This window comes from Xiphias gladius, chromosome 10 (genome assembly GCF_016859285.1).
Source record: "Xiphias gladius isolate SHS-SW01 ecotype Sanya breed wild chromosome 10, ASM1685928v1, whole genome shotgun sequence".
NCBI lineage: Eukaryota > Metazoa > Chordata > Actinopteri > Istiophoriformes > Xiphiidae > Xiphias > Xiphias gladius.
The window spans coordinates 9,355,533-9,427,621 of NC_053409.1; the positions used below are offsets into that span (position 1 = coordinate 9,355,533).

The window sequence follows — 72,089 nt, forward strand, 5'->3', positions numbered from 1 at the left end:
GTCCACCATGAATAGCTGTCTGTTTCACTAACAATGTTTCCTGCTGCACATGACAAAAAAGAAAAAAATACAGGTGTTATTTATGACCTGATAAAATACAGTGAAAACCTAATATTCAAAGAACATTTTTGTCTTTTTTTTTTGCATCAAAATTGTGAATTGCTGTCAAACCCAAATATGCCATGATGGGTGAAATGCATGTATTTTATAGCAATGCACTCATACAGCTCTCATATTATTTGTGTTGAAAAGTTGAATATACATTAAAGATGAATGATTTAAAGATGTTTCTTTAACGGTGGTGAATGAAAGTGTCACAAAAAATACTTGAGGTATGCTGTCATTCATTATTAGTGAGAACAATATGCCTCAGCCTTGCTTGTCTCTCTCTGGTTGTGTTTTTCCCCACACTGAGGCCTCTCTGAAATCCACTCTGCACAAAAAGAGCCCTCAGAAAAGAAACTTGGATCTCAGGCGTAAGTTGGATGAGGTTTATATCTCAAAAGGACAATGTGGCAAGGCCAACATTAAACCATGTTAAGATCTCCTGAGTGAAGCAGTTGATTGATTCCATAGAACCTTGTTCATCAAGGCCACCAGGTCTGAACCAAAGATATTTGGAATGTGAAGAAGAAAGAGGTAGTTACGGCAACAAAAAGCAGCTGAAGCAGCCTTTGTAAGTATCTGAAAGGACCTATCTACAGCTTGCTAGGCTCTCCCGTTGAGCAGACGAAAGACTACCATGTAAATAAAAGCCAAGGGTGAGCTCACAACTCTGCCTGCATGAATAAAAATGGCCACAATAACATTACAGATGCGTACACAAATAAAACCAGCCATTCATTTCCTTGTAATACTCAGCAGGCGCATTCTCTTTATTCAGTGCTGCGAAAGTATATGAATTTCTTATGCAGTTTAATTCCAAGAACAAAAATAAATTCGTGTCCTATCTACAATTGTTTAAATTGCGTTCACTGATTTTTTGAGAACAAGGACCATTTTGTCACTCTGTAATATCCAGTTTCAAGTCTGGCTAGGTTGTGTACAACTTTAAGTACTGCCGATTTTGTGATTTTCCTACACTCTCCATGAAAGGTTGTTTTCTGTGGCTCTACCAGTGTGTGTTGATAGACAGCCGCGCACATACTGAGATAAGGTCAGATATGGCCTTCCCCGTGGGTGGTGCTGGTTGTGGTGGAGGGTATCGGCCAGCCTGAGGAGTGGACTAGGTGGCTGAGATAGCCTCCTCCTGCAGGCGAGTAGGTCTGGAGTGCTGCTGCTGCTCTCTCCCCCCAGCAGCCATGTCCTGTTGGAGTGAGCCCCTTCACCAAAGCTTTGTCTGAGAAAAGAGTAGCCGAAAGGGCCCTCTGACACACTGGACAAGACCCTTCAATATACAAACGCCACCCCCATGGCCTCATAACCAACCTCGACTACACACACGCGCGCACGTGCACACATTCCGCATACGCTGATGTGTGGCACCACACGAGTGCCAATGTTGTTTTATCTACTGTTTTTTGTGTGATTTTAGAGTTTGAACAGAGTGCTAAGCTCAAACACAAACACTGGGAGCTGGAGGCGAGAGCAGAGCGCCATCTGCCCCGTTCGCGGCCTATCAGGCTTTCACTGTCCATTTCCAACAAGAAAACCTCTGCATTCATTGCAAACCAGGGGAGAGAAAAGAAGCAATATAGAGTTGTACACTGCCCAAGTAAGTTTTAAATAGTTCTTTATCTATAGTATGTTTTGCCTGGATCTCTGTAAGGAGAAATAGAGATGTAATCAATAATGAACAACCTTGAAAATGGCTGTAAACAGATGGCCTATTGAAAAGAGGCATACTTTCACCTTTTGTGCTTTCCCTCGATATATGTGTTCTCTAATTTCCAATCAAAAAAGGTGTTTTCCATTGCTGTGCCTCTGACTGCGTCTATTCCTGAAGGGAGATTGCAAATCTTCCAGTCAATATCAGCACACAATTGTTTTTCATGTTATCATAAATAATAACCCACCTTCGCTTGTCTCTCTCAGCAGACATTTCCTAAGTCTCCAGAGATAACTCACACCATGTCTCACAAGGCGTGACAAAGCCCACACTGTGACATATCTAGACCAATGGAGAGAACTGGGAGACGGTGAGGGAAGAAAGAGGAATGAAGAAGAGAGCGATGCGGGAAGGAGTGTTAAAGAGGAATGTAGTATAATGTACAGGATAGTGGTTTTGTCCAGGTAGCTGCTCAAATGCAGCTGTGACACATTTGAAATTGGCCCTGGCCTGCCCACAAAGACGGACAGAGGCGCTGCAAGCACTAGCCAATCCATACTCTCCAGACACCTGGAGAATCCTCAGATATTGACCTTCAATTCAGCTGGTATTCAGAGCTGACGAAAAGAGATAAGCACTCTAATCTGTCCGTCGTCTTCACTCTCCCATTTATTGACTAACTGACACAGACTTATTTTAGCTCTGGCTGCACACTGTCACCACACGCCAATGTGATACATAAACCTAATAGATGTTTATTTGAAAGAGGCTAATATATAAATTGCCGCTAAAGACACATGAATCAATTTTCAAAAGCAAACATAATTGGATATTCCGGGACACTTATTAAATGTGAATTGGCCTGGGTCTTCTTGTCTGTCAGAGAAGTCTGCTTTTCTCCCCCCTCTTTGCTATGTTTCCGTGTGTGACATGTTATTATGCGCCGTTTCCCTCTGTCAATCGTAGGCATTTAACAGATTGGCTGCCATCGAGAAATTGCTTTAAAATCTCAATGGAGGAAGGTGTGTGTAAAATGAATGTGTCTGTGTCTAACAACATGCTTTTATGTGTATGTGTCTGCCGGTAGAGATACATTAACACATTATACACGGGTAGGTCCTTTTCTTACCCCTCCCACCGTGGTCCTACATTTTCACATGACAGTTGTAGGCTGGATGTTAGATGCACTTAACTATGAGTAAGGGAGTAGGAGGAAGTGCTTACTGCAAGCCTCTGTAGAGGATAGCGATGCCTACATACTGTCTGTGTCACAAACCTGCCATGAGGGTGACCATGTGGACAGAAACACACACATAAAATCAAACGTGCCAACAGGCAGATTATGGAAAAAAATCAGGCACAACATACCACGCATGGTCACGCACCCCATATCAGAGAGCCACCCGGACATTTTCATATTCATATTTACATGTATATGAGAGCAAGCACATCCCAGGAATACAGATCTATTTAAATTCAGACAGAATCTGTGAATACGCACCTCCGGAGAGCCAAAAGAGGGGGAGAGAGAGAGAAAGAGGCCAGTATATTTATTTGAGTGACATTGTCTAAATTGAAGTTTGACACTCTTCACCACTCTAACCTTTATGCAAATGTGAAAACATCTATATGTGATGGACAGAATTCAATTAACTGAGATGACAGAAAATAATCTAGTGAACTGAATACATCATGCAGTTGAAAGGTAACATAATCATCCTGGTAGGAAAGGGTTTTGGGGGGGTCGGTGTAAGAGAGACAGAGAGAGAAAGAGAGAAAGAGAAGGAGAGAGAGGAGAGGGAGGTGGGGAAATGGGAGGGAGGGCACAGAGGAAGTAGAAGATAGAGCCCATTTCTCCGCCGTCTTATCGAATGGCACAAGCTCTATTTCTCCAAAGCGGAGTCTTCAGTCCACTAAACTCTTGATCTCAAATGAGAGACCCTGGAAGACTGTTGCTAAGCAATTAGGGGGGCTTATTGAGCAGCTGATTCCTGCCGCTCAGTGTCCATCATTACAATTTTTCCTCACCTCATAGACTTCCATACTGATGAACACTAGCCAGCGCCCACTGACCACGCACAAGAAAATGGGCTCCTCAAGCGAGACTGCAAATTACACCGCCACCCTTATTTCACCCAATACACCAAGACTTCCCCAAAACAACTGTTGCTGCACGGATGCTAAGTGTGTGTATGGGTGTGAGAGAGAGAGACACAGCAATAAAACCTTAAAATTCTGGTGCAAATAAATATCTTCCACAAATCCTTAGTGTTTTCTATACTCTTTAATTCCACATTATAAAAACCAACTATCACATGTCTAAAATGATTAAAATCACCATATATCAGCGCAGAACAAGCATTGGTAGGTCACATAAACAATCCATACTATCTGACAACTAGCCTTCATAATAGGAATCAGTGCAAGGAACGAGTGGTGGGGTGGGAGGAAGCAAAGGAGCAACCGAACTGCCTCACACAAACTGGGAACACATTAGCGAGCTGTCGGCCAGATGGGGGCACCCTTAACCAAGATATGAGAAACAGTGCTACATTAGTGGGGTGGCTTGTCACAATAAAGCAAGGATGTGTGTAGGACTGGGATGGTTTGTTGTTATGTTTGAAACTATACAAAAGTTGAAATACTCTGCTTTACAAGGATCACCAACAACACTGTACCCAAACACTTTTTTTAAATTAACAGAATATTTTCCTACACGGTGTCCAAGCTATGCTGAGATCAACCAAGTATGGATTTTTTCTTGAAAATTATCATACAAGCAAGCCAATGTGTTCTCTAGCACATTTTTGCAGTGTTTTTTCGGGCCACTCAGTGACAGCAGTGTAGGATGTGAAGCCACCAGAGGAGTCTCTTGTTTGTTGAGTGCTAACACTAGGTGGCTCTGTGCTCTGTTAGTGGTCCTGAAGAGCCACTCAGTCTTACTGGATTGGTCTTACTGGTTTACATACTGTAGATTTTACAAGTCTGTCCTCATCTAACATTGAATCTGAAAAATAGTATTTACATCATATTAGTAGTACTTAAATCATTATTACAGATCATTGCCAGCCCTATAACGCATTTTAGAAAAATAAAGATTGTCAAACTGCAATGTAGTAAAGAAAAGAAATAGTATTAATCAATGAAATCTACTTTAGTGGTTTGCAAAACTCCTCTCAATTCACATATATTGGCTAAATTGTATTAGAATACTGATTTAATCCCCATCATTTACATGTGGCTAGAAAATGGTGCCACAGAACTGAAATGGCAGTCGTAATGGATGTTTAAGTGACTCCTCACCAGATCTCTTACATATAATATAAGTTCCATTAGCCCTGAAATGGCTTCTGTATGGCATTTAATTAAATATAGCCTTTCAAAGAAACACACGGCAAGCAATTTAGAGTGTGGCTACATTTGAAGCTTGTGTGAGGTTACTAGTGCTTTTAACTACTGCACCCACTGCATAGACTGTTAATTAACATATTTAGAATGAAGTAGATTTGCCATGCACTAATCATTCTCTAATTCACTAAGAACTGCAGCCTTTCAAACACTGGACAGTAATCAACATGTCGGGCCTAAACATTACGTAATCGGTAATTATGTTTTGCTGAAGGAAAAGGAGAAATATATTAATAAATATACATAAATTAACAAAAGGCTATTGATGTGATTGGTTAATGGATGCCTTTACGTGATGTGAAGGCTAGGTCTATTTGCCATGCATACACTGAAACACACTTTGTGACACATTCACAAGAATGTTAGAGATGGAGAGTAAGAAGAAGAGTGCATGTTCTCAAGTGCTCTTAATAAGTTTAAATACTGAAAACCAATTTCAAACATGAAATGTTATGTTTCCTGCTCTTCTATCTCAATATGTACTAATGGCGATTACACAAAAAACATCTGCATATTCCCATTCACTGCAATGTTAGTGAGCCCTGCCCACTCTGCATGGTACAAGGGCTGGGCCTGTCCCAGAGGCCCCAGTGCACCATGGGTAATGTTTTGACTCCTCAGGTATAATGAGGGAGCTGTGGCTCGGCTGCTGAGAGGGAGAGTGGCAGCACTCCAGCCCTGACCCCCTCCTAATCCTGGGAAACCCATCCTGGGCTGACTCCCGCCTCACTCACAGCTTTAGGGTTGAGGAGAGAAACGGACCGACTGCTGCTGCTCAGTCTCAGATAGGACCAGGAGATTCAGTATACCTGTGCCCATCACGGGCTAAACATTGGACTTTCTCTTAACTACACTCCTTCTGCTCTCATTTTCTCGGCTCTATACGGCTCTTATAGGATCACCTCTATACACACTGGATATTGTACTGACTACTGAGATATAAGTACCAGGGAATAAGTGAGATCTTTGTTAATACATTTCATTTTATGGCAAAAATTATACTAGGCATCCCTGTTTCATTGCTTATATGAAATGTTCATTTTCAATTATAGGAGACCCGTATTTACAGCTGCATAAAAATGCAATGGTGAAAAAAAATGAAACCCTTTCGAATTTTCTGAGCCAATTTTCTCACTGAAGTCAATGGGAAAATTAACCATGCAAATTAGGACTGTGGAATCAGAAAATGTGAAAGTCAAGCTTCATGGCCAGGTAATCACTGGATGTCTTGCTCGTGACTGGGGCAAACAGAAGGTAAAGCAATGAGCAAACCTGCTGGGACTCGACAGTTTTGTTTTATTAATTACTTGCACAAATGGTAGCTACTTTTTATCATTAGTTCAGTTGCGTCACACTTAGGCAATGTCAGTGAGAATAAAACACACACATATTCTGATTGAAAGAGGGCCAATAAACAGAACACTCGCTGGGGGTTCAGATATATATATTTTTTTTTAAATCACGTGACTTCCATCCCAGGGGCCTGTGGTTCAGTAACATACACATTAGGACAAGATCACACAGCAGGCAGGCAGGCCTCTGCTGTACTGGCTGTTGTCAGGTGACTCTCTCTATGGCTTCAGCGGCAGCCGATCCCAGCAGGGGATGTTGCTGATTGCTGACCACGCACACAACAATGTCGCCTGTGAACCCACCACTTTATGGTTTCACTGACTTTGATGCAACATGTAATTGGCCAAGATGAACTGTTGCTGTAGCAGCTTGGGGCCCAGCTCTGCTGTACGCCAGTCCACACAGTCTCTGTCTGCATTTAATTAGATCCCCTTTGCCTCTTGTATGTATATACTGCTTGTGTGTTTTCCCACAAACAGTATATCAATATGCACATCTGCCTCTATGTTTGCAAGCTCGTCTGTGTATCTGCGTGCACTTGCCTGTACATGTTCATTATGTATCTGTTTAAAAATCCCAATTTATTTTTTGTTGTATCAAAGACAAAACGTACAATAATGATTTCAAATCACAATTAAGTAAAGAGGGAGGTATGATGATATGATGAGCTGTATGCTAGAATAAAGATGGAGAGGTTTGGGGTTTTATTGCCTGGTGGTTTGTTTTCCCAGTTCTTAACATAGCTTGAGGCACTAGTGATTGGCTCGAATGATGACAGGGTGCGGTCGAGTAGAAGAAAGAGTGAAGGGTGTCGCAGTGGTTTGTTTTCGCAGGCCCTTCACTTCTCAGCGTTTGGCGATGGGTCTGGAGTCTGTTGTCGTCACAGAGGGGCTGCCTGTGAGTGGCGCTTTGTTTAACTTCCTCTCAGTGCTGAAGAAACCAGCAGGGCCTGGTAATGAGTCTGCAAACAGGACTCACGAGGAAGGGAACCTCGTTCCTCATTACTAATTGCAGTGAGTGATGGCAATGTGTTGCCTCGTATTTTAGCAAGAGATTCAGTTTAGCATATGGTGATGTAATCCATCACTTGCTATAAAAAAAAAAAAACACAGTTCTTCAAATTCATATACAAGAACATTAGAGCTTAGCTAATACATACATCATTCATACCTAAAAGGTACATGAAAGTTGTGCTGGCAGTTACATGCCAACAGACATTTTCATGTTAAAAATGAGGGGCAATTTTAGAAGCTGTACTGCTCTGTTTATTTGCATAAAATTGAAGAAACACCACAAAGTATCATGTGTCTCAGCTTGTGCTGAACTCACCAGTGCACAATGGCTGATTATGGCAAATTACTATCCCTGTACGAGCTCCCGAGAATCCGCTCTCTGTGCTGTATGCAGCCCTGAAGCAGGGGAAGAGAAATTGTTCTGCCCAAGTACCATAAAAACAGATTGGAAGCTCGGCACTGTGAATTAGCTGCACAGGAAGCCCCCTAAACCCCCTGTTTTATTCATGAGCATGAAGGCTATCGGAGTCTAAGAAACCCCTGTGGTCCTGCCCGCTACATCAAGGTTGCATGCTGTGTCCATGGAAGGTTGCATTTTTTTTCTGTGCAACATTGATGCCACATTAAAAAGCATCAGAGATTAACTGCTGCTGTCATCTGGAAGTATATAAACAAATCCTTTACCCTAATGCAGTGAGAGAGATCAATTCAGCGGCCATGTTGAAAGATTTTAATGAGCAAACCGTCATTCAACTCATGAAATCCTGCTTGAAATGTCCACAAGTTACATTTTGGGGTTCAGGGCTTTGTTTGGGCAACAGGGGAAGAGTTGGTGTAGGAGGGGAGCGGAGGAACTTTGCACAACTGTTGAGGAAATGCATTGTTGTTGATAATCCTTTGGAAATTGAAATAGGGAGAGGCAGTGGCTCCTAAGGGAGAGCGATCCAGTGGACACACACATGGCAGCGCTACACTAGAGTATTGCAGAGCCTGAGAAGATGGTGGTAGCCACAGGGGGTACAGTGGATTGGGGCCAAGTGTGAGGAAGGTAAAGAGGCCACATCTGCCAAACTCGCAAAGGAGCGTACTAGAGAAAATGAGCTTTCAAGTAACCAATGTCTCACGTTTACCGTTATACTTGTTACTGCTGTTGCTACAACAGCTTCTTCAAAGCTAAGCACCTGTTATTATGACAATACTTGAATAACTGCAGTGATTTAATATAATGTTATGTAACTGGGGTGTTAAACCGGCGCCAAACATGAAAATATGTCCATATGCACAGATGTTGCACAAATGTCCTTAGACACGGGGTGAAGTGATCAAGGAAAATGATATTTAAAGAATATTTTTTATCATGTGCTCATGACCTGTTTTTAATATAAGAAATATACAGCTCTCTCCAAAGGGCGAAAACCACAAAACCAAAAATGTGAACTGTGACTGAATGGGGGACAGAGACATAGAAATGTGAAGTTGAATTGCTAATACAATGTTTACTCTACTGTACATCCAGATGCTTTCTTTTATAGTAGAAAATCCAGTTCTGAATACAAACTTCAAGGCATGAAAAACATGCTTTTAATCTGTGGCAATCCCCTTTGATAAGCATAGAATCAAACCTGAACAACTTACTATACCAATGAGAGGGAAATTAATTGGTCTATTTCCCATTATGCTAATAAACAAGCAATAATAGCGAAGTTGCTACTGTGACAAGAATTACCCAGTAGGAGGCCATTTATTGCTTTTCCTTTTTTAACTACCCTTGAAAGCTATCAGATGTATCTCACAATGTCAAGCGACAATATATGTAGTATTCTGAGCCATTTGTCCTTGTTTACTTGGTTTGTCTGGGTGCCAGCATTTCCTAATTGCCCTCTCTGAATTTAGCAACTTGGTCTCTTGTCATTACGGTGGCACTGAAGTCCTAATGAGTGGAATTGTTATCTGAAAGATGGCCCCCTTTTTTCCCTGCTGCGAAAGCACATTAGATCCAGACAGCTCATTTCCATTCCCCCTGTCATCTCTATAGAAATGACGTGCAGTGCTTGAAACTGTTTATTTCCAAATTCAGACCTCCTCCGCGGCAGCCATCGGCTTCAATTACCAGTTTTTCCTGAGCGGAGCCATCAGGCAGCCTGACACTGAGGTCCAACCTAATTCCCACCTTCTCCAAAGTCAAGAGCATAATGTGCAGATAAAAAAGGTGGAAAATAGCTTGCTGCTCATTAGCATGCAGCGCCTGCCTGTTCATTTGCTTGCTGCGAATGAAAGTTCTGACACTCAGCGCCTTGTGCAATATGAGAATAGTCCTCTTCAGACTGCCTCGTGTCCTTACTGCCATGGAAAGGTCATTGGCAGAGGTGTGCGCTCACCACCCCGGCTTGCTGCTCTTCACTGGCCCACCTGGGAGAGGGGTTAGCAGGGGGTATGGATTCAGGGAGAACCTCATTACCTGCTGAATCAACATATTATTGCCATGTTTCACCCAGCCGAATTGTTTACAAGTGTCTTTAGCGCGGGCAAAAGCCTGCTCTGGTGGGCCACGACCGCATTCATTAGTCCCTGACCCTGGTGATTATGTGTTATATGATACGCTGCTCTCTGGCTTGGCTACATGAGCAGGGCCACTGGCCTGCATTGGCCTGGGCCCATTACAACCCCTCTCTTTTTTTCTCCCTGTTTTTCTCTCCCTCTCCCCCTCAATCCCTCTTCGCTCTGTCTGTGCTCCCTATGAATGTATCCATTAGCCTGCCGATGTGTAAATTGTTTTCACCTGCACCGCGGGCAGATGGAGAGCAGTGTCTCTGTCGTGATTTCCTATGCATGAGCTTTCTAATCAGTCAGAGAGTAACATGATTCTCTTGCTCCTTGCTAGAAAAAGGTGAGATTGCGCGAGCATGCACACATACATTACATACACACATGCACGCACACATGTTCTCGCAATCACAATCTGCAATCAATATGCACACTGTGTTGTGGGGATATTGGTGCAGTGGTAGCGGTGACAGGGTTCATTATATGAGCTTGCTTTACAACACTATGATGGCTCAATACAGAAGAGAGGGCCAGGGCCCAAGCTAATCCTTGCCCCTGCGATTCCCAATTTCAGTTCAAATGGAAGGATAATTTGACCTAGAAGACGAAACCCACACAAGTGCAATGACATCCAGTAAAAGTGTCAACTGAGTGTGACCCATGGAAGAGACAGGAGAGGATGCCCCTCACGCAATCAAATAAAGCATTCCCTAATGCCTTAATGTGGATGTGACATGTGCCCTGTGGGCCTCTCCTGGAGGACTGGGTCAAATGGGCCATCCAGGACTGGATTGGCTCTTTGGGTGTAGGAGGAGGTGCCAGTGCTTGGATTCTTCAGACAGAAAGTTACATATCTTGGTAGCATACTTTTTACTATTATTAAAACACCATATAAAATTTGCTGATTACCTCTTCCATTATTGCAGTTTTACTATATAAGCAGTGTTTTTAAATTATTCTGCAAGGTGCAGATTAAAAAAGACCCACAGCTGATACATTATATATATGTGTGATATTGCTGTAACACATTAAAAACCAGGGTATTCATTAGTTCAACGCACAGCATACCGACGCACAGTGAGACAAGGCCAAAAACAACATAAACTACTCCCTAGTTAAGCATTAGTAATATGTTCACTTCAGTGCAAGTCACCCGCTGCACGATTGCCAGTTCACTACCACAGAGTCTGAGCTGGTAAAGATGGAGGTGGATGAACACCTTCTTAACAAGACCAGGGATCAGTGCACCAAATCAGACCCACTACAGGAGCAAACATCAAGCCCTGGCTGTCAGATATCTGACCCAAACAGCCCAGCCCACATGAATCTCATCATCTGACAACCACATACACTACCCTTACTTGCTGCTGTGTGCCACACCACCCCTGCTCTCAGCTGTCAGTCAAACCCCAGACTCCACAGACTCTTGTCAAACTGAGAGATGATCCTCTCCTTTCTGTCTCTCTCGGCCACTGACAGGATCTGCCAGTGGAACATGAGCATGTGAAAATTATTAAAATTATTGGAAAGAGTCTGGATGACACCAGCAGCAGATGTCCAAAAGAAAGAATAAAGAAAAAAGAAAGAAAATGGAGGATGAATCCACTCTGCAAACTACGACATCACAAGGCATGCATGCACTAACAACAGGCCACTGTCATTAGACCTGGGACTCTTTGTTAAAACCACACTGAAGCATTGTGCTCTCAGACAGCACTCGAGACTGCTCTGATGTTTATTCAAATAACCAGCAAGTGCAGCATCATGGTGAATCTGATCTCCTCACTTACCCTTAGTGATACAAGAGACGACATCTACAGAAAAAAAATGTAAGTTTTAAGAAACAACTCTACATCCGGAAAAAAAATGTACACCCTGTGTTTTTACACAGCTTAGCACAGCCTCTTGGCATTGAATTTCTTCTTAAGTCACAACTGAAAAGCCAAGCATTGGAAACTAGCTCCCTTCCATCCCATTCTATTTCGTCAGCTTTCCTTTCCATGAAATTATAAAGGGGATTTGTTGCAGCTTTTCGTTCACTTGATAGCACTTAACTAATTGCTGCCCTCTCATAGACAAAAAGGTACTCACAAAACATGGACACACAAATAAACTGTATGAAGGCATGCAGACACATGTGCGCACACACAAGCATATAAAGATTGAACCGTGATATTTTGTATCCTTTTTAAAATTTGATCAGTCCTGGTTTTGAACAGATACTACTAATATCATCATCTGGACACATTTAATCTTTTTAATATAACTTTGTGAAAATCCATCTATACCTGTGCCAACTACAAGTGCCTACCTTTTGAAATTATTATAAAAGCCCGGTCAAATCTCTTTCGCTATTGGTATCAGCCAATTATAGAAACAAGTGACCATTGAATTAACACATGGAACTTGAAAGCTTTTGCACTCTGATGTGGAATGCACTCTGGAAAAAATATGTCAGACCTTAATTTGCAGTTTCACAGGGAGTCACCTGAGTTCTGGCCAAACAATAGGCTTTAACTGAATGGAAGCACAATGGCATTGTTAATGTTAAAATGTGTTGATAAATGTCACAGTTCCTCTTCAACATTTTTGTAAATGCTATTCAGAAAGAACTATGAATGAATAACAAATGTTCAGACTAAGTTCATTTTTAAACTTGCCACAATAGGCAACTCCTATACCTTTTTTCTTCATTGATGAGAATTGAGGATTTGCATTAACCCCAAACACTGCTTCTGTATCTAAGTGATAGTGAAAGGAGTGAAGGGAGAGCCATGAAAACCAGAGCTGTGGAAGAACAGCCACAAAAGACAGATAAACCCAACACCACAGAGAGGTGAGCCAACTGTTCCAAGTCTCACACAAGGGGAGGAAGAAAAAGGGAGGGGTGGAGAAGATAATTTAGCATTTGTGTAAGCTGTTTATCAAATTATTAACTGCACAGATGTTTCTGACTAGCTGGGGGCTGAACATGGGCTCTGCCAGGCAGGGGAACAAAGGTCTGAAGGATTCAACGGAGATGTGCACAGAATATCAATTTAATTTACTAGCTGTTAATTCTCATGCAAATTGTGACCTCTGTTAGGGCATATCAATGGCCATACACATTGTATGTGTTCAGAGAAGCGCGGGGAGAAACAGTGCAGAAACACTGTATAAAACTACAAATAGGGAAAATAATATTTTCAGTGCGGCCATTCATGTAGTAAAATTTGAAAAATGTATGCATGGCCCTTTTTTGTTTTTACTGATAAACACTTGGAAAGACCATACCTACTCTATCATCAAAACTGCTATTATTTTGCACCATTTGGGTAAATAATTCCTTTTTTTCTCAATAGGTAGGAACTATACTGTAGATAATTCACTGTGGAGTTAAAATGAATGCTGTTTAAGAGAGATTTATAGATAAGAACACACATTATTTGTGAGCCCTGTAGTTTTCCAATACATTTGTCAATGCAAAGTAACTGACATCATGCTCACCAACCTGCATTAAGTCATAAGTTGAGTCCAGGCGTTTCAGCTTAACTGAAGTATCTTTACTTCTCATTCGTGGTGCCAGTATATCTTGAGTGATGCGTATTCTGCCTGACACACAAAGTAGGGGAGAGCAACACAAGCGTACTAAGCGGTGATTGTGAATTTACTCTATATTGTGCACCATAATCTGCTGAAAATAATCATGAATGCACGGTATGACGTCTAACAAAGGCCGATCACTGGCATCAACCTCAGCTGAACTCAGCTGGAACAGCAATGTTGCAAGTCTCATTTTCTTCATCACCTCCAAAGTACCGCCTTTCAGCTCTCCTCAGCACAAACAAAAAGCCTGGCAACAATATCAATTATACATGCAGGAGGCAAACAAGGGGATTTATTTCACAACAAATAGCCTCATAGAGAGATTCTGAATAGGGTACATTAGCATTAGAAAAGGACAACAAAACTCCCCAGTTCAACAGCTAAAGAGCAATTTGATGGGACCGGAATTGGGGAAATTGCTTGATTAGTGTGTGCATTTGGAGGATATGTTGTACTGTCGCTTTGACAAAATGAGGGGCTGCTACAGTCAAAACATGACATTACGAGAACTGTCAGTGGTGAACTTTGATAATGCAAGACAAGATCAGTAGTCATGGAAGCAAATGAGACATCAATGTGTATCTGATGGAGAGGGGGAATATTATCAAGTAAAGACAATAAAAAGCCTTATGATGACTGGTATTTAGCCCAGTCAGGTGTCAGCAAATCGTAGGGGTTTTCTGCACTATGACGTTCACTGTATCCAATTTCATTTATGATTCTTTTGTCATTTTGTGTAAAAATAAGTTTACCCTGATAAACAAGAAATGAAATTTAAGCACCGGTATGTAGGACCTTATAACTACTTTTATATTTTCTAAAAAATAATGGAGTTCTGTTTAAGTAAACATTAGTGTTTGTGTGAGACAACAAAGCCACGCGTTTCCTTACCCGAAACTTAATAGGACTTTAGCAACAGCGGGGCCATTTTTGTTGTAAACGGCATAATTTGCCATGTACGGTTAGTGATAAAAGACCAGTACCTAGGAGAGCTCGCGCCCAGACTCGCACCACGTGCTCTCCGTGTTTTTCAGCAGGGGTTTCTGGGAAACGGTGTTCATGGTAACCGACGTAAACACTAGCCACCCGCCTCCTCCTCTTCCTCCCTCTTGGCGCTGCAGCAGCGCCAAAGCAAGCGAAAATGGCAAGCATGGCTCGCACCGAGGAACAATATTATGAAAAGATAAGATCGATTCAACAGAGCCTGCATAAAAGGTGAGCTTTCCATGATTTTTGTTGACGCGAACACGGCCTGGGCGAGACCGCGGGCTCGAGTTGTTTTCTCCTCCGCCAGGTACCCTCTTGCTGCCGCTTGCCACAGGGACATAAGGCTACTAGGGATACCGTATAGCTAGCTAGTTCATTAGCCTATTTACCTCGGACGCTACCTGTAGCTAACAACGGTAATGTTGTGATGGTTCCTGCATGTAAGTGAATGGAAAGCTAACCTGACACAACTGAAACGTTAGCGTCCGTGTATAAGTCGAAGTTCCCGCGAAGCTGGTGCTTTTTTTGTATGTACCTAATTCAGAGAGTGGATTCAACAGTAGTAAACGCATGACAATTTTTAAATGAGTAAACAGATAAGTACCGTTATTGTTATTAATACTTAGCCATCAATTGTGTGTGTGGGTTACAGTTTCTCTCACTTGTGTGTGCAGGGAGAAACGGAGGCTGGAGCTGGAAAGGGAACTGTTTGCTTACTCCAGATCTGATAAAAGAATGTAAGTTGTAATACAGATTACTGTGTATCAAAAAGAGTTTACCTTACCTTGTTCTTATCCCTTGACTTTCGCAAGTTGTTACTTAAATATAAGATATTTTAAGGACAGAGTCCTCTCTTTATTCAAAGCAGTATTTCATAATAGATTAGTTTTGAAAATGTACTATATATGTAAAGTGTATGCATACTGTATACACTGTATACTGCATTGATGCATAGTGACTTTAGTATTTTAAATTGGAAAAAGTTAAAAAAAAAACAAAACAAAAAAAACTAGTACAGGTATTTGTGTTAATATGAATTACTTTATTCAACAAAAATTTCAGTGTTGTACTCAAGTGTGTTATAGGCACAGTGCCTCTTTGGATGTATGCAAAACAGTCTTGTCTCCATTGTGAATTGATTCACATAAATATTAACATGCCAAGTCAAAACAGCAAAGCTTAGGGTTGATATGAGAGCTGAGAATTAGATTTAAATTTAAAAAATATTGTTCTTAACCTTTTCTTGGAAAAGTCAAGCTCTTATTTTTTGACACTGCTCTTAGATAATATTTCTTTTGAATAATAGTTCTCCTCTGCCTTCAGCTCACAGATAAAGTGTACGAAACTGCGCAGTTATCTCAAGGAAATCTCTGACAGGGAGGCACAAGCGAAAATAAGAAACCTTGAGCTTCTGAGAGATGTGGAATGCATAGAAATTAGCATGAAGGAATTTAGTCCTGACCATGCCCCCCTGCAACAACAAAAGGTATACACACACAATTTCACTCATTCAATGGCGTAGTTTTTCTCATTTTGAAGGTATATTAAAAGCAAGCTGAACAAACACTACACCCACTGAGGTAGATCCAGGTTTATAATATTTTCTAAAATATTTCAACAAATTCAATAATCATTACTTCATGTTTGAATACTGTGTGTTTAGAAAAGCACAACAGGTTACCAAATGTATTAACTTTAGAACAAGAACAATAAACTCTCAGACCTACAATATGATAAATTTTTCCACAAGGAATGTGTATTTACTAATCAAGCATGTTCACATACATTTGCCTTAATGCTATGTTGTAATTTTAACAGAGTAGAAATATTTGCTTGCAATTGCTTGATGTGACAACAGTAAACACTCAAACTGTGCAATTTATCACCACAAGCAAATGAACGAGGGAGAAAACAATGAGCCAGTCAGATTATCACTTAAAACTCAACGACAGTGCTTGACAGCTTAATATCAAATTAACAAAATTGGCTAATTATGACTCGCTGAGTTAATTGCCCAATATAGAGACTCTGAAGTGCTCCAGAGGTTTAGTCATTCTCTCCCCTCAAGCAGTTGGTTTATTTCCTCTTGATGCTTTATGAGTCCTACATGTTTGTTTTTATTTTGGTTTTCCCTCTGCCCTTTGTTTCCATTTTATAGTCAACCTGATTTGTTTTTGGTTTAACTCTTGATGTTTTTGGTACAATGAAAAGCATCAATTCTCAGATAGTGAGTAAAGTGAAGTTACACATACATATGTTGAGGTGCATACATTTATATAACAGTTTTAGTCTTTAATCTTTTTTAGTATTGATTGTGTAAGACGTTCAAAGCCAGAAATTCTGAAGGCTCTTTATATAAAGTCTGCTTCTCTAAACTGCTATTGTTTTGATGCAGCGGTACGGAATGTTTGAGCTAATCCAAGTGCCCTTAACAAGACCATTTGGTTTTTTAATTGGAGCTAGGATTAAGGCAGGTAGTCTGGCCGGTCTGATAAAATGTTATGGGTGGTCAGCAGCTACACAGACGACACCCGCTTGCGAACACACGTTATGATTGACTGATGCTTGACGTTGTCACTTTTACAGTCATACCCTTTGCTTTTACACCACATACAGATAATATTCAACAGCACTATCACAGCATTATAACAGACAGCGCCAAGTGTTGGTTTGTGGTATCAGTTTACCTGCTGCAAATATTATGACTTTCTGTAATTTTTTATCCACATTATTAATTCAGTACACACAACAGATGATCTGTCTGTGTATCTATCTATCTATTTATCTATTTATCCATCCTTATGTTTGTGTATCATTCTGTCTGTACATCTCTCACAGGCTGACTTTTTCAAAAAGATTTCCAAATATAATGAAGAAAGGAAAATGGAGAGAGGTTTTAAAGCAGCAAAGGTAACGATAATATGTGTATATATAAAATGTATACTACTAGGATAGTATAAACAAGAGCATTTATGTGTGGAAGTAACATAATTTTGAAAGAAATCATAATCATGTATGTTACATGTCACATCTTGTGTATTGTGTGACCTCAGTTGTGTGTGTGTGTGTGTGTGTGTGTGTGTGTTTTACACATTTTGTTGTATGGTTGAAAAATAGTACTTATTTTTTATGTTGGATCTTTCTATTTTGAAATGTTTACAAGGTTTATTCAAATCTCAGTTCTATCAAGCTGTGTTTTCAGGTTTAGAATAACAAAGGAAAATAGACATTATGCCTAGTAAGTCTGTAGAGGAGTCTACATTTAAACTGTGTATCAGTAATAGCACAGGTGTCTAATCCTAGCTGGTGCATCTGTACAAGCGATGTAGTTCAAGCCCATAGCTGCTTTCTCCCTTCACTTAAAGCAGTTAAAGCTCTTTTAGATGAAATGTCTAAGACATCTCATAATAACTTGGAGCATGCTGTCTAGAGCAGTCACTTGTAACTGTGTGCAAAACCCCCCTCAGCCTGTCGATATTGTAATGAGCAAAATGGTACCGTCACTCCATTATGCATACAAGCCATTGGCTTGCAGTGTGCATGTCCCTCAGGCTGCAGCATTCATTAAGGGAAGCTTACCGGGCTGAAAGCTGGAGACAGATGATAACGGGATATGATTTTCATATTTAATGCATTCCTTGGAAGAGCACACGCGTGCCGCAGATTGATAGAAGAATCAATTGCTACTTTAGTGAAACACTTTCTACTTTGCCCTGCAGCTACCGATGGAATCACTCAGCCAAGAAATTAACTTTTCCTCTTTTTTTTTTTACCTACTTTGTGGATCTGCTGGGCAGGCTGCATGGTTTACAGTGAATGTTATTAAGCAGCTAACTGTTTGGTATTTAAGACGCTTATCAGAAAAGAAACAGAAGCCATCCTTTTTGTTATTATGTTTGGAGGGAGTTTTTTTTTTTGCCCCCCCCCCGGTGACATTGCAGACATGAATCAAAACTTGTCTAAAGGATTTCTAATAAGATTAAAAGTTAAAACATTGATCCTAACACATTCTTCTGAAAAATGTTGTGAAAAGAATTCTGACCTTGACCAAAATAAGCTGCACTTATTCAAAATTTTAAAGTGGCTAGTTAATATACTTGAGTTGAATTTCTTTCAAAATAGACGTATTTAATCTAAGAAAGAAATTTAAGAAAAAAATTTAGAAGTATTGTATTTATGTCTAGAAAAATATTATTTTTATGAGTTAATAGAAAGTTTAATTGCCAGAAATGAACATTTTTCATAGATTTCATTTTTCACATTTACAGATTAAAGCTGTGCATAGAAAGCACCAGGACAGCTCCACCTCTCATCCAGTTAAAAATTTTAGACAATCGCCAGCAGTAATTTTTATGGACTGTCAGACCTCCAGAGGGTCTGACGCTGAAGCTGGCACCACAAGTGTACACTCATACCAAGCATTGCGTCGTCCATCCAATCGCAGCATGCACTCCCACGAACGTCTACCAAGTGGCCTTTTGAAGGACTTCAGAGTTGGCGGAGAGGGTGCCACCAGCAACCGAGCACATTTATCAGATGACATTTCAGGCTCAAACGATTCCCCTGACGGCTGTAATTTCAGTGACAAACATGAAAGAATGGAGGCGGTGCTCCCATATGTTTGTGCCTTAACAGGCACAGCTGGTAATGTGCCTTTTGGAAGTGATGATGAACAAGAACCTTCACCTCTGGTGACCTTGACGGGGCCTGAGAAGAATCCGTCTCCCAGCAGCAGAGGTCCCATCGGGGCTAAGAATTCCCCTGCAGAAAACACTAACTCCCAAGAGGTGGCTCATCAGCCAGCCATAATGGAAGCTGGAGAGAGAGGTCAAAGCCATTTGATGCATGAAACAACTTTTGGAAAAGACGCTCAAGATGCACCAGGTTTGAAATGTTATTCCTTGCTTATTACCTTGTAATATCTTTTTATTGTCTTTCCTGAGATCCACAGTTGAAACTGCATTCTTCAGTCCTTATGAAGATTTAAAATTAGCCAAGTGATACTTTGCGCTGTGTTTACATTCAGGTAGATGTGAAAGTGTCAGCACAGCAAGTTCTGATGTGCAGTTGTCAGAAAGCAGCGCTAGTGACCTGTCCATTTCTCTGACACAATCTGAGCTGGAGGAAGATCCACCAGAGGGTGTGGAACCTGAGAGGAATGCCACTTCTGGAGGGGGTGATGATCACAATCAGCACAGTCCAGACTCATCCCTGCCCTCTGATAGGTCCAAGAACACAACTCCAGCAGTGACCTTGGAAAGGTATAGAATGTACTAAGGTGACTCAGTAGAGAGAAACACTGACATTTTGATTGTTTTATGACACATACTCTTGTTAAAATGCACACAATGCAGTCAGCCCCCCCCCCCCAAGATTTAAGCTAAGCAAGCTAAGAAAGGAGAATGTTCTGCATGGCCATGCTGAACCACAGAGGGCTGTTAATGATAGGAGCGGTTGAAGACACCGAACAGTCCTCCTTGCCACCATCACATCTGAGGCTGACAGAGAGGATTGTGGGAGTCACAGTCCATGCCACCGTGCTCTCTGTAGCTCAGCGGCAGCTGCGGCAGTGGCAGTGATGCATCTTATAGGGAGAGTTCAGGACCTGTCACCAACAATATTGCCATAATCCATGATAATGCTGTAACAGAGCAATTTTCTGCTTGAGAGACCTCAGGAAGTCCCCAGTGGAGGAGGAAATTTGTGGCACCATAGAGTGTTCTGGAGGGTGGGCATGTGGACAGCACTTACAGCCACAAATCCTTAGCGTGATGATGGCCTCTGAGTTGAAGGATCATTTTGGATGGGGTTAGAGCCACAGAAAATCCCATGTGAATGTTTGCTCCCAGAGCCTCTGCAGTTTCTCTATAATATACAGTATTTTATGAGCAGGACCTCTTATGCTCTTGAAAAGGAAAAAGAAAACTTTATTTATTGTGTGTGTGTTTTTGGTGTTGTTGTTTTTTTTAACATATTCTCAGGGACACCCCAAGTATTGAAATTGTGTGTTATTTCAGTCCTTGGGTGTCATATATTGTGCTTATTTACTACTATACGCTTCATTTTTTAGATTAAGTACCCAGTTGCGCATATGGTAACGACAATGTAATTCAATACAAACACATAATTTTTTTGTAACTACAAATACAAAGAACTTTTGTTATTATCTAGTGTCAAAGGCTTTATTTTGAAAATGTTTCTGGTCTCTGTATGTATCGAAATTAGTATGAGGAATTTTATTTTCTCTCTGTGTGTAGCATGTTTGTTTGTGCATGACTGTGTGGTCTGCTATAATGTTTATATTGTGACCTCAAGAACTGCAGTTAGCCTGTGCCAGGGAGATGATGGTGGGGGCTACAGCTCTCATTGTTAACACAGAGGACTTCAGTATATGAGGAGAAAACCAGAGGTTTTGATGTAGAGTTCCAAGAGCATCCAGTCTCTATCCTCTCCCTCTTTCTCTCTCCCTTTCTCTCTCTCTCTCTCTCTCTTAAGGTTAGAGTTAATACTGCTCCCTCCATTCAGCACACAGTCAGGAAAAAACAAGCCAAGGCAATTCATTAGATTGTCCCATTAAATTTCTCCTCCAGCATAGCTTGGTTGAGTGAGAGTATATGACTGAAATATCCTTCAGGTTTCTTCCTTGAGGATCATCATAATGGCCTCACTGTGTCCTGCTCTTAAATATGTTGTCCCTGAACTGCATGATCGTTCTGCCCGATTAGGGACAACATGTCATACAATTAAAGTCGGGTTCTTAAAAATCCAATGCAAGTCTTGGAATAGCTGCACTCAGTGGGTCCGTATTACTTGTGGTCTATTTTTCCATTCCTTTCTGTGTTATATTTGCTGTCTTTGCCAGCACGGCGAGATTCCCCTGACACCAATCACTCAACGGTGAGGCCATTCCGTGTGGTAAATCACCCCGGAGTTGGTACTGTACACTGTAGAGCAATATCGCTAGAGAGAGGCTGACCTCTTCCTCCTAGCTAACAATACACTCCTGATGATGTCGACATGCGAACAACAGCAGCATTTAAAGTGAGGTTGGAGACCTTGACATGAAAGCTGGCAACAATACAATGAGAGAGAGAGAGAGGTTTGTGAAAAAACACAACTAATTCACTTTCTCCCTCTCTAAAGGTCTCTTTTTGAAGAGCAATGACAAATAAAGTGGAAAGAAAGATGACTATTTCAAGGCCTACGCTGACGATAAGGGAGAGAAAAAAAGACAGCTTTTGCCTATGCTACTTCAGCCACACTGAAGAGGACTTAGCACAGACGGATTGCACACTACAGAATGTCATGGATATAATTCAAGCTGCTAGCTTAATCAGGATGTTACCAGGAAACAACCTGCAAAAAAGAGGGAGCAATTGTTTGCTGACCCCTAACCCAGGAGCCCATTACAGATTGTCATAAATTCTTTTTGGCCCCTTTTATGTAGGGGGGCTCAGGATCTCTCGGCTTGGGGTTTCTTGGAGAATTCAATAAGGGCCACCCAGAGCTTAATGCTCAAGAAAGAGATGGATTCCCAATATCCACATGCATTAGAAATCCATTTCTCATTTTGCGGCCTCACACAGGACCAGATTAAAGTGTAAATCGCTCACCAATAGAAATCATCTAGAGGCCCCTCTTTTTTTGTTTTTGTGATTTTGTTTTTTTTCTTTTTTTTTGGAACCTTTTTCCTTACACTTTTGAGTGTGAGATGGTGGTTGTGGTAATGCTAAAGAGAAATGTGTTTATACTTTATAGTAATAATATTGCATATTTATAGTGAAATTTATTTTTCCATTTAACTGTATATAGCTGATTTGAAGTTTTACTCCAGCAGTGTGCAGCTAATTCTACAAGCTCTAATTTTGAATGCCAGGTTTCAAAATCTTTCCCATGTAACCTGTCGTTACATGTGGTACCATCAACAGACAGTGGGGCCAGCATTTTAATGATCAGATTCCTCCAGCAGTCCTTGAGTACGTCAAGGAAATTGCCAGGAAAAATGTATCACAGATTTTTTTTTTGTTTTTTTTAAATAAATAACAGGCGTATCGATCACATGACCTCCTCCATTTTTATTTCCTTTCACCACATTAATGGGTACTGTTTTTGTTTTTGTTTTTGTTTTTTGTTTTTTTTAAGTCTCTCCCAGGAAGGACTCTTTAGTCTGCTAGACAGCATCGAAGGACGACTCCATGCTGAACTCAGCAGTGTGTATGGGGATTCTTCAATTGATGGAAGACAGCTCAATAGACTTATCAGGTATACCTTTGCTGTCTTTCTTCAGACTTTACAATCTTATCTCCCCCTTTCGAAATTAAATGCTGTGTATATTTATTTAATGGCCATGGAGCAGTTTGTGCAGATGAGGAAAACATATTATCCTTCTGCCAAGGGCTCTCACTTTAGATGAAGTGTCATCACCGACATGCACACGTCTTTATTTCTAAGGGGTTTTCAAACACATGGGATTGTTATAGTAACCACCCTGTTGAATTGTTATTGGGAGTCAGGGAGATTGCGGATGGAGAATTTGTTTCATTAGACTGGGCTTATTTTTCATAAGCCCTTTATATTTCATAGCATGATTAATTTACCATAATTGGAGTTCTTGTTGTAAAGTGTGGATAAATGTCTCGCAAAGGGAAGCTTTCTCACTCTTTTTAAACCCAATATATACTTATCCCCATCTAAGCAAAACATCCTAGGGCTCCATGGCAATAGATAACTGCTCTCTATATATTGGACAGCCTTTGCAACAGTGGTGCGGGCTTGAATGACGAGGACCTTGAAGCATGCGGAGCAGTCGTACTTCATGAGCTTCAGAGGTTGTCATGGAGCACAGCAAAGGGCTGTCTGCTACCACAGGGTCTAGTGAGTTCTCACCAGTTCAGCCCTGAGCCTAATGAAATAAGGTAAGGCTCCTGGTTTCTCTGTGAATCCAACACCGAAGACTGATCATGTTGTGTTTTTTCTTTAGTTGTATTTATTTGTGCTTTTTTCAGCTTTGTAAGTCTTGTAATTGTGAGATTGTAAAAAATATCACAATTGCATCAGGTTTGATCATTTGTATAAAGTAGCACCAGTCATGTAATTTGGTTTTTCACTGAATTCATTTGCATTATGTTACATTTGTAACAAACTGCAACTTCTGAGATGTTGGAGAAGAGGAAAAAAATAGTTACATAACAATATATTGTTTGTGATGTAGTGTTGTATACTGTAATATAGTGTGTTTTGTGTAGACTATGACATTTTCAGCTCCCATAATATGTAGTGCTATAATGGTACAATTCAACGCACAGATATCAATGTTCTAAAAGCTACAGAGTTCAATAGACGTGGCCCTTCATAGAGGAAGTGAACAGACATACAGTAAAGGTGAATTCCACTTTTCAGGCAAAGAGTGGAGAGCTGCCTGTGCATTTTTATAATTTTTTTTTTTTTAAATGACCAGACAGTGGGGGAGGAGGCACACAGTTCAACAGTCACTGATATATATTGCACGCTACCATTCGATACAGTCTCCCTTGTCCACAAATGTAAAGGTCATCTTTGGTGTCACCTCGTGCAGTAAGACTGCATGGGTGAATGTCATGAGTAAATTAAAATGCCCTATCTGTGACTTCCAGTCTTTTGGATAATGAGTAGTTGTACTCTGAGCCAAATCCATGCTCTGCTTCACTACTCTATTGATTTCAATGAGACTTTTCCTGCTGTATACTCAGTCCAAAGAAACACATCTAGCAGTGTCTGTCTCTTTCCTGTGGAGATGCCTATTGCTCTTTGACCTTTTGTCCAGTTTTCAACCAGGAGATACCTGTATAATTCTGTCTCTGTCTTTCCAGTGTTAACGGGAATTCATTAATGATCTGTATCTTCTAAAGTGTTTCAGGATGGCCTAGAAAGCAGCCTTTTGGGGATGTGAAAAATTATGCTAAAATATATCATATTTTTATTTCTTCACATAATGTAAGTTAGTAAAACTTCTCAATTTCCTCAATTTTCTTGATACTTAAAGACTCCTTCACTGCAATGAGGTATAATTATGACTTATTTTCAGATGTCCTGCTGTTTATCCAATAAAAAAGACTCCCCTTTCTCTCCCACCAATCCCACCCCCATCCCTCACCACAGCACCAGCCTCCCTCCTGATGCCGCTCGGCTGTGGGATCGCTGGTTCAAGCACGCCCTTCTGCTCAAGGAGCGCCGTGTCCTCAACACTGAGCGCTTGGTCCAGCTGTTCACGCCGCTGCTGCTGGAGCGCAATGCCACCTACAGCCACCAGGTAGCGTTGGAGGCACATATACTGCCTGTACACACACAAACACAAACACAGAGACACACACACACAAATAGGATGTCACACAATTGCATTAAAAGACATCCAGTCCCAAAAGCAAGCAGGCATTAACACACACAGATGACTACAGGAGAGGATTGGCTTCCTTTTTCATCTCTCCAAAAGGCTAGTGTTTTTGTTTCTTTTGTTGTTTCTTTGCATGTTTTTTAAAGGGAGCTGTAGTTGGTACTGAGTGCCCTCTTTGTGTCTGGTGTTTGAAACCAAGCCCTGGCTGCCTACTCATCAGATTGCTCCACACGTTTACCTAGACAGAAGGGAAATCCTGACCCATGCGCTAATCTCAAATTACAGCCTCTGCTTGGCTTCTTTCATCTCATGTCGTGTATTCATCTGAGAAACACTTGCGTTTAATTTGGTATTAGCCAAAAGTGTAGCAATCAACTGGGCTAGATTGAATGAGGGAGCCATTTGGACCTTCTCCACGACAGACAGGATTATTTTAAATTTCCCTCTCATTGACCTTGTGCAGATCATGTTCAATTAAACAAAGAAAGAAACTACATTGAATATTCACACTTAGAGCCCAAAGATGATGTCAAGAGATTTGTCAGGAATCCCAGTTTTTCAGAAAATATACTATTCTATGCGCAGTAATGATCATATATACACGGTTGTTTTTGTGTTATTAATTTTTGCGGACTCATCTTGTGGGGGTTCTTTTGGCTTGGAGATCTTGCTCCAGTGTCCCTGACACAATGAGAGAGGCAAAGAGGGAGACTGTAGAGGCTCTTGAAAATATGAACTGACAAAAGGAAGAGAGGTACTGCCATCTACATCATTGTGTCTAAGTGCATCAGGAAAAGCCTGAGTGAAAATTTTTCTCTCCCTTTATTTCTCTCACTCTCACTCCATCTACTCCATCTATTTCTTTCTCCCTCCCTCTATTTCTCCATCCCTCCCTTTATTTCTCTTCTCTCTGTCCTCTCATACAACAGCTTACTCTCCACACAAGAGAAAACAGAAATTTCCATTCACGTCTTGCCACACAGCCTGGCTACTCCGACAAATGGGAGCATGCAGCTCGCATGCACACACTCAAAGAGGCCCTTTGAATATTCAAGTGCTAACAGTTGCATTCATTGATATTTAAAATGCAGCGGGTCTGCGAGGGCCCTCAAATCACGGTACATTTGACTAAATTTAAAAAAAGAACAAAGACGGATATCGGGGACAAGGATCAAGACAGTTTTTATTGTGCAGCGGCATCAAATACCAAGTGGCAAACTCAGATTGGCATGTGTTTGCGTCTCTTCCCCTCTCAGTAAATGAAAGCATGTACATTGTCAATTTTCGCTGCGACCTACTGATAACACCTTACAATGTACTTAAAGTTTGTCACCGTCAAAATCCTCCTGATCATCCCCTCCATATTAGTGCTCATTAAAAGTTGCAAATGGCCATCTGAGGCTGAGAGGCAGTCTTTGATCACAAAAGAGAGATGATGATGGCAGGATTTGATATGGGGGAGGGAAAAAGGAGAGAAAGGAAATCGGTGTGTGGCATCTCCCTGCTCCTCATCTCCCGGAACAGCTCCTCTTAATTGTGTATCCTCATCTCCCCAGAGATAAAAAATGAGCTGGAGAGGGAGGAAGAGAGCAGTTTGTCTCAATCCTCTCAGCCAAGAGGGGAGATATCTGGAACGTGTTGCACATTAACACCAGGGTGATTGCATTCTTTAGGCGCTTCTCTAATCTCATGGATGAGAAGAGAGGGAGAGCAAAAAAAAAAAGTGTGATTGAGAGGGAGAGCAGGAGCGAAAGTGTGCAAAATAATCATTTTTTGGTTAAACGAGTGAGAGAATTTGAAGTTATTTTCTCTTGGCGTTTGAACACGCTCTACAACTGCACCTCTGTGCGAGCAGCCATGGCCAAGTAAATGACTTGCCTAATGGGAGAGAGTTCAATTTGACACTCCCTTGACAAAGTGGGAACAATTAAGAATGTAGTTTTAATTTGTGCTGCTTGCAGGCCAAAGTGATGCTGAGGACACTTCTGTCCCGGTCCAGTGAGGAGTGCCCCTCAGCAGAGGACGAGAGTGACTTGTCTTCTTCATGTGGTCCTCCTTCTCTACCTGCCAGGCCTGTACAAAAAAAACGGATTCAAGGTAAATGAAAATTATCAGTATGAGTACAATAGGAAAATTCTAATTAGACTACAATATTTGAAGGCTGGGTCTTGGTTGAATTTGTTATGGGGAATGGCTGCATTTTCTAACAATCCAAAAGTCTCCTTTCAACAAGTGTTTTTTTTTTTTTTTCCATTAGAGTTGCCAGTAGATTCCTGCAAACCTCCAAAACATATCATACTGAGTTAAGTCTGTCTTTGCACAGTAATATGTAACAAGGCCATTTATAGGAACAAATGTAGACTAATGCTATTTTTTGCAAACCAGCTCTGCAGAGAACTAAAACTTCCCTTTTATAAAAGAAATCAATTTCACCATAGAGCTTTTTTTTATGAATCCCTCACAGCCCAGTTTTCATACAGCCTTCTATTCAGAGCTAAAGAAAGACCCCCCATTCCCATTTCTATCCCTAGACTCCCTTCCTCCCTGCTACTGCTTCTCACTATGCGCTTCCCTTTCTTACAGAACTACAAAGTACTGAAGAGGACAGCCAGGACGAAAGCCCTGTGGAAAGTGTTCCTATTAGAGGTAAAAAGGCATCGCTGGTGCCCCAGCTTTCACACTGTCCTTATGTTGTGGTTTGTTTTCTTCCCACTGCAGTGAATAATGGGCTCTTTTACGCAATGGCTGAGGCAGGATGATCAAGGTGAATCCAGGGTCAAAGTCCCACCTGAAGAGCTGTGCTAGTTCTCTCTAATTATCTCCGAAAAAACACTAGCTGGTCTTCAGCGTGGTCTGAGGCATTCTGGCAAAATTGATAATTCGCTGGCCCAGCATAATGTGGCTGCTTTAATTGTCAGGACGCCAGGGTGGGAAGCGCAAGAGATCTGTCATCGCTTCTCATTATCTTCTAAACAATGCTCCGCCAAGGCTGGACTTGAAAAATACTAGATGTGAAGGCATCCTGGAAGCAGCTGGTGAGCCCATCCCTCAGCTGCACCTCTGAAATGTAAAGCAATCCTATATTACCCTTGGCTATCAGATTTCCTACTGGGCGATTCATGTGTCTGCATCCCTAAGGTGCACAGCCAGCAAAATGAGTCCAGTTTCCAATTGCAACACTTAATCAAAAGAGCCATAACCAGCTAAGAAAAATAAATATGACTAAAGATTTTGCAAGGAAACGGTTTTGCTGTGCTGAACAACATCAATGTCACAATCAAATACCATGACCTTGGAACTGATAGTAATTGCCAAGACGTGCGTCTGTAGACTTAGTGGGTTTTTTGCACGACATGTAAAGCCTTTGCTGTATAAAGTGCTGTGGGTGGAATAAAACTGGAGATTTTCATGCACTGTAAACATCATATGGTTTTTAGAAAATGATTAAAACTAGTATTTTTTACTCTGAAACCAAGTTAAAAATGTTATGACTTGGTCATACAAGATCACAACTTTGCTCCCTCCTTTGATTTGCTCTGTGTGTTTTAGCCACATCATTGAGACAACAGCCCATTTATTACGTACTTCTACTCTGTTGATTTTTGCCAGTGCAGTCTCTGCTCCTCTCAAATATGATACCTACTTTAGTGTGCCGGAAAGTAATTATGAGTGTTTTTAAAACAGAAAATCAATCATTGCCTTCCTGCTAGGGGATGCTGAGATAATGTGAGATGCTGATTGCTGTCTCATGGAAACTGTTGCTACATACTGTAGGCTTGAATAAACAGCTTAGCTGATTGAACACAGTGTTTTCACCCACTCTGTATAGCAGTGAGACCAAAAGACTCAGCTACTGAAGTGTGTTGTCTCAACAAACACAGAAACCTCTGAAAGTTGGAAACCTGGGTTTTAAGCAAATATTTGACGGTGACTTTGTGTGCATGAGTGTGTGTGTGTGTGTGTGTGTGTGTTGTGTGTGTGTGTGTGTGTGTGTGTGTGTGTGTGTGTGTGTGTGTGTGTGTGTGTGTGTGTGTGTGTGTGTGTGTCCGTGTGTGTGTGTGTGTGTCCGTGTGTCCGTGTCCATCCCTGATCAGAGACAAAAGCATATCAGTTGCTTAAACAATCAGCCATGCAGAAAAGGCTGCAGAGTTCTGACGAGGAGGAAGAGGATGGCCTCTCAGGTAAGGAATGGGTCAACTCTGCCAGGCAAGTAGCAAACAACTGGACCATTGGTAAACACTGACATATGTTCTCACAACACATAAGAGAACATTAGAAAGACCACATGTGTTGATATACGTCACATGCAATCCAAAGCACAAAGCTATTAGCCCAACCATTTTTGGATCACAACCTCATTTTCAGTTCCCCAAATTCTTAACGTCTCAGCGATCATAGGCTTCAGTTTGTTAGGTGAATTTGGGTTTGGCATATTCCTTGTGCATGGAAGGAGTTCCAAGTGGATTGTAAAGAAAATGTGCATAAATAAAATTCAGTCTTCTCCCATTACACGTGTGCATATCAAAAGACCCCAACATCAGTTTCCCATAAGCCTTACCATAAGTTTCTGTATAAATATGCACTGTTAATTAGCTTGTGATGGGATGTCCAAACTAACTGGTTTTATCTGGCCCTGTTTGCTCTTTTAAGGAATAAATCATGGCCATGAAGAGGACCTGGGGAGGGCCGATCGCTCCTCACATCAAGACCCTTACCCCCGGTAAGAACATTGTTATTATTCAACGGGCCACAGGAAATGGGCCACCAGACACCAAAGTGGTTGATGTACATTTGCATGGCTGCTCTCATAATTCCCTGTTCATTTCCATAAGATCAAGAGGGCGCCACCCATTAACTCGCTTACAAAGACAAAAGGCCCCTAAAGCCCCACTCACTCACTGTTTGCTGGGTTGAGCCAGGTTTTAGAAATCAAAAGCAAAACAGCTACCACAAAAATAAATTGGAGTCATAATCTTACTGTCTTCAGCCTTGTTGTCAGAATGCAAACCGATCATGTCAAGAAGAGAATCAGGGACAACTGTTTTGGGAGAAGGGGACTCAAGTGTTGACAAGGACAAATGTCCTTTCATTTTTCACCCTTGAAACACATTTAGGCTGCTCAAATCAGAGCCCTAAGTGGGTTGGAAAAGAACATCTAATGATAAATAGCTGGTGGAAGCTAACACCATCACAGTTACATTTGAATATCAACACGACTTCATCAAATCTGCAATTGGATGTCGGGTCCTCAGAGCACCTCTTCACTGCGAACCCATTTGGGCTGTAGTAATGGCTGGGTAAACGTTATGAGGAATAATCTTCTCTGATTTCATGTGATTACTGGGCACCACGCTGACACAAGGGCTGAAGTCTGTATCTCCCTGGCCTGGCAAGCAGGCAGTCCCAGTCTGCCTATTAGCCCAGGGAAGGGCCTAATGGGCTGGCTTTATTGTGGTCCTCATAGCCGCTGATGTCTGCCACTGCCAGCCCCAGTGACCACCCTCTTTAATAAACATGAGCCAATTTTGGGCCCAGACCCTCTCAGATGTTGCCTATCTCCCTGTCATTAATGTGCATGGGAAGCCCGCAATATATGTGATTAAACAAAATTTCCAGAACAAAAAAAATTTGACAGAAACAGTGAATGCCGTGAGGAGTGATGAGATACAAGTTGTGTACATACAGTAAGTACAATTGAACAAATTGGTAGTCATGTATGTGTTTGGAAAGAAGCAGTGTGAAGAGCTGCTAGTCACCATAACCATCATCACTTTGGTCATACTACGACTTCCCCCATCTTTTCTTTCCTTCCCTTGGACGCTTAGATTTAAGCATTCCACTTACTACAGTCACTTCTTGCGCTTTCTTGCTACCACAAGTGGTCTGGAAGCCCTGCACTCAAGCAGAAGCATAACACTGCAGCATGCTCTTACCCTGCTTCTCTCCTTTCTCGCCGTCTCACTCTCTCTCTCTCTCTCTCTCGCTCTCTTACCCTTTCTCCATCTCTTTGCCACTCTTCCTCACTGTCTTCCTACCCACCCCCCCAACCAACTTGTTAATTATTTGCTTTATTTTGTCAGCGAGCTGATGGGTGACATCAAAAGGAGGATGGAGCTGGACTCAAAATACAAAAATGGCTTCTTCTCTGTTGTCTTAGACAATAATTATGATTTGCCAGTTAAGCCTAGACTACAGCAGAGGGATTGTAGTTTAAAGCAGAGGCTTTGGTGCAAAAAATGCATTTATAGCCCTTTGTGAGTCTCCTCATTATGTGTGGGCCCGATTCATTAAGTAATTGGTTTGCAGTTGTTTACATGAGTATTAAGGCCTTCTATTCAGGGCCTTTGAGAGATACATTGTGCAAATGTTGCATGTTATGAATGCAGAATGAGAGGCGGGGGGCCAGTCCTATTGGCCAAACACTGCACTCGGCTGAAAAGCGAGAGAAAAGCACTGGGTGCTGCTTTGCATAGCAATGACTAGGGCCTTAATAAGCTTTACAGATTAAATACATGCAGTCTATACAAGATGCAAAGAGATACTCTTAACACATTTATATGTGCTCATTTCACTATTATGGCGTTCAAGAGAATTGAGGTCTTTCATATTCTTTTTTTCTCCCTTTCTCTCTTCCTTGCTCTCTCCCACACAGTGTTTTTCAGTCAGATACTTTCATAGAATGTGCTGTTTTTTGTATTATAAGTCGTGGGGAAGCGACTGATCTGCAACATTTATTAAGGATTTGTCCATTAGAAATCTTTTGCTGTCTTTGTGAGTGGCAAAGTAAAATCACTTTGTGGTTGAGTGGGGATGAAAGGAATAATGCACGAAGGAGTGAGTCTTAATAAGCAGCTGCACTCCATGTAAAGACCACTTGTTCCCCTTTGTATGCGAGTGCATGCCACTGCTTCCTCTCAAAGCATCATTGTGCTCCTTTCTACTGTAGGCATTTTAGATGCCACTCCTTTCTTATTTTTATTTTGGGTTTTTCATACATTTTTATCCACCCCCCATCCCCCGTTTTTGATCCTAAAAAATGTCTGAACACATGTGCACACGCATGCACACACACACACACACACACACACACACACACAAAACAAAATCATCCAGCCATCAGCCGGTGTGATGATTGTTGTGCCTAGAGCCTGCTTGACAAAAACCTTGACTCAACAATTAGTGGTTTACAGCTTTGCCTTGGACAACAGGATGTGCTCAAGCATTCGACCTCAAATCACTCAGAGTGCCAAAATCAGAAGCTCTCTCTCTCTCTCATGGGGAGGCGATGTGTGTGGATCTCTGACAGTTCACTGGGAGGAGGGATGGAGGGGTGAGAGCGGCATGAGCTGAGAGAAAGGCGTGGAGGGTAGGGGAGGGGACATAGAAAGAGAGTGGGGGAGAGAGGGAGACAGAGAACCAGTAAAGGGAGTGAAAGATTGATTATTCCTGGTCTAAAATCCAACAGCGAGTCAAGGAAAACACATGTACAACTGACAATATAATCCTTAGCAGTGTGATTCTTATGGCAGTAGTTGCACCATCAGGCATGTGGCAGCATTGAATCTTTATCTCTGTGATTATTTGGTTAGAGAATATATCCTCTTGAAAGATCCCATAACCTTGGTCCTCACTGTGTTTTTTTTTTTGTTTTTGTTTTTTTAACTTTTTTTATTTGACAGGAAATTAGTTGATTTTCTCTTTTAAGCCCAGAGAACAACATTAAAACCAGGCCAAAACAGGTCAAACAAGGCAGTGACTGTAGAGGGAGGCAGCATTTAGAGGCTCCAACCAGATGAGGTCACTGTCCTACACTGGCTGTCTGAAACCAGTAAAGAAAACCTGATTGCCCTATAAAAAATAAGTTGGCTTTCAGACACTATCTATGCATCGTTTCTGCCCATTTTGATGCTGTTAATTTAATTTGGCTTTAGGATTTATTTACAGGTCAGTGCAGATACTACACAGCAAAACCAATGCAAAAATCACTTTCCTCAAATGAATGTGGTGTGATCGCTGTAAGCTGTTGGTAGGTTGATAGGGGCAAAAAAAGACAAAAGATAGATAAACTGTTCAAGTTTGAAATCTATGGCAATTTATAAGGTTGCAGTTTCTGGTGATGTTTAGTTGGGTTGCTTTATATTGTAATTTGGTCATATTATTTTCTCCACATTCTTTAGATACTCTGATGTGTGTGCGTGTGTGCGTGTGTGTGTGTGTGTGTGTGTGTGTGTGTGTGTGTGTGTGTGTTGGACAAGCCAGCAAATGTTTGCCTGACCTCAAAGAGGTTATGATGTACAAAAAAAACATAACATGAGATGAATGATTTGTCCTTCAGCCATCCCTTGCACTGGCTGTCTCCACTAGACTGCATCCAGTCAGGAGGAGAACAGGCTGTGTTGAAATCATTGGCCCAGTGCCTCTTCCTCTGAGTTGCAGTACTTACTCATTGCCAGCAGAGAGCACTCACATGTTAGAGAGTGCCCACTCACATTGCACTTACAGTTGCCTCTCACTGTTTGCCCCCACTGAGGGCTATATCCTGCTACCATTCAGGCCTGGTAGAGTACGTCTAAACGGAGCCTAAACAATGTTTCTGTGGGGTCATAGCTGGGATGGGAGTAGGAGTTGATGGGAATGATGAGGTGATGGGTCTCCCTTTACCTTCAGACAAGCACCGCTGCACAAAAGTGCTATTGTGCTATTAGCATTTGTGTGTGGGTGGCAGGAGCTTAAAAAAAGCCAGGGTAAATAAAAGCAGTTTTCTAGCTATCTGTGTGTCCAAGCCAGTATTAAATGCTTGGTAAGCATTATTTCTTCTGATGGTCCCCATATTTCCTAATGTGACTATAGGATTATAAATGAAATCTGCCTTTAGTGACTCAAAGAAACATATCCTAGCCTTACATTGGCAAGTACTTTAACCTGCAGTTTCTACAGGACAGTATGTTCTGTATGGAGATGTTTTTTTCCATGTGCTTTATGGATATTTTTGTCAGTATAACTACAACACTGGACACATTCTTCACATTCTGGACACAACACAGTTCAGATGTTTGATCGAAGCCTTTGTATTTTTCAAAATTTCCATGCTGCTTTAGCTGTAGTACATGAACATATTTTATACAGCGTGTTGTTCCATTCGCACAGGTCTTTTTTGATACCGTTAAATACATTAATCTCATCTGACCACACTTGTATTTGTCAGAAATTGGCAGTAGTGGTAGAATAGAGCAGTAGTGATACCTAAAGATGTAGATAAGATGTAGCACTCAGTAAAACAGAATCGGGATCTCAGGGACAAACAAAGCACAATGTTGCAAAGTAAAAAAATGAAATGTGCTACCCTCACTCTAAAAATGTAGAGAATATTCTCAAAAGGACTTAAACCTTATATCAGAGTGCCTTGGTTTCAGCAAGCTGACTAATTGTGTTGTCACTTTTTCACTATTCCACACCAATGGTACAAATATCATATTTTTTTTTGCATACAGTGTGCCTGAGATATGTAGTCACATGATTGTCCTAGATTTGATCATTTTAATTTCACTGCATTAATTGCAGGCACATCTATTATTTTTACAACCCAATTGAAAACATGTAACAAAAAACCTGATTTGACAATGATTTCACAATATGTAAATTTAGGAGCTTACTAAGATTTAGTATGTGTATCTAATGCTTACAATACAATAAAACTCATCATACAATTTTAAAGGTCATTGTGGATTCAACAATGCCGCAGACACAAATACTGTTAAAACTTGAGATAAACAACAGTATGAAACAATTGCAAAGGCCAGAGAATGAGAATGAGCGCGGCATTGGAAAAAAGAGGACATTACAATTGCTGTAATCTGCATCATTTTGCACATTACATTCACCTCTGTCTACACAAGCTTGTGAAACACTGGCCAGCCCAGTCTTACATATTCAGATCATTGCCTCAATTAAGGGAAACTCAGCAGAAGATGAACTGGCATAATGTTTATGGAAAACGGAATATTAGATTGGTGGGGTCAGATCCAGACTGGGCTCTCTATGGTAATAGCCCTGTCTTGAAATCAGTCCTGTCCCTCACTGAAGTGGAACAGCTGATAGACCATTCCCATCCCGGGGGGAAGTTGGAGAAAAGAAAAGCCCAATTTACTCGCTGTAACAGCTATTATTGTGGCAAAGGAGAGGAAGTAATCGTACGGATTATTGCTGTATTTTTGCTGCCGCAGGGTCTGGTCAAGATCTGTTGCCTAACAGGAGTAAATGGATGCACTAGTCCCTGTGGTTTAGTTGTGCTTCAGTGTTTGTACTTTATCTCTTATTCTGAGTAAAAAGCTGATTGTGGATAGCGGCTAGATTTTTTTTCTTTTCTTTTATATATACAGTATATTCCCCACCATAGTATTCACAGTTATCTTGTCCCAAAATCTGTCAATATAACATGACTTTTGTGCTATAGCTTTGACTGAAAAAAACTCTTGTTACCTCTGAACATTCAAAAGACTTTAATCTTTATACACTATATGAAAAAAAAAAAAAAATTTACATGTTAAGTGTATATTAGAGCTCTTAGCATCCATACATGCTCTTACTGTACATAGAGGGTACAATTACAAACACTAGGACATAATTATGTTATTATTGTCATTCATTTAATTAATTTTTAAATGGCCATCTGTCAGTCTAGCATGGCCAGTAGCAAGTGAAAAAGGTCACATTTGCTGTTCCTAAACATAACATAGTCTTGGGAGATATTACAAGCCAAAAACACCATCTACCATAGTTTTGGACTCAAAATAGGCTACACAGAAAGATATTTACCAACTGCATTACCCTCCATTCACCAAAATGTGTGTTTTTTAATTATTATATTTACTGAAATACACATTTTTGCATTTTTGGCAAACACCAACCTCTTTTTCAACAAAATGCAACACCCTTATATGACAAACAGGCTGATGATCCATCATTGTGTCTTTGCTTTCTTTTATTTGCTTTTTTTTTGGGGGGGGGCTGCTTTACTTACTCAGCTTCTGCTTTGAGGTTCGGTATGCTGCCTGAACAGATGCAAGAATAATCCAAACGTCCTGTAGGAAGTCCTATCAGCATTTGATTATAAAGGTTCTATTTTAATGATTATACTTTCTCTATGGTATATTGCTTATAGCACAAAGCAATCTGCTCACAGTTTGGAATGGGAGGTGCATGTCTTTTCCCTCATTCTGTCTTAAGTGGTGCAAGGCAGCAATATATAGTTTAGAAGATAGAAATTGGAACGCAGCCAGCGTAATTTGGTCCTTATCCTCAATGTACAGTCACATGTGCCAAGACTTAGCTGAGGGAGAGATGAGGAGATGAGGCTGATTGAGAGGATGACAATCAGAGAGGTCATGGGTTTGAATTGATGCAGATGAAGGAACACACCACAGGACTGTTTTTTGATCGAGCTCATCCGCCTAAAACTGTGCATCTTTTTTCTTTCCAAGAGTAGCATCAGCACAGCTCTGATATAGAAGGTCCAAACAAATAAGCCATATGGATATGTCTGCTAACCTGGGAGATGATGAGGATATATTGTGGGGTTTGAATAGGCTCTGTGATGATGTAAATTAAAGAGGAGGCCTTTAAAAGTGGAAACGGGGGCCTTATTGCATATGCATTGAAGTAGATCAAAGCCTTTTCGGAGGGCAGACATTTACATACCGATATCACCAGAGCTATGGGAACCTGGCAACCCTGTGTTTGGACTATTTTTGAATAAAGAGGGCCTTGTGGAAGTCCTTTGGTACAATTAGAACAGGAGTCAAGAAAGTACTCTCTGCTGTACTGTCTGAGCTTAGCCAGCAAAACCCCCCCCCCAAGGAGAGAAATGGGTGTCTTCACGGTGTGTTTGTCACAAGTCCATTTTTGTCATAGAGTTGTAGCTTTTGTGTACAGGAAATTGATTTTGCATCATTTTATTCTCTAAGATTCTCAGTTGTACTACTTCTTTGTTTTTTGTTTTTTTTGTTTGTTTTTTTTGTGTACACTGCATAAACTGGTTCTGGTAAATAATTTCTAAATCCGTTTATTTCACATGTGGGATGTGGTTTTACATCTCTTTAAAACGACAACCTGCCTTTTTCCTTTTTAGCTATTGTTTGCTGTGATGTAGTGGATCTTTTTCAAAGAAACCTAAAGGTAGTAACTTTACAAGGCTATTAACTGTGTCCATGTTTCCAGGGGAGAGAAGACTAACTCAAAGGCTCATTCTGCTGTACAGTCAAGAGGTGAGTAGACAAAGCCATTTGAATTTTATGTCAAGACACTGTCAAAAAAAGGTTAATTACACCAAACAAATCACCATAGAGAGGGTTCATTTTCTTGTAAATTTTGGGCTTCACGAGTACATCAACTGTTTGATGAAATATCTCTGTAAATGCAGCTATGCCTTTTGAGGATGTGTAAATGGTAAGAAAGGACATTGAATCCAAATACTGAAACCTTAGATATTTGTTGTCAGCAAGCGCTACCTAATCCTCTGATAATTACCTAAAATAACCTGTGTTCTTACATTATTGATCAAACCTTAAGCAAAAGCCCAAGGATGTTTTGGCAGTTTATTAACTGCTATAGATAATACCCTGAAACAGCCTTGATGAATAGCATTGGACAGGTAAGTGCCGTTGTTATGAAATCTAGATCCAGCTGAGATTTGACAACTGTTGCAGTTTACAACTGGTATCTGAATGCAGTAGCAACTTCTGCTACAGTACACTCAGTAAGAAAGTGATCATATATATATCACTTCCATTTCTTTAGACCTGAGCTGCTGCTCATAAAGAAAGAAATGATTAATACAGACTTCTGAATGGGGCTTGAGCAAATGGACCCCAATTTATATGCTTTGGAGTGCCACAGTAATGCCTGCATTTAAATTTATACAGCTGTGATCAGGTCAACCAAGATACAATTTGTTGCTATGGGTGAAGAATACTTGGATGTAACATATATTTGACTTCATAAAAGGTAGACTGTTGAGATTTTCATTGTGAAATCAAACTCAAGGTAAGTTTTAGCTGTAGTGTATTCAAACCCTTGAATAGTTCTAAACAGCGTAGAAGATGTAAAAGGTTACACTTCATTTGAAGCACCGAGGGGTAAACATTCTCCTTTAATAATGTAATCTTTTTCTTTATTATCTTCTTTCTGTGTACCTTTTTGTGTAGCTTTCTGGGGGGATTCAGATGACACCAACTCAGAGATTGAAGCAGCCTTACGTCCTCAGCCTTTCAACACAAACAACGATGACATTGATGACTTCTATGACTGATATACCCCCGGATATATTTTTTAAATGAAATACATTATGTCACATTATGCAAAATTTCCGTCAGTTTGGCTCACAGTAATTCACCCCCTGACCATTATTTTACTGGTCTGTATTGTAAATCATATGCACACTGTATCATAAAAACAAATAATAAAGTTGACAGCTCTCACGCTGGGTAAAGTATGTGAAGAGTTGTCCAACACTCTGATGTTAACCCTGCTTCAGTCTCTTTATCTGAACAACTCTCCCAGCTCATAATAACAGCTCGAAATAGATTAAACTGATCTTTTAAAGCGATTTGTTTGCACTAGGCTGAAAATCATGCATTTTGAATGCTGCAAGCATCTCCGAGTGCTCTACCTCCAGCATGCTCGAGTGTAGTGATGTGAGTCACCTGTGAAATGACAAAGCACAATGGCCACTCTGCACACTGCTGCGCGACCTGTGAACCTGCTTAAGAGGCCCATCTCCCAGGGCACAAAGTGTTCTCAGAATATTTAGTCCCCCCAACAAATGCTCCACACATTTTTTCACAGCTGCTTCTTTAATAATTGTGCTAATGTTAAAGAAATACAAAGCTATATGTCTAAATTCCTCTATATTATTATGCAAATGAGCCGGGAGTGGCAGAATTGTTGCTGTAACCACACAATAGAGTTTTCTGCAATTTATCATTTTGCAGCACATTGAACATTCTGTATCTATTAATAACTCAGAGCTACTGTGTGGGAGGCTACATTTCCAAGTTTACATTTATAGTTCATTATGTCTGTAGTGTACATTTCCAAAACTGTCATTTTGGGATGTGGTAAAAGCCCCTGGCATTCAGTGTCACACAGGATTCCATTAGTCAGCTTTAGGTGACTTTACATGCCTGAACCTTTTAAAGTAGGACTCCACATTCATTACCAATAATGGCTTCAGACATCCCTGACCCACCACAGAAAAGGGACTGTGGCAGAATAATTTGGAGTTTGCTAAAAGGCTCCCTAACATAATATCCATGTTAAGGAGCATGTCAACAGACACTTGTGTGTGTGCGACAGATAGCTCATGGTGGAAGTGGAGTTATATTGTACTAATGTGTACTAACACAATAATATTTTTAAAAAGAACTTTTCTGATTCGATGCCAGAGACATGACGGTGATGATGATAGTCAGCTCATTCTTTTTTAGAGCGCGTGTAGTCAGACTGTCACGGGAGGATGTGTAAGGTTTTATTTTGCAGTTAAGGGGTATTATCCACATAGTGACTGACTCGATTACAGTATCAGCTTTGCAACATTACTTGATCTATCATGTTCAGGTTGACATCAGCTCCTCTCTTACAGCAGTGGCTTAGTGAAGATTATCCGTGTTTATGTTGACTGAACAGATAGTATCTCAGGATATAGACTGTCTCAAGAGTGAAGGATGCTGGAAAATATATATTTTTTTGATGATGGTCTCACAGGACCACTTGTGATTTCAATGCAGAAAGGCATTTCATTTTCTCTGTTAATTTTGCTCCAGAAAACAGTGTCAAAATCAGATTATACTAAAAATAATTAGGTCCAAATTAGGAGTGTTTTTCTTAATAATTGCAAATCCTGATACTGTGGACACTGATGGACATTGGTCCTGAAAACCAGCAGAAAAATTGTTTTTTGGGGGTTGATTTGATGTTAATTTTAACATGCTAAAAATAAATAGCTTGTAAACATGTTCCACAAAGTCAATATCTCCCTTTTGAAGTTGTCTGGGTGCTTTCATATTAAAGCTTAAGAGAGGCATTCATCACTTTTTTTTGCCTGCATTGCAAACATGTCCATTATTAATGCTTTTATAGTATGATGGTAGCAGAGATTGACACTTTTGTATAAGTTTACATGACTGACATTGGAATGGGTTGAAAAAATATACGGGTTGGTACGGACTCTTAATAGTTTCTTGCACGTTTCTATACAATGAAAAAACTCAAGGCTCTGTCTCTTTATTAAATGTGAACGTATCACAAATCTGGACTCAACTGTCCTTGATCACAATAACAACATGTTAGTTTAAGTGTAACATTCAAATTATTCCCACTGGTATGATATGAAACCAAAGGGCAGTCAGACGGCTTGACTGCAAACACATTTCCTTTTCAGATGAAAATAAAAAGTACAATTGTTACAGCAAGGAAACCTAAACAGAAAATCTCTGAGGAGCAATGTCAGATTTACAGAATGTTTTAATTCAGTCTCTTTCCTTGAGGAACTTTTTTCTAATTGTGAAAATTCACAGTCAGTTTTACTGCATATTAGCAACCACACAGGCTCCAAGAGGCAACTTTTTCTTCATTGTTGGCCTGAGTATTTAGACTTAGTATTTAGACTGATGTTTTGGATCCATAATAGCTCATTGCCAAAGCAATATCTAGCTCTTATTGCAGTGTGTAATATGATGTTTTGTCATTCATTTAGCATTCAATAGCAGTTGAAAAAATGCGTTTTAGCAAAGATAAGTTATCACAACAATAACATGCACAACAACCATGTGTATTGGTAACATATTGTGTGAATCCATCTCGTGTTTTCACTGAATGCTTCACTCTTGATGTTCCCATAGAGCTCTACATCTGTAACAAAGGTCAAGGTCTAACACTGTGCAGTTTTGCTCAGATGAGAAATACAATGTCTGTAAATGTAACCTGCCAGTGTGTATGACAACATAGCAGAAAACAGTTCAGTACTGATATAACAGGAAAACACAAACTCACACACAAGCCAGCTACCAGACAACAATGAGATAAGATAGCAAGATAGGGACTAGTAGCATTTGGTTCCCAGTTTACTCAGCCTATCACCTAAACTAGTGAACTGCACAAAGAAAAATCTGAACTGAATTCTCTTTGTCTAAACCTGCCTTTCCTGCTTAAATATCTTCTTTTTTTTTCATTTTCTCGATTTAACATTATAGCAGTCTTGCGAGGGCACCTGTTTCCATTATTCAGAACAGCACACATCTTGTGGTTGCGTTATGGTTGAACAATGTTGCAAAACAGGCTCTTGAAAGAAACCCTTGCTCTTTGATTCTGATTGATTTGCCCTAGGGCTGAAACGATTAGTTTCAGCTCTAGTGTGAGTTGATCATTTGATGAGTTTATCAACAGAAAATTAATCTGCAACAATTTTGATAATCAGTCATTCAAGTCAATTTTAAAGTAGCACTGGTGAAAACTCACACGTTCTAACTTCTCAAATGTGAATATTTTCAGAATTTCTTGGTCTTTTATGCCAACAAATTGAGTATCTTTTGGGTTTGGAGTGGTGATGACACAAAGACATTTAATCGTCCCTTGCATGGGCTCTGGGAAATTGTTAAGGGCCTTCTTCACAAACAATCAATTTATTGAGAAAATAATCTGTAGATTAATCAGTGATGAAAATAGTTGTTTGTTTATAGTGATATTTAGATCTCTGCAACATTTATTTGCAACCAAAACGCATTGTAGCTGTGCTGTACATACAGTAGAGTATATCGTAGAGATCACGTGTCATCCAAGTCTGGCCAGTTATTCAGAATTATGGTCCCCGATGTCATTCTTGTGTTATACATAAGAAGTTGGGTTTTTCCAACAAATCATGGAACAAAGATTTATGACCAGACAAAATTACATAATACACAAAATAACACAAAAATATTTTAGAACAATAGTGCAGAATAGAAGACTGTTCCTGTCAGTCTGGCATGCTATCAAGTGCCGAGTTTAAACCCATTCATGTTCAGTCCACGTCAGTTTAGCCTTCTTTTTTTTTTTCCTTCCATGAGTGTCTGGAAAGTTGAGAGGAGGGTCTTGCTCCCTCACAAGCCAGACTGACCTGCTTTTTTGTCCAGACAACTTCCATTAAGAAGGGTCACTTTTCCCTTGCATTTAAGTTTCTTAGGTGTGTCTAAATTGTTCATTTAAGACATTTGTGGTTCTGGTAAAATAAATTGTGGCTATCCCTCCATAACAGTAGATTCTATGTGTCCCATGTATAAACATCATCTGTTTGTAACAGTAGTTTCTTTTCCTCTCTGCTTCTGTGTGCTTTTAAAATGACTATTATACATTTTGGATTTCTTTTCAAATAAAAATTTAATGTTAACAGTAAGTGGTTGGACATATAAATGAAAGTGGTTAAAGACATTCATCAACAATGCTGTGGCTGTTTGTGTAATAGGCTATATTCCTGCTTGCTGGAAAAACCAGGGCTCTTGAGTGTGTGCCTTCCATTCTCCCCTTCCCTACTTTTATTTTTGTCAGTGAATAATCCTTTAAAGCAAGGTCATTTTGATCTTCTGCCTTAATAGGCCTCAATTAAATATTCATTCATTCTGATGTGGCCTCTTCAGCAGATTCTTCGGTATGTCTGTTTAAGAGACAAAAGGCTGTGCGTTTGATTACACAAGCGTGAGCTTTTTCAAAGAGATCAGGCAGCATTATATAGAGTTAAACAATCTTTTCCACCAATCAACAGAGTTGTTGGTAAAATGTTTACTTTGGCTAGGATAAGTGATTTTGTCCTTGAATGTTGAAACAAAAACTATTTATTCATATTGCAAAGCTTAATTAAGCTGCGTCTCCAAGGCTTCTGTTTCATGTTTCACGCTGCAATGCAAATCTTGAATCTTGAATTTTCGACGATGTATCCAGAGCTACGCCCCATTTGGTTGCCTATTGAAAAGAATGTAACATGCATTTATTCAATCTTATAATGTAACTTTAAATTATAACAGTAAATCTCTAAATAACAGTGTTTGTAGGATTTAATATTAGTGGTAACGCGCATGAATACAGAATATTATTTAGCATAGTCACCTTTTGGCCACGTTAGCATCATGGATATAGGAATGGCAATCTTAGTCAGTCATTTTGATTCAACACTTTGGCAAATAACTATTTGATGGATTGGCATGATCTTTGGTGTACACATTCATTGTCCACAGACAATAAATCATAATAATTTTGGTGATCCCTGACTTTTAAATCTAGCTCCACCAGCACCCCACTCTTAAGAATAGGCCTTTTCCACAGCTGGCATTTTAACTTGTCATAGTAGGAAGATCATAGGTGTTACTAGTAACATTAACAATGGGTCTGTTCTACTCGAGTGTGACAGTGGGTCAGCATGCACAATACCAGGGCGGTGTCCAATATTACGCCCAGTTTACTAAACATTGCGCTATATTTAACCTCCACTATCTCATTTGCCTGAATTCTGAGGGCGAAATTAATGATGTATTAAGTTCGCTCAAAAACTTCATCAGTCGAACAAAAAAAGTAGTGCCCATGGCATGTAGACCACTTTCTGCTAACAGTGCCACAGTGCACTGCACATTGCAGTTTTATAAATAGAAAAAATTGTGTCCCGCTACACTACACCTGTGAACGGTGACACAAATTGACAATGATTCATACGTGTCCAAGATCTCAGTTTACTGCTCACTATAGGATAAACTACTGGGTGTCTTTCATAAAGGGAGTTTTGAATTACTGAACGAGTGAATGATTTGGACACAGCCCTGGACCCTGAAACTGACAAGCAAAACGGCATTCAGCCTGCTTTAATTTGGTTATTTACACCTGTGCTTTTCCTACAATGACACGTCAAAATGACTTCAGTGAAAAAGACTTATCTGTTCTGTCCTAATTAGCATTACAGCCTCTCTAGGGCTATAGTGCTGTTAGCTGGTATTGAAATAATACTATTGCGAAAAACTTACTTTCTCAGCTGATTCATGGTTATGTTCAGAACATTTGTGTCTTGTGTACCCATCAGATTGGTTGCAGTGACCAATATAGATTTTCAAAGAAACACAAATATTAAGAAGAGGTGAACAGTAACTACTCTAGTTATAATACTAAGTTGTTTTCTATTGTTTTGAAGTAGCAGTCATTGTATACTAATATAGTAAGTCATGATTCCAGTCTATATTACAGCATCTGCCTTGTTATAATCAACAAAAATAAATCACATTAGAGACCCTTAAATGATTTTATTGCTGCATGGGTGCTATACTTTTTGAGGGTATTTTTATCCAAATTTTTGGCTCTGAAGTAACTGAAAACTCTTTTAGTCATCTTCTATACTCTGATTTAGTTTAGATGTACTAAATAATAATAATTAAAAAAAGCAGCCTGCTTCTATTTGAGTAAGACATTTAATTATTCCTTTTTTTTCTAAACATAATAAATCTTGTCCAAAATAGAAGTGTTCAGCCAGCCATTTTGATGGCACATGACTGGGAACCATTTTAATTAGTCACTATTGACTCGAAGCACAGAAATAGGCAGCAAATTACTCAAAAATTTAAGGTGGCTGATGTTCTAACTAGTTGTATAAAATTTGTCCGCGCCCCCCCCCCTTGAACAAATGTGAGTGCTCTGATAAGTCTTATTATTCCTTTTCACTATTTGGGACATATCTCCAGCCTAGCCATTACATTTATCACTTGATTCAGCAAGTATCTGAAAGCGTAGTGGGTGAACAATAGGTCCAAGGATGATTTGCACATGAATGACGTCTGTGAATGAGAGTGGGTTACAGAGGAAGGCTGTCTCTCCATAGTCAGGGCAGGAAGGTTTGCTCCCCTCTGCCCCCACTCCAAAGACCAGGTGAGATTCTCCGACACAAAGGGCCAAGTGAAAATCTGTTCAGCATGGACACCTAAAACCCTTATTATGGTGATGCGCTAGGGGGGATTTCTGTGGATGTATATAAAAGCACTGAGTTGCTCCCGTCTCAAGCTAGATACCATGTCTTTATGGATTGCTGTTACATGCCCATAGGGCTTTGATCTTTTGATTACAAGACTATATTTTTGCCATATAGTATTGTTCAATATGTATCACAGTCTCCATTTCTGCGTGGAACCATGATAAAGCTTACAGTCTGTACTAAGGCTGTTCACAATTGGTTGTGTATTCACTGCCTGAATCTTCCTGCTGTGCAAAAAAAGTGCCTAATTGTCCCACTCCCTTAAAAATAAAAGTTGCACCCCTGTTGGAATAGTTAGCATTTTTCATTTGAAGCCGTAACAAGACGTCAAGATGAGCATCAGGAATAAATTACCCTTTGAAGTGTAATTTCACATAATAAGTATGTTGACAGCAAAAATCTATCCCCTAGAATTCAAAGTATGACAGTTTCCTTTTCATATTTTATATAGCTATATTTTCCATTTCTGGTAACTTTGTTGCTCTTTGTTTTATTTGTTTTATTTAAGTGGACACTGTTCAGTTACATTCCTGGATCATATGTAGGCTATGCTATGATGAAATGCATGGCCCAACCCCCACATACACACACCTGAGAAAAATTGGATGGCAAATTATGAGCATCATCATTACAAACAGTGGTGGAGGAAGTACTCTTACTCAATCTTTTGATTAAGTAAAAGTGGCAATACGATAGTCCAGAAATACCCTGTCACAAGTAAAATTCCTGCATTCAAAATTTTACTGAAGTAGTAGCAAAGAAAATATACTTAAAAGTACGAAAATTAAAAGTATTCATGATGCAGAAATGCCCATTTCAGAACAAATGGAATATAAACACTGATGCATTCATGTGTAAGCATCACTGTTGCTGCAGTTAGCAAAGGTGGGGCTTATTTTAACTACTTTACCCTCTAAGGTCATAAAAAAATATATAAACTTCAAAAGTACAGTATTTGAGTAAGTGTCCTATAAACATGAATTATATGTATATGTTATATACTGCAGAACCGCACTAAATATGATACATTCACTAACCAATTCTGTTTCCATTCAATTCATGTAAACAGCGAGCGGCCTATTGTAAAATATGCACCATGGCATATTTTTTAAGTGCAGACCAACCACATGATTCTGCAAATGGTCGGGTACAAAAGTCAAAACTCCGCTCACCCCATGCAAATATGCAGCCACAGGGCAGCCACGGTGTTACAGTGGTCACTGTACCCAATGTGACCATTCATATCTGACGGAAAAGCGCTGCTGATTACACAATACTTATTCTTGTTTTTGCCTGTCTCAGTTCCAGACAGTCATTATCTGTTCAAGCTTTAACTTTGAACAAAAAAAGCTATTACAAATGTTGTAATACCTTGTATAAGCCCTCTCTCCTTACCTACTGTAACACTAGCAGATGAAATGCTGCCTAGAGGAAGTAGGCAGATATTATTTACTGCCTGAGTCGTCAAGACACACTATCAGGGAAAAATTACTTGTGAATACCACCCTATCGGAAATATATTTGTACAGTTGAGTGGCCCAATTATTTCAGGCTGAAACTCTTGGGACACCAAAATAATCCTGTATTTAGGTCAAACAAAATCGATTATCTCCAACTTGCTCCTGCTAGTGTAGAAGCCACTTGTTAAAGAGGGCAGCCACAGCACTACATGAAGTCCTTACCCTGAGGTTTGTCCAAGTCAGGTTTTGTCGTTCTAGCTTTTCCAATGACAGTCTTACATTCGAAGAGACTAGCACCTGTCCACCACCCTCAGCATGACAAGATAACCCCACTAGAATTGGTCGGTTGGCTTGTGCGTGACCTCATATGTGACAAAGCAAATGCCATGTTGGGCAGTGATTACATTATTTTCTCCTATTTACTAATTTTTATTTTTAACTTGTTAAATTATTTTCACTTCTCTCAAGGAAATACTATCAAAGTAAAACGTGATTACTAAAAAAAATTCAGAAGGAACAAATATAATTTAAAAAATTTAATGATTTGCCAATCAAAGCACTGGATTCTGAAATATTCCCAGGTATTAGTATGTTAGGTCAGGTTTAAAAGGCATGGTTCTCACCTGCCCGAATGAAATAAACTACAGGAGTAAGAGTTCAAGAGTAAGAAAAATCTGCTCCAAACATGCCAGGTGTGAACATAACCAGTGTGTCCCATTTTTACTCCTGCATCTAGTCCATTTATGTGATCCTCAGGCTGAGGGGGGCGACAAGGGCCGGCTATGCTGAGCCATAATGAAGAGACCCAAACTGGAGCTGTGGTCATAGAGCTCCAAATCTAGATTGCCAGATTCCTGCTTGAGATGCTTCAAATCACATTATAATTAACCGCATTTAGGATGGAGAGCAGAGAGTCCCTGCTTAGAGCTATTCCCATAATTCTCTCTCTCCTTCTCTCCCTCACACACTCTTCCTCTGTCACTCTCTTCGTCCATCTTTTGCTGTCCCTATTTTCAGTTGGGGTAATTAATATGGAAAGATGGAAAGGCCTCATATTCTACAAATTCCTATGAGATTGGCTTGCAAAAGCTGTTAAAGCCAAGTAGGCAAATTAGTATTCATGCAGGTTTTCCTGTTGCAAGTCATTTTACCCTGTGGGACCAAGTAGTAGATTGGGTAGACAGGCTACGCTCATCCTTGATTATGTGAGCAGAATGCCACCACAGAGCTGAAGCCCAGCAGGGAAAAAAAAAAAAAAAAATACATTCCTTAGACAGTAAATCAATTTCTGTGACCTGCTAAATGTAATTGACTATACTCTAATTCTTTAACCCTGTGTATGAGGGAGAAAACACATCCTGAGGTGGAATGATTACCAGCTATTATACAAATCCATGGTTTCTGTATCAGTTAATAACCATTTACAGCAAAATTATACATACACCATCATTCAGTGGCAATAAACAATTGCTTTAATGCACTAGTCATGTCTTTGTTTAGTCAATCAACTGGATCTCAGAAAACCACCCATTATTCAAAATGGGAAAATGGCTGGGTAAAGAGTTTTTTGCTTTTAGATGCATGGAAATTTGTATGTAAATTGAGATGTTAATATTTCAGCTTGTGCTGAATACTAGATATGGCCTTTAATGTTATGGTTCATACTGCATAGGAATCACTGAAAACATTTGATGCTGTTACACTACATAAAACGCTTTGGTGATTATGGATCCACATTACTGTAGCTTCGGAGTTTTTGCACAGCATAACAAAGGTTATAAATATTTGATTGTGTCAAATAATCCTATAATAAATTTGTTTGAAGACTGATTATGCTCCATTGTGTTGTTAGAAAAACCACCAGATCATTCTCCTGTGCATTCAGTATTAGTACAGTATCATGATCAAAATCAAATAAACACATGCAGCTGTATTCTCCCTGAGATTTTTATACATACAAACACAACATTGTCTATAATTTCTTGCATGAGTCTATACTCTCAAGGCTTACTTTGTTCGCCCAGTATTTGAAACCGTTCATTTGACAGTACACGTACCCCTGGCCTCATATTGACCGGTTGTCAGAAGGCCCAGGACATGGGCTCTGACTTTGGCCAGCTTAATTAGCAGTCCGTCCTCTTCAGCCCGTTCCCCCATTCCTATTAGACCCAGCTCAGCAATCTGGTGCAAGGTAATTTGGTGCTCCATGCACACAGGGTGCAGCATTGACACCTTATGCTTCGTGATTGAAGGCAATCTCCTGGGGACAGGGCTAAATTTATTCATGGTACGCTCTCCCACAGCCACTAGAGACGTGGCTGTGCCCGCCTGCCACACATCCACAGATTTCCTGCTCTGCATCTTTCCCCGAATGCGAAAATAATACTAAATGATCCGAGGGAGTTGTTGCAGTGTCTTATATTCCTATCCATGCGGGGACCTGATGCTCTATGGGTGACTGAGTTGCTTCTACTCCGTGTATCAGTCCCTGGAATGAAGACAATGCATAATGCCAAGCTAGTGAATGTTACTGCATTTACAAGTCTTCACCCTCACAGCCCCTTCCCATTCTCCCTAGGGAATACTTGTTAAACCTACTCGCACACACGTCCGTGCTCGGTGCAGCTGGGTCACAGGAAGTGGCATTAATGTAATTCCTTGTTGATGGCTGAAATCTGTTGATAATAGAGATGTTAGCAAAGGTGATCAAAGCAGATTAGCCCAAGACACAGCAGGGGGATTGTTTGGACTCCCTGTCATTAACACGGGCTGTTATCTGGGAGTCGGCACGCTCACTAGTCCTCACTGGGGGAACACAGGGTCAGCCATTAGCACGGAGTAGAAATGCTAATGCTCAACTTGAATCAACAGACCCCTGACTGCCTACCACCATTTATTTACTGCTGACGTTTCAAAGCTGTTACAGCGACACAAACAGGTGAACTGTGGCTCTGTCATGAGGCACGTACTCTGTAAAATAGGTGTGAGGCTGAAGCAGAAGATCTCATGTGCGACCTGGCTTTATGCGGCCCATCTTAACCCAAAGCGTGACAAAGATTACAAGCTGTGAGCGAGACACGCAGGTAAAAAACGGAGATCACAGTAGTATCGCTGAGAGCTTTTATACATCCCCTCGGCCCTCACAGCTATAAAAGGAAGTATTAGCCAAGGAACACACATATGAGAGCCATCACTCCTGAGGCTGCAAACTTGTTTGAAGTTATTTTATCATCAGATCAGAAGAGGCAAACAAGTGCCCTCAAGTCTTCCACTGCTTGAGCGGGAAGAGGTATTTTGACAATTAGCCCTATGAATTTGCTTCCCTCGGCATCAAAACATGAGTGCTATCAATATTTGTTACACAATAAACACACATGCTGTTCCCAGACTGAGGCTAGCCTACTTGCTTTGGTAAGTGACAATATTGTACCGTAAGAGCAGAAATGTAACAGATCTGAGAACTGGTTATGAGTATAGGTATGAGTGAAGAGCATGGCCTCATTCGCCTTGGAAGTGTTTGTGCTGATTTACTAGTAATCATTCCATTGTCTGTGTAGCAGGTGATCAGTATACCAAAACCCCTGTCTCTGAAGGAAAAGTTTATTTTTTTCCAGCAACTGTGGAATTTGGACAGCCTGAAAGATGATATGTAAAATCAAAACATTATAATACAATATACAGAATGCTAACTGGATTATAATTAGAGGAAAGAAATTTTTTAAAAATTCAATACATAATATTAAAACGATTATCAGCTAAATTGCTTAGTCAGTACAAAAAAGATTCAGGTCAAATCCTGGCAACAACACAACACAGAACTTGTATACCATGGCAAGATATTGGTGCTAGTGAGCCTCAAGGTTGGACAGTCCCACCACGGGTTAGAATCCCCAGGAAAGCTGCATAAAGGTTGAAGTGGCTTCCCCACAGATAGTGTTAATAAAATAATACAAGATTTTGATTCTGGATGGGGTTGTTTATTGAATGCTCTTTATATTTAAAAAAAAGGTCAAGTTTAGAGCAATTTATTCATACAACATGATAAAAGCACAAAGAGTCCTTAACAAGAAAGAACAAAATTATAATGTCAACTTGCACTGAGAAAAAAATGAAATCGGTCAGTCATAAAACACCTCTGAAACCTTGAGAGCTACACATATAGGGGGTTCCCTGAGTGTTACTAGGATGCCCAGATACTGCCACACACACACTCGTGCACTGTCACCTAAACACAACAAAACCACACAATAGTGACCCTGTTGAGAGTGCAGTGAAGGGAGTGCCAACAGTACACCACTGTGTTTGTCTGGCAGGAATACTAAGAAAAAAAAGGGAGGGGGCGTAAAATAGCTGAGGTCAGATCATACAATAGCAACAGAAAAACCCCAAAAGCATTCGCAAACCCTAGCAGTTAGCACCAACATTTCAAAGGTCCTTCCACCTATTAGCATGATCTAGTACAAATCAATGTACAAAATCAGCAGCATACAGGCAAAAAGCAGTGGCTATGACAACCCTAAAATGAAAAAAATTAGATGTCCAGTTAGTAAACGTGGTACAAAACTTACTAAATAACTTACAATTTAGATTGTTTACCTCAAACTATGCAGTATCTGGAAAACCAGATCCGGTTCCACAATCAATGCTACCTCAAGCAATTGCACGGCGTTGAAAGCGTTGAAGGCAGTACAATGTACACCCATGCTATACATCACAGGCAGCACATTCACACACATAATTATATATAATTATACATAATTATAATATATATATATATATATATATATATATATATATATGGCCCCAAAGATGAACTGCTAAGTGAATACCTCAGGCAGCAGAAACCCGATGATGCAGAGGAGGAGGAGGAACCATCATGGAGGGACAAGCCCCTACACAGCATGTAGAAGAAGTGGCTGATGTCAAGAAATCCTACCAGTGGCTGGAAAAGCCTGGACTGAAATACAGCACAAGAACAGGCACTCAGTACAAGATCAATAGAAGTGGGAATCTACCACACCAGACAGGACCCCAGGTGCAGGCTGTGCAAAGATGCTCCTGAGACAGTTCAGCACATAATAGCGGGGTGTAAGCTGCAGGCAGGAACAGCGTACATGGAACGCCATAACCAAGTTGCTGGCAAAGTGTACAGGAACATCTTCACTGAGTATGGGTTGGAGGTCCCAAGGTCACAATGGAAGACACCTCCTAAGGTGGTTGAGAATGACCAAGCCAAGATCCTGAGGGACTTCCAGATCCAGACTGGCAAACTGGTGATGGCTAACTAACCGGACATCGTGTTGATCGACAAACAACAGAAAAAGGCAGTAGTGATACACGTATCGTTCCCAAGAATCAAGAAGAAGGAATACGAGAAAAACAAAAAATACCAAGGGCTGAAAAAAGATGTGGGGAGTAAAGGCAACAGTGGTGCTAGTGGTAATTGGACCACTGGGGGCTGTGACCCACAAACTGGGAGAATGGCTCCAACATCTGAGATCTCTGTCCAGAAGAGCGCAGTCCTAGGAACAGCAAAGATACTGCGCAGAACCCTCAAACTCCCAGGCCTCTGGTAGAAGACCCGAGTTTATATATATATATGTATATATATATGTATTTATATATATATATATATATATATACATCTTGATCTTTATTGCTGCCTATATATATCAACTCTTAATGAGACTATAATAGTCTCCCAGTGTGTTCTTGCCAGAAGAGAGGCAGAGGGCGGAGCTTCCATGGAGATGAAATACAAGATGGTGGCATTACTAGTCCAAAAGCCTAGTGTCATACATACCAATATGAACAATAACTCAGCTACCATATAACTCTATGATGAGTAACTACAAGGTGTGCAAATAATCCACCCAGAAAATGGGCACACTTGGTCGAAAAGCCCTTTGTCAAAAAACAAAAGCAAAATCATGGATTACGGTGCATGCAGGCAAATTGTCCAACATTAACAGTAACACTTGGTTTTCCAGCCAAATGCCAAATGCACAGATTTTCTCTAGACTTCCAGTCAGTCACTCAAACATGCACAGATACAGTACAAAGATTGAGTTAAGCTGAAGAATGAGTCAAATAGCAGACAAAACAGCAGACTACAGCAACCTTGACCAAGTAGCCAATAAATCCCAGTTGGGTCATTGTAACAGCAGCAAAACATACGAAAAATATAATATGATTAGGATAGAAATATATATATAAATATAACTGTTTTTATATGAATATGCGTCTCTCAGGTTTGACATGAATGTTATGTAGAGAATTCATAAAGTCTATGAATGAAAATCTGGAAGAAACATGAATAACAATATTAAATATAGAAGATAGCGAAATAGATACCACTAGAGTCATATTCATATTTCTATCAAAAACAAGCAAAATCTACTTAAATGTTAAACTTTTAATGTTTATTGTGTCAACATTTTCTATTCTAATGGACTGGTAATATCAGGTTCAAAGAGTTATTCAGACGATGCTTAGATCTCCAGGTTGAGGGACTGTTTTTGAAACATCTTTTTTGCCAACGTCTAAATGCAGACTCAAGCAAAATTTGTTTGGTCTGCCACACAGCCAGGCACAGGAAAATAAGTTTAGCTCTGATAAGAACACAGCAACGTATGCCATTCAGGTAGTTCTCTTTTCAAAACGTCCATACTCTGCAAAGGAAGGCCAAGCAGTAGGCCTATTCATTGGTCTCCTGCTTTGTTACATGCTTGCTCAGTACTGTATGGGTATAATGCCTTTCAGAAAAACATTTTCCATGGGCAAAAAAGTATTTTTCTGTTTAGTTCACCAGTCAGTAGGGAAAAAAAGTAGCCCGGATTCCTGCAGTCAACAAACTATTCACAGTTCTTTGAGTAAACACCACAGAAACAATCTTTAAACTGTTGACTTGCAGCAATAGTGTTACATTATATATTTACAGCTTTTATAGTTGTTTGAATTGGAGTTTTGTTGATTCAAATACATTGATATTCTGCCTTTATGTTATAGAAATTAAAGTATGAAGCCACTCATTACAACTTCATTTACCACAATGAGTTTGTTTTTATGTGGCCTTGATTCAAAATATTTTAAGATATCAATCTAAAACATACTAAATCATTTAAATATAATGGGAAGTGGAAATTTCTCACAGTACGAAATTATTGTAATCATGAGTTTTAAATAATTACCCCTTACCTTTTACTGCAACATTTTCACATGAAATGCTTTGAAGCTCTCCCTGTGCGATGTTGCAGCACATTTCCACCAATCAGGTGATAATGTGCAGCAGCATGGTAGAAATCTATGCCAAAGACCCCTACGTCAGGGGACCTCTAGTAATGTGACATATAAATAGAATATTCATCCTTCAATCCATCAATGAATTCAATCATTAGTCCGCGAAAGTCATATACATCATGTTAAGAAGGACAATGTGGATTTTCAGTCTTTGAAAATATGGTGTTGCAGAGACTTCTTCATCATCGTGGAATTAGCATGGAGGGAAGTCAGCATTAGGCAAGGCAGCTTGTGAATCTGCTGGATTTAACAATTTCACCCTCAGGTACCTCCTTGTAAAGGAGAAATTCATGAGGTTCTGTACCTATGAGGGACACGTTATGCTACATATTTGGATTGAGCAAAGACTCAGATGCAGGGAAACACTCATGAGACGATGAAAAGTTCAAAAAGGCATAGTCTTTAGTGAACAGCCAAGTAGTTATACACAGACAATCAGTCCGATTGAAGCAAATATTACCAGGAAGGGAGTAGGCAAAAATCCAAAAAACAAGGTCAAGGTCAAGTCAAAACCATGGAGTCTTACACGAGGAAAACGGCTGGAAATTGATGAATATACAAGGATGAAAAAAGACAATCCGAGTCTTGTACTATGAAGCAAGTTCAACATACCCAGGATATCATTTTGTTATCTGGCTTTACTAAGCTTAACAACCGCAATCACACTAAGTGGTCACACGACCGTGGTTATCAACTTGGTAAGTCAACATAGGTTTTCCAAAGTGCGTTCACCTACAAGTAGCATATGACCAATCGCAAACATGGACAAGTCTACTGGCAGCAGAGCAGCATATTTTACAGACGAAGAGCAAACTATGATATTAGACAAATATGAAGAAGTGTGTACATAATACACTGTATACCAACTTAGATGCAGTCCCGAATGAAACATCCCTATGTGACCAACAGGGAACCATTTAGGACGTTCTCTTGGCATCCCACATATCCTCTTTGTAATGTTGCAGTGTGATCATAAAATAACCCAAGTGGAATAATTTCCCCTGAAGTAATTTAGGGAATGTTATTATATGATAAACTTAGAACCATTTGCGAACGTTCTGCTTAAGTCCTCAACGAAATGTTCTCATCTGACCAATAGAGACCCATATGGAAACATGCTGTTTATGTCCCTAATGTCCTCTTTGTAACATTTCTGTGTGAACATATGAGTTTAATGTCCTCCTAAGGTCATCCAGGGAACTTTGAATTTCAACCCGATGTTGTGTAAAGGTTCAGGATATTTGTCACCTTTAGAGAATGTTATGCAGGGTCCCTAGAACTTTCCTTCCTACTGTACGTTGGTTTATGCCTTGGTGATTGCAAACAGCGCTAAAGAAACCCTGTCCTCACAGTAAGGTAAGTTAAACAAAACGTTCAGCTCTGAAAAAAAAAAAAAATTTCAGCCCCTGTGCCCAGCTAACATACCTGAGCAGCGCGTCTGCCCTAACCCCTGGTAAGACAGCAAACAAGCCAACCCACAAATTGTCGACGGTAAAGTAGTAAGTACACTAATGCACCACATTACACATTACAAAGTAACACGTTTCTGCCCAACACTGTTAATTGTTGTACTCCAAATGTTAGCATTCTAACATTTGAAAACTTGAACTAAAACCAAAATATAGCTGAAACTAATGGTAATGTCATTAGGTTAGAAAGTATTAGACAAATAAATTTTTTGATAATGAAGCTAGATGAAAAGTTAAGGGATCAACTAGAGATCGTATTATAGTTCATCATCCATCCAATAGACTAGTTGTCAATACATAATTTACTAAAAACCACTAATGGCAACCTCGTGGCGGCTCTAGCAGTAAAGTCAGTCATTAAGATACATTGTCTGGGATCCATGAATGTCTGTACCAAATTTTGTGGAAATCCATCCAAATATTGAGATACATCAGTCTGGACCAAAGTTTTGGATCAGCCGACCAACCAGCTGACCAACTCTATTCCAAGCTGAGTTTTTTTTAATTCACAGTATGACATTCAGTCATAGAATGTTTGGGCAACTTTAAGCAGACAGAGGTTAATGAAAGTACTTGTAGAGTAAAGTAAGAATGAAGTAATAACAAAATTTAGAGTAAATGTAAGAATAAAGCTGCTGGCCCTTACTACTGCTGCTTTATTTGACCCAGCAGATATGAGCCCTAAGATACTAATCACCGTGTAATTTGTTGCTTAAAGGCTGAGGATTCAAATATAAAGGCACGTGGGCTATTACAATTATTAATGATTCTGTCTCTGAAATGATAAATCAGATTTAAATTGACAAATTAAGGTTTAATTTCCCTCAGCATTTTTTCAAAACAGGTTATTAGATTCGTCCTTTATTTCCCATAAAAGCCACCTTGTTAACCTTGTCAGCTGTGTCCAACAGTTTAAGTGAGCACTGCTACTAATACTGAAAAGCAGTTTTTATGGTTTTATGGTTTCATTCCAAAATGAGGCATCCACTTTTTGAAGTAAAAGTTATAATTAAACTTATTGAATATTAATGAAGTTATAACTCGTTTCTGACCTGTTGATTAGATTTTCAATGGTATTTAGGTGTATTTTAAAGTACTTAACAAACAAATTAAGTTTTCATGTTTTACTTTTGTCAATATGTATATATTGAATAGCATTTGGAGAGAAACCATGTCACAGTAAAATTTTTCTGACAAGTTACTGGTGAAAAAGAATAAGAGTAAACTAATCAATAAAGTAAACTATCAAATCCAAAAAGTCTTACATTTTGACTGAAATGTCAGTTTTAAAATCTATAACTGCTTTATTTTTCACAGATGTTCTGCGTTTATAGTCCTTCAATCCCCACCAAAACAAACCAGTTGTATGTAGGTCACAGTCATAGAAGTTTTTGATCTCTCAGTTTGATTTTTTTTTTTTCTTTTTTCAGTTTAAGGTAGTAAAAATAACAAGTGAACCCAATCATATCAGCTGCTTGCAGGATGTAAGAGGGCCATGCATGGTGTAGCAATGTGCATGTTTTGTCTCCCGTTGTACCCTGGGTTATGATATTGCCCTGTGGTAGAAGCTATATCATTCAGAATCAGAATTATATCATTAACAATGTAGGCAGTGGGTCTGAGGTGCTACGTACCTTTAGTAATATTCAGCAATAACTTGGACTTTCCACCAGCTGTATCATAGTAGATCTGAAACATCTGAAACTACGAGTGTCCCTGAAAAATAACATATCAACATTGGTAACATTCTTCACCTAATCTGGACACAGCCTTACGAACAAGCTGCTTTGACAGTAAAGAAGACCATTAATAACTTCTTGAATAAAGTGACAAAGAGAATGAAAAAATTCCAACCATGAAGTTATCCTTTTAAGATTATACTGTAAACTGAAAAATGTAATCATTTTTATGATTTTTGTTGTAATGAACTCAAAAGTCAAATATGGTAAAAGTAAAATCAAGTATACTTTAACTGAATGAGCAGGAATATCCTTGAAAGTGTTTTGATTTTGATCTGGAGATTATAGTGGTCCTTTGCAGGTATGTAAGTGAATTACAGCCCTTCTTTGGAAGCAGCCACAAGTAAAGATCCATCTGAAAACTTTTAGACATGACTGGCCACAACATCTTTGCATGCTACCCTGCACCCTAGCCCAAATTTTGCAGCATCAGCATCAAATGCTCCACAAATATGTAGTGGGAAATCGGAGAACTATTGGGAAATTTAAGTGTGAGGAAATGTAAGTTGTTGCAGTAGAAGTAGATGAGACAGTGAGCAAGCAGCAAGACACAGGACACAGGTTTCTGGATTTCAAAAATGTGGGTTTTTATTTAGCTAAAAAATGAGAAAGAGCAAATCAAAAATGATTCTTGTAAGAAACTGGGCTGTAAAACATGTAACCAAAGCACAAATAACCACTGCTGGTGACAATACAAAACTGACTTAATGTGCTGCTCCATCTAGAAATGATGTATGTCAAAAATGCTAATAAACCTTAATTCAAAATCAAAACTGTTGGTTGAAGAATCATCTTTTCTCCCCAGAGCCGTCACCTTCCTTACTCTGCCCCCACTCTCCCTACTGTCTCCCAGGCAACTCACCTCCACTGCATGACAGGTGATACATATTCATACACTGTATACTCACTTCATCATCACAGTTTACTTTGTTATCACCAGCACTGCTGGATTGCTGTTTGCCTCATGCTGGTTGTCACAGCTGCTATGGGCTTACTGTGTGACCTACTGGTTCGATTCCCTATTGCTGCTATGTATTGCTGTGCATTATTGCTGTAGGGGGTATTGTTACCCTGACTTGGTGACTTGCAATAAAGTATCTGCACACCTCCTCTCACAATACCAAATTTTGTAGTGTTTTTGCATTACAGTTTATTGTATTATTATTAATGCTAATAATTTTTATTATAGCCTTTGAATAAGTATCTTTGCATCTGGCATGACTTTACTTGTACAATTACACTTAAGGAACCTAAACCTTTTACACATCAAAATCTGTTTACAGTTCTTACTACTGCATGTGTGAAAAAAGTTCTACGGAGCCTTTTGTGGCTCCAGAGGGGGCTGTGTGACGTCCTATGAATTGCCTCAAGTGATGTCATTTGAGGCGGCGTCGGTTGGGGCTGAGGAATATGAGTTTTAAAATAAAACAAATCAGTTTGGAGTTAGAAAGAAGTGAGCGATCCTTACCTGTATAGCCTGCTGCTCATCTCTGCTTGGATCTAGGAGCTCGAGGCTACATTAGCCACTACTATCATAATACGCCTGAATCTCTGACTGCTCTGTCGGTCTGTCAGTTGGGTTGCATTACGGGTAACGTCGGCGGCAGGTTTTGACAGAGAAGAAAAATGGGTGGCATAATAAAAGATGATATCTCCGGTTTTGCTGCATCGATTTTGATCCTTTTATTTTCAAACTGTCCATTGTGAGTCCAAAAAGGTTACAATGGTGCAATGATAAATCGTGGAGTACTATGGAGAATTAGTATATTAGTTTGAGACAAGAGCTTGTCAGAGCTCAGCGGCGCAAATACGTTGATACTGAACATATCAGCAAAATGTGCACGGACAATGTATTTGTTTTCAATATCTGCTTGTAAACTTAAACTTTTTAATGGTGATTTTTAGACTCTCACAGCACTTTTTTAAGATAAGGGAAAGATTGTGGTGTGGTTTAATACAGAAAAAGTGCACAGTGACTTGAGACAACATGTTCATTTACATTTAACCAAAACCACAGGCTTTCCTTAAGCTTACCCAAAGTGCTTTTGTTGCCTAAACCTAACCACAGACGGGACTGTGGATTCAAACCTTGGATCCTTGGTGTCAAAGTACGCCCACCAACCACCTCAACCAGGTCCTTGCAAATCTGTTGCTGTTAAAATATGTGTGGCTTCATTCATTCAAAAAACATGTTGAACGTAATCAAACCACTGTCCTACAGAACGTATTTGCTGTTCCATTTTAGTTGTATATGTTCCATTTTAGATTTCTAGTTGACAGGGTTGACTTAAAAATGTTGTGAACATGTGGCTGGGCCAGTGATATCCTAAACATGAGATAGCATGAGCCTGCCAGATGAAATCTTGGTTGGTAAAGTGCAGACAGGTGTAAGTGATGCTCTCCCATGACCTTAATGGCTACCCCAAATGCCCAGTGGAAACACGGTGGTCAAAAAAAAGAATGCATACTGAATGTACAAGTGCGACACAGAACCAGGACTTTTTAAAGCATGCATTATTTGCATTCACATCCTTTAATATTTAATACTGAATCATTATGTATTGAAGTATTAGTTTAGAGTTTTTTTGTTGTTGTTTTTGTTTTTGTTTTTTTTGTCACACCTCAACTGTGGACAGATTATGGTTTGGATTTCAGAGCATCTTGAAAAACTGCATTTTAATGTGACGTGAAATAGTATTTCTCTCCATTGTCCTGTCAAGAAGACATTCTAACATCTATAATCATTAAAAAGTTGTCAAAATGATGAATTAGGCACGCTTATACCTTACTACTCCACTGGAGCTTTAAGCAGTTGTGACCTAGCCTCTCCCTAAAGCTAAGAACTACCAAAGTAATTCATAAAGGCGGCAGTTTTAAATTTGTTTGTTTGTTTTTATAGCTGGCAAGAAAGATTAAAGAAACACCGGGATGTTTCAGCCAGATCACCTTGATCTTCTTTTTATTTACTTCAAGCGTTATGTGGTTTTACTTGTAAAGCAATTCGAAGCTTACTGGAAGGTACCCAGCCTGACAGTATAGAGCTGGTAGATTGAGCGAAGGGCAACGCGGTCAATCAAAAGCCACCTTTCCTCTCTCAGCCCTTGCTTTGGGGTCTTCCTGATGGTAATTCTCTGATTTGACTTTGATGTGCCAATTTGTGCCTGATGAATAATTGTCTGGTTTGCTGATAACTTGTGGGAGTCAAGTGTATTCTGGTGGCACTCAATGCAAATGGGAGATATTTAGGTCCTTCAGATCACGACAGTAGCCCCTCTACATTTGCCTTCCCGTTCCGTGAGTAAACTGACCAATTAGCTGTGTTTGAAGAAGCCATTTTTGATTAGAGCAATCAGTAAACAGCAAGGCCTCTCCATGATTGTCCCCCTGATTAGATGAGTTGTCACTTGAGAAGTAGTTGAAGAGTTTAATTTATGGCCTTATATCGCTGGAAAGTATGGTAATTACCTATCCATTCTCCACAGTTCAGCAGTTGAATTAAACTTCATCCATACTGTCAACGCTGACAACATCCTTTTTCCTCCTAAACTTTCTAAGGATTCTCAAAATCATCTGAATCAAGCATACAGTATAAGGCAGCCATCATTTAGGCACAGGTGGGCGGCACTGATGTGAGCGGGGATGACAGCAAGATGAGGAAAAAAGACTCTACAAACAGCATATTGGTGTTTTCTATGGTTAAACGATGGTTTCGTTTATTTTACTTACAGTACTTACCGTGCAGGATTGGAAATACTTATAGTTGTATGTACGTCCTGTCGGCTCTGGCTTTGGCAACTGGCTCATTACTTATGAATGGTCAGAATAATCTAAGTCTGGAGACACGTTTTATTATTCACAACCATCTTTGTGTGTCTGCAATAGATCTTACTCACAATTATAGACAGGTTAATGGCTGCAATAAGTGAAAAAGTACTATACTTATTATGCAACAATATTGCTAGTTTATGTTTGACATTAAAGCTTATTTGAAATGGAATGTGCATGCAACTTTTCAGTAATCCAGTAAACATAAAATAAGCATTCTGACTAATGTTATTGAAAAATAGATCCTTTATCTATACTTTTATCAGGTAGTTGGAACAACAGCAACCCTTTAAAAAACTTTCAAAAGTAAGAGATGTAATGAGTAATCTAGTTCAAGAAGAAAAAACAAGTTCCTGCACACGATTTTCATAACAAATTTCTCATTTATTGAGGACATTGATGAGGTTATGCTGTGAACTGTTTTCTAGAGCTTGAAACCTCATTAAGTAAGTATGAAAAGGGACATTCATTATCATAAAAAGACTTATTCTGTAAAGAAACTGTTCATTTGTTCAAAATATAGAATGCATGCATGTTACGCAACGTGATGTGTTTAAAAAAGACTGGAAATGTAAAAATGTATTCAATATTCATAGATGTATACTGTAGAAGCATAGTCTTCAGTACCTCTACAGAAATAAGTTCTTAAGATACTAAAGATCCTGGGGTCAAGGCTATAAAGGCTTGAGAGGAGATTAGGAAGAAGACATTATTAATAACAGAACCATCCAGAACTTATTTACTTTTATATACACAGTATATAAATGTAAAGCAGCAGCGGGGAATTTGGCCGTTTTTACTTGTGTAGAGGTACACTTTGCTCAAATTATCTTATCAAGTAGTAGTCATTCAAATTCAGCGACAAATGTTTGTATATTAATTACTTGAGTGTTCATTTCCAGTCATTTTTTTTAATAGTCTGAAATTTAAACTTATTTTCCTCCGTATTTCCCTGTGTCATTAGTCTGACATGACCAGTGATGAAAGAGAGTTAATGGACTGTCACTAACATTTCTACAGTATTTTGAATCTCTTGCTGGGGAGGTAAGAAAGCCACCCATGATATGGCAGCTTTACAATAAAGTTTCATTCATTGACATCATACAGTGTTGTCCAGGGCACATCTATAGCCCACCGCAGATTGCAGCGTATTGACCACCAAATCTCCAAATGATGCCTTAATCAATACAGCAGACGGCGTAAGTAGACAGGGGAAGGGGGTGTATGTGACACAAAGCCAGGATTAGGCCTGATTAGGGCAGTTTTAACATGTCCTGCTGATTAGGGGCCAGTGAATCTGACCGCTAATTAGCTGTGAAGTGTGGCTGGCCTCACAGACAGGACAGCGGTTGGAGGAGGGGTTGGCAGCCCAAACCCCCCCCCCCCTCTCACCGTTCCTCCCTCCCTCCGCTCGTCCACTCACCAACCCCACAAAAGGGTCTGGGGCGCTTTGATTGGGTGTGCCGCATTGTGAAGAGCGGAGCTGAAAAAGAGTCCCATTTCCCTTTTGCTGTGCCACTACCCCCTGCAGGGTGGAGTCAATGTACTGTTTCTCTGCCTTCGTATGACCAGCTGGCTACAGCGGGGCAAATAAACACTCCAGATCCACTGGCCAGTATGACTCCCATCTGAAACAGAGCCTTTGTCCCATGTGGATTGTGCTCTAATTGGTGTCCCCGGGACAAATCCTCCATGTGATTGTTATTTGCCTTGATGAGGTTTTAACAGACAGATAATACACAGAAGATACAAGTTACAAGTAAATAATAGAACAATGTTAGCCTGCTGGAAGAATAGAGGTTTTTTTTTCAACATTGAAATCAGTGTAGATGCAGATAGCTGGAAATCACAGAAATCCAAAGTTTTCATTCATTTAAACCATTCAGATGATAAACTTTTATTTAAAAAAAAAATGCAACACTTTTTGTAACCAAAGTATCCAAAGTAGTAAGATATAGTACAACCTGATCTCACCAGAAATTAAAGATTATTTGTGTGAAAAGAAATGTCTAATTTTGACCTGTACTATGCAAAAACTATGGACTTTGTCGGCCTTTGGATCGGATTCCTAACTTTTCTGGCTTGTATTTCCTTAAAATGAAGCTAATTCTACACATGTGTGGCCCCTGTCACAGGTTTATTATGTCGGTCCTCCAGAGTGATTTTAGCTTTTCTCACAAGTTAAAAAAAAAGAAGAAGAATGCCTAGAGTTTGAAGAAAAAATTATCAAAGTTTTATAACAAAGTAATACATTTTCAATTGTATCTTATCCTGGCAATTATTACATAGCCCTCTGTATTTTGTGACCCTTTTAGGGGGTCCTAACCCACAGGTTGGGAACTATTGCTTTAGATCAAAGTGGAAACCTTATCCTAAACTTAAACAACCCCCCCCCGAAAAAAAACGAAAAAAAACCCCAAACTAAACCCTTCCCTACATCCAGCGTGAGACCCCCCGACCACAGCAGCTCAAGAGAAAGAGAGGAGAGAGTAAAAGAACATGGGATTTGGGGCATAATCCTGTTTGTGCTCGGGGTCACATGTTCTACAGAGTTGAGATTGTCAGCTACAGTCTGGGAGTTTATTTGAGGGACAAACAGCAGTCTAATTGTAATTCCCTCTGGAGAGCAGTCAGTGTCTCCTGCTGAATGCTGGAGAGGAGACAGGTTGCTGCAAGATGATAATTGAAAAGAAAGTGAGTGGTCCTCTTTGGCCCCCGTGGCCCTCTGGGACAGTTATATTGAGACTCCTGCGTGTTTTAGAAGGGGCAGATTACTGAATTTTATATCCCAAGAAAGGTTTATGTCCTTCTGGGCCTAATTTGACAGATGTACCTATTGAGTGGTGGCTGTTTCTGTTGTCTTTTCCCATCCATGTTGATTAGTGCATTTGTGTATGTCTGTGTGTGTGTGTTTGTGTTTACTGTTAGATTATTTTCCCCCCTATTAACCAGTTCTGAGAACGTTTTTCAGGTTTTGTTTTTTTACCAGGCATATTTAAAGCGTTCTCTTTGAATTTTCCAGAGAACTGTTTGTTTTTTTTGTACGATTTCTCACTCCCTTGTGTATGTATGTGTTTTTTGTTCGCAGCATGCACGCCTATTTATCTCAAATTAAAAGGCGCGACTTTATATCCAAATACAATGACTATACAGTCAGATTCAATTGTGTCTATAAAAAGAAATGAAACAATAAAAATAAATAAAAGAAAGTAACACACACTTGCAAACACACACGCTCTCTAAAGACATAGATAACTTTGTTCTAGCTAACACACGCTGATCTTATCCATTGCGTACCTTTATTGAACTGCTCTCCAGCCCTGGCCCTATTAACCAGTAATCCGCAGACTGGCAGCTGGCCATTACCGTGGCAACAGTGAGTTTGGAGAAAACTGCTTGCTGGTTCAAAAGTAAAGAGGAGTGTTGTGAAGGACAGAGATGAAATCTTTTGTCCTGTAAATGTGTCTTTTTCATATTTTTGAGTACAAAATTCAATTTCATTTTCACTTCAGCTCTTTACATATTTGGAGGTGACGGTTAAATGTCTTTTATGCTTGTTTGATTTTTCTCTTCTGTTGTTTTGGGTAGATGGAAACCCATTCCAAGGATGGAGTATGATTATATCATATGTAGCCCTGCTGATAGACAGACACACGGTAGTATTTTGAATGGTTCACGGATCTCTTGTAGAGAAACTTGTCCTTCATGTCATGAAAAATGTTGGTTACTGATTCATATGCTGTAGCCAATGTAGTGTGTGAGCTAAGTCTCTGTCCCATTTTACTCCACCGTATTTAATAGCAGATGTCTAAGGGTAGATGTACAAACTCTATGGAATAACATATATTTTACAGGTATTTGTCCTTTCATTTTTATGGTGACAAAAACATGCCAGATATTTCATATAAAAAAGCATGTTCTTTGGAATTCCTGTAATGATGGTAATAAAGACAGATTAAACTTCTTGTGGCAATAGTGTGTTTATGTTGATACTATCGTTATAACTCGGACTGACATAGTGGAAAATAGTTTAAGTTTGTACTTGAGATGCTTTCTTTATGGAGGCCACGGCACATTGCAGTCCTGCAAGCATGAACTGACAAGACATCTAATTTACACTAACATAATGTGTGGTACACTGAAACTTTACAGAGGCTTGCTGATGCATTTTCAGCCTTGTGTCAATAATTTAAGGGGGAAAGACAGACTTAGATGAAGAATTTATAAAAAAGAGCAATGTCAAAATGTGTGACTTGAACTTTAGGGGTGTTAAAGCACGGAAAGAGTATACAAATGGATCGAGTATAATGTATGTAATGTCACAGACTCTCACATGTTTCAGAAAGTTATTACACAGTAGAGCAGATCTTTCTCCAACCTCTTTTGTCTTGGAGTCCAAACACAGTGCTTAAAAGTTGCAGGGCTGCAATAGATTTTAGAATTGGCTAAGCTAATTTTCTTAAAGAAGAGTTTGTGCGACTTAATGAGGCATAACTAATGTAGGTCCCACAATCAGCAGTGCCATGCTGGAAGCACCGTGGCAGGACAGAGCAGCCATTGATTCTTGCTTCAAACCTCTTGAGTTCCTAATCAGCTTCTTTGGTTGTGCGTTTCAGGCCTGACAAACCTATTGTTGGCCTGTGTCACTGGAGGTCAGTAGTTATTAGTGGTGACTGAAAACAGTTTCTCTAACTACTTATGAGCAAATTGAATAACATGCATAGGGGGACTTGGAGGGGGGATTACTGGCAGCGCAGCTAGTCCGGCCGGCGCAGGAGAGAATGTGACATGGTTTTCTAATAAGGGATGCTGCACCCCCCACCACACAAATACACACACACTCCTAACCTGGTCCTTCATCTTTCAACCCCCCCCCCGAAAAAGTGCAAGTCCTGGAATAGCATATACTTGATGCGTATATGTGTGTGGGTATGCATGTGTTTGCATTTGAGTTCTCGCTATCGTCAAAACAAAGCAAACGGCAAAAATGTGGTTTCATGTATTTAATTATATGGAAATCTGTTAGAGTGAGAATTGCTTTCAGACCTTCTCGAAATTTTCTTTTTTCACTCTGTGGGAAGATGATTATTTGAAGGCTGTTTTTTTCCATTCGAAAACGACTGGGAAAAAAAGGGAACTCTTTGCTTCCCGGGGCAAAGACTCGCAGACTTGCAGTGACTCATTCTGTGGAAACCAAGCAAATCCAGGGTGCACAGGTTTGTCAGAGAAAAGAGACAGATTGAGATTGTCTCTCCTTGGCAGAGCACGAGGGCAATACACTAATTAAAATCTCCCTCTCAGTCCCTCAGAACTTGCCAATTCAATGCATTCATTCGCACAGTGAAATGAAAAGCAAGCCTCGTCTCTGCTAATCATTTCACATGGGGCATGATTTGTGGACTATTTCTGGGGAAGGCAGGAGAGGGGAGTTGGTGGGACTTGTGGGAGTAAACTTTGGAAATTACTACTGACGATCTATGATATCATGTGTATGCGTTTATGCTATCGTGCAAAATTACATAAGTAAAACTAAATCTTCTCTGTGAAGTGAAGCCACATTATTCTATCTTTACCTGTCTGTCTTCAGGAAAAATCATACTCATCCAGTATATTCCATTCAGAAACTAGGCCAGACTATGCTCTTAGCTTTCTTTTTCAATAGCTTTTGTCTTAAGACCAACAACATGACACAGTTCCCCTTGCTGTTGTATCAGTAGAACACTGAACTGTGTATGATGAGGGTTATATGTTTGGCCTGTGTTTCTGTGTAAACTATGCAGCCAATAACGTTAAGCCCTTGCCAATTAGCGCTCTCCAGGTTGCTAGGTCACCATGGTCAATTGAGGAACACATCAATAGGACTTGAAAAGGTTTCTCTGCGATCAGACCTTCTGACATATTAAGTAGAATAATCGGAGGAAGGGAGTTGTGTGTGTGGGGGGGGGTTGCAGAGACTGAAGCAAGGCTTCTTTCTGCATTCACATTATGCAGTGCAACCTGCAATTACCTGAGATGAGTGGTCTAAAAAATTCTTCAAATCACTGAAATAGAATATCCTCTGCTTCCTGCTCTATCCAAACAGTATATATGGCATTGAGGTAGTGGTAGACTCTCTCTTTCTCTGATAGAAATATCTGTTTTGTGTAATAGAGGCAATTTCCTATAATATATATAATTTATTCAGCCTTCTTTTTTTTTTTTTTTTTTTTTTGCTTATGTGCGTGTATGCAGCACACACATGCATCTGTTTGTATGTATGCATGTGCACATGTGTGTTGGTGTGGATGTCGTTAACGCAGACAACCTTCAAGCTGGCTCCGCAACCAAATACATGGAAGTACAATCGCAAAGTAGCGGCTGCAGCCCCGAAACTTTCCAGACTGAAATGATGATGCCAGCACCAATTACAGTGCCCAGCCTGTCTCATATGTCCTGACAAAGAGAGGTACCCCCAATAAACTGAGAGAAGCAACAGGCACAATAGCCAGTGATTACCAAGCATAGCCTATTAGTGCGCCATAACTATGGCTATTGAAAAGAGAAAAGAATGGCTTCACCTCCACTTTCATTCCATGTGGTCCACCATCAAAAGCTTTGTTGACAGCTCATTCATGCCCTCAATTTAGAGACAAAATCTATCAGAAACATCTTGCAGCATCAAAGTGCATATTGTGGAATGCATTTCTCTTTTTAATGCTCTTATCAAACTCTCTTCTGATGGAGTTGCCGTGCTCAATTCCAAATGTCAGGTGCATATTGGCTCTGATGCTTCCTTCGAGTGTAGGGATGATAGCACATATACATACAGCTGCCAGGTATGTGAAGGGGCTGGAAATGGAGGCTCTCCAAGGTCTCCATTGAGACACACTGATAGCCATCATCATCATCACAGGGTGTCATCAGCAAGGGGATTGAGAAGTAATTTCCAAACATGTTTAAATGACCACAGGAAATGAAACGTTAGATCCTATTATCAGACGCTGCTGGTGTAAAAAAGGTTTTGGAGGACAGAAGCAAAGGGGAACCGACACTAAGTGATGACCTTAAACACTTTGGAGTTTGTTTGCACAAATCATTCATCTTCTAAAGAGACTGATCAGAATGAGGCTTCTCTGTGTGTCTGTATGTGTGTGCATACAGTATGAGAATGTGTGTGGGAATGAAAAAGAAATTGTGACAATGTGCTGCTGGCTATTTGGGACATTTCAAGGGCCTTTCAATACGTCAGAAAAAAATAATAATATCAGTGTTATTATAATCAAAAAAACAGTAAATACATAACAACTGGCAGTATTTGTGTTAACTTTAGAGGGATTCTTTGAATATCTATAAATTTGTTGTCATTATCTTTGTAATACATTTGGCAGTCGGTGACAGGATCAGATATTATAAAAAGCAATGCGTTTAAAATAAAGGAGATTTAACCATGAAGTTCTGAGACATTTTTGAAGAACGTGATATAGTTTAATTAATTTATATAACAGTAATGGAATATTCTCATTTTAACATCACCAACAGCGCGTTAATCCTAAATGTTAAGGCCCCTAGAAACGTTACTGACTGCCAGGGAGGTTCAATGACGCTCAGATTCAGTTTTAGTAAACAGCGAGAAATTTGAATCAAAGGTTTTAATTAATTTAAAATTGAATCGTAAAATTAACAAGCATTTTTAAAATCATTTGTATTTTATTTTAAAATGATGTTAGAAATCTAATTTAGCAAAACGACTGAGGCCTATATAATATTATGATTATTATCAATATGATTATTATTATTATTATTAAATACCCTAGAATTAGAGAGAAATTAACTTTAATGTAGCATGATAATATTGCGAGGCGTGTCGTCCAATATAGTCCTTCTAATTAAACGAGTCCGTTGTCATTGTGTATTTTATGGAAGCTCGCATTCACAATAAAAGTCGCCAATTACACTTCGGCAAAACGAAGGTCTGGGCCTATTAAACAGAGCAAGATCAATACGTTTAAAGAGTTTGTTAAAAAAAAAAAAAAATTAAAAAAAGGGAAATATATTCACGTATAAATTAATGTAAATATTCAACTTTCTAGAAAGTGTTGGTGATTTTAAAAAGAGTGATTTCCAGGTCGTGGAGTCTTGCAGACATCCGCCATGAAAGGCAGCCCTCCAAAATGTCACCTGAACAATGCTGGCTCCCTCATCGACCTTGCTTTCCAGCTCAATTTGGTCTCAATCACAACATAATGAAAATGCACTCCAAAACAGATCCCTTTTAAAAAATTTCTTCTTCAGGAATAGCTCTCACACTTCAAGTTATTTATTGTTAACGTTCACTTGGTTTTTGAAACATATACAGCAGCCATCACGCATTTGTTCCTTTTTAACTTACAAAAGAATAAAGAAAACATAAAAGTGGACGCAATAACGATTATTATACAGTTAAACGCATTCTTGTGTGTTAGCCAAATATACAAGTCCCTACTTTATTCAATAAGTCTAAATGAATACATTAGTTTACAATATTAATATGATAAAATACCAGGTTATCATCGCAAATAAGGAGTGGTGGCTTAGTATACTTCAAACCTGACCCCCTCCCCCAGTCCGAACTCAAGTGAAGCAGCATTCCTTTTTGTTTCAACAACATAGACTACGTTTAAAACATCATGAGGAAGGTCCAAAACATGGATTACAAAAGGTCCAAAAACGACATAATTGCCTTCAAGGGCAGCCATTTCTGTAATGTTCAAAAATAGACTCCCCTCTCAGAGATGTCAAGAAAATGTGCCCTGATCAGCTGGTGCGCCTTGTCCCCTCCAACAGCAAAGGGCCCCTGTTTTCAGCCTTCATTCTTTCATTCTCAGCCTTCAAATATATATATATATATATATATATATATATATATATATATATATACATATATATATACACATATATATATATTGCTCTTGCATGGGCTCATCCGCAGGTTCACATAGAAAAAGTGGAAAGTGACAGTACTGTATTAGGTCCTACCACGTTCTGCCGTAGAGAAGGTTTGAGCTGACCATGTTACTGGTGTAATCTACAGCAGATGTGTCTATCTGGGCCATGTTGAGCTGGCTGTGCAGCGAGGGGGGGCTGGGCGACATCTCCTCCAGCTCCAAAGCGTTCACCTGCTGCTGGCTTTGATGCTGGCTGAGGCTGCTGGTCGAGGATGCGAGCACGACTCCTGCTCCGTTCTGTTGTTGGCTTTGTTGTTGGCTCTGTTGTACCTGTTGCTGGTTCGGCGTCGGCGTGTTGGAGCCGTTCTGGCACGGTTTACCGTCCTTCACCAGAACTGGCACGGCTACGCGCCTCGGGGACTGCGCCTGCTGTTGGCACAGGTTACCGTCCTGCTGCTGCTGCTGCTGCTGCAGCTGCTGCGCCGCCTTGTCCTTGGCCTGGCGCTTCATCTTGTACCGGTGATTCTGAAACCAGATCTTCACCTGAGTCGGCGTCAGGTGGATCATGCTGGCCAGGTGCTCCCTCTCCGGCGCCGACAGGTATTTCTGCTGCTTAAACCTCCTCTCCAGCTCGTAGACTTGAGCCTGCGAGAACAGGACGCGCCGTTTCCTCCTGGGCGCAGCGTGGAGAACTGGCATGGATTTGGTGGCGTCCGCCATTCCTGTGAGACTGCCCATGCCGGTCATGTTCATACCTGTGGAAGGTCCCATGAATCTAGAAACTTAAAAATATACATACATATACGTGCGTTCAATAAACAGAAGAGGAGAACACTATTTCGCCTGAAGTAGTCTTTATGGAGAACTGGCTTTTATATGCGTAAATTATTGAAGTTTGAAAGCATCAGCTTTAAAAAAAACATTAATAATAATAATACTAATAGTAGTAATAATAATAATAGTATTAGTAATAATAATAATATTAATAATAATAATAACCTAGATTTTGCTTTTAAATGTTTACTCGTGCCAAAGGTAAAAAAAAAAAAGTCGAATCAGACTTGAAAGAATGATCTCCTTTTCAGTTTAACAGTCATAAACAGTAATTTAAAATGAAAGAATTCGTAAAATAGTTTACGCAATTTGCGTGAACTTTTTATCGTTAACCCCCAAACATAAATGAAATGTTTTTCAAAAGCGATACATATTTAGTCCTGTGCGTTTTCCCCTGTCAGTCCTGAAATGTCAGTTTAATTTCGTTATTTACAACGAAAAGAAAAAAAAATCACAAAAGTGTGTATAAATAGATACCAGAACTTACTCGTGGAGTATCTTGGATCAGGGTTGGCGCTGTACCACCCTGTTGCTGCTGCACTATTCCGCATGCTTTCCTGGTACGACGGGAGGTCTCCCATGTTGCCAATGCTCCCATTGCAGTATCCCCCCATTGCGCTGTGGGAGAACTGGGAGACGGTGTGCGGCATGTGGTAAGTGGTGGCCACGGTGGCGTTATGGCCCATGGAGTGCTGTTGCATGCCGGTCTGAGACACCTGAGGCTGTCGGTAGGCTCCCAGTGGAGAGGTTAGGTTTCCGGCGCCGTCCATGCCACTGAACTTCTTGTAGGTCTCCTCGATTGGACTCAAAATATCTGTCACTGAGAAAGGCGTTGTGTGCTTTGGGCTCAACGACATGATTCAGAAAGCAGGTAGATTTTTGTGTTTCAGCAGATCTGCCGTGTTGTTGTGTCGGCTCTCTCCTTGGTGGATGTCTACGTAAGAGAGTGCTTGTAGTGCGCCTGAGATCCTATTGATCGCCTTGGAGAAGGAGGCGAGCCCAGGGCGCTCTTAGCCCGGGTTTATTGGAGCCAGGAGCCAGGTTTACGACAAACACAGGGGGCGGAGCAAAAACTCCTAAACCAGCAAACAATAGTCATTGACATTTTAGGGAAATAGTTCGTGAAAATACACTTTGCCTTATATTAAGTCGTACACACGAATAAAACCACGCCGCCTTTTTATTATTCCGTGCTTTCTGACAACTATATACAGGTGAGAATGACCCATTATGTTCTGCACATCAGCTGATCTGACCGCATACGACTATTTTGCGTCAGTGGGGAATTCCACTCTTTCCAGAAACTTTGAGAGCACTTTGAACAGACACAAGGGCCACCGAGTATCATCAAAGAGGCACAATGAAGTCGTATGACCAGCTCATTTATGCTTCTTAAGCATCATTTTGCCCCACCTGAGAGGGACAAGTCCAAAATAAGCTCCAAATGACAAAATGCTGAAAGGGAACGGCGGTAGGGCTCCAGCCTGTGAGTATAGCACTA

At 40.0% G+C, this 72,089-nt stretch overlaps 2 protein-coding genes across 6 annotated transcripts; one reads left to right on the plus strand and one right to left on the minus strand.

The window, feature by feature from the left end:
* Positions 1-14,681: 14,681 nt before the first annotated feature.
* On the plus strand, positions 14,682-38,547 carry kiz (kizuna centrosomal protein). 4 transcript variants are annotated; one of them, XM_040138029.1, is made up of 15 exons: positions 14,682-14,886; positions 15,333-15,395; positions 15,982-16,144; positions 17,497-17,568; positions 18,927-19,542; positions 19,685-19,919; positions 22,801-22,920; positions 23,409-23,573; positions 24,796-24,946; positions 26,989-27,124; positions 27,611-27,673; positions 29,122-29,208; positions 29,678-29,747; positions 37,244-37,290; positions 38,230-38,547. In XM_040138029.1, the coding sequence occupies exons 1-15, from the start codon at positions 14,813-14,815 to the stop codon at positions 38,331-38,333; spliced, it is 2,166 nt and encodes a 721-aa protein (XP_039993963.1). In that variant the 5' UTR covers positions 14,682-14,812; the 3' UTR covers positions 38,334-38,547. The 4 variants fall into 4 exon arrangements, with proteins under 4 accessions (XP_039993963.1, XP_039993965.1, XP_039993964.1 ...); XM_040138030.1 differs by lacking the exon at positions 14,682-14,886 and adding an exon at positions 15,005-15,098; XM_040138032.1 differs by lacking the exon at positions 14,682-14,886 and adding an exon at positions 15,080-15,185.
* A 31,294-nt stretch (positions 38,548-69,841) lies between these two features.
* nkx2.4a (NK2 homeobox 4a) lies at positions 69,842-71,445 on the minus strand. Of its 2 annotated transcripts, XM_040137794.1 has the most exons (3): positions 71,076-71,445; positions 70,085-70,536; positions 69,842-70,003 (listed from the first exon to the last, which is right to left on the minus strand). In XM_040137794.1, exons 1-3 carry the CDS (start codon positions 71,443-71,445, stop codon positions 69,842-69,844), a joined length of 984 nt encoding a protein of 327 aa, XP_039993728.1. The 2 variants fall into 2 exon arrangements, with proteins under 2 accessions (XP_039993728.1, XP_039993727.1); XM_040137793.1 differs by having other exon boundaries at positions 69,842-70,536.
* Positions 71,446-72,089: the final 644 nt, after the last annotated feature.

What these genes read in the sequence shown, in the direction of transcription:
- kiz (XM_040138029.1), top strand. Translation starts at nt 14,813, where the DNA reads ATGGCAAGCATGGCTCGCACCGAGGAACAATATTATGAAAAGATAAGA. An exon ending in AGACGCTCAAGATGCACCAG is followed by an intron (nt 19,543 to 19,684) that starts GTTTGAAATGTT and finishes GTTTACATTCAG; the next exon opens with GTAGATGTGAAAGTGTCAGC. An exon ending in ACAAAAAAAACGGATTCAAG is followed by an intron (nt 27,125 to 27,610) that starts GTAAATGAAAAT and finishes CCTTTCTTACAG; the next exon opens with AACTACAAAGTACTGAAGAG.
- nkx2.4a (XM_040137793.1), bottom strand. Translation starts at nt 71,445, where the DNA reads ATGTCGTTGAGCCCAAAGCACACAACGCCTTTCTCAGTGACAGATATT. An exon ending in TGATCCAAGATACTCCACGA is followed by an intron (nt 70,537 to 71,075) that starts GTAAGTTCTGGT and finishes TATATTTTTAAG; the next exon opens with TTTCTAGATTCATGGGACCT.